At 44.4% G+C, this 69,929-nt stretch overlaps 5 protein-coding genes across 8 annotated transcripts in view; 2 read left to right on the plus strand and 3 right to left on the minus strand.

Annotated features, from left to right (window-relative positions):
* Positions 1-3,224: 3,224 nt before the first annotated feature.
* On the plus strand, positions 3,225-11,578 carry LOC139366286 (TBC1 domain family, member 10C). Of its 2 annotated transcripts, none has more exons than XM_071103592.1 (10): positions 3,225-3,332; positions 4,522-4,673; positions 5,279-5,378; positions 5,476-5,583; positions 5,722-5,828; positions 5,980-6,094; positions 6,198-6,263; positions 6,433-6,622; positions 6,817-6,974; positions 8,706-11,578. In XM_071103592.1, exons 2-10 carry the CDS (start codon positions 4,528-4,530, stop codon positions 11,526-11,528), a joined length of 3,813 nt encoding a protein of 1,270 aa, XP_070959693.1. In that variant the 5' UTR covers positions 3,225-3,332; positions 4,522-4,527; the 3' UTR covers positions 11,529-11,578. The 2 variants fall into 2 exon arrangements, with proteins under 2 accessions (XP_070959693.1, XP_070959694.1); XM_071103593.1 differs by having other exon boundaries at positions 3,254-3,332; positions 6,201-6,263.
* LOC139366287 (RAD9 checkpoint clamp component A) lies at positions 11,510-17,793 on the minus strand. Its single transcript, XM_071103595.1, has 13 exons — positions 17,707-17,793; positions 17,060-17,158; positions 16,118-16,188; positions 15,888-15,961; positions 15,747-15,795; positions 15,318-15,432; positions 15,097-15,196; positions 13,274-13,380; positions 13,023-13,129; positions 12,834-12,898; positions 12,638-12,742; positions 12,313-12,544; positions 11,510-12,213 (listed from the first exon to the last, which is right to left on the minus strand). Exons 2-13 carry the CDS (start codon positions 17,091-17,093, stop codon positions 12,091-12,093), a joined length of 1,182 nt encoding a protein of 393 aa, XP_070959696.1. The 5' UTR covers positions 17,094-17,158; positions 17,707-17,793; the 3' UTR covers positions 11,510-12,090.
* Positions 17,794-19,298: 1,505 nt separating this feature from the next.
* Positions 19,299-25,402, plus strand: LOC139365981 (uncharacterized). 2 transcript variants are annotated; one of them, XM_071103051.1, is made up of 6 exons: positions 19,299-19,692; positions 19,820-20,725; positions 20,876-21,018; positions 22,008-22,473; positions 23,528-23,869; positions 24,052-25,402. In XM_071103051.1, exons 2-6 carry the CDS (start codon positions 19,859-19,861, stop codon positions 24,289-24,291), a joined length of 2,058 nt encoding a protein of 685 aa, XP_070959152.1. In that variant the 5' UTR covers positions 19,299-19,692; positions 19,820-19,858; the 3' UTR covers positions 24,292-25,402. The 2 variants fall into 2 exon arrangements, with proteins under 2 accessions (XP_070959152.1, XP_070959151.1); XM_071103050.1 differs by having other exon boundaries at positions 19,299-20,725.
* Positions 25,403-25,780: 378 nt separating this feature from the next.
* LOC139365982 (purinergic receptor P2X, ligand-gated ion channel, 3a) lies at positions 25,781-39,375 on the minus strand. Its single transcript, XM_071103052.1, has 12 exons — positions 39,066-39,375; positions 38,758-38,893; positions 37,495-37,566; positions 37,061-37,130; positions 36,530-36,620; positions 36,353-36,430; positions 32,004-32,145; positions 31,608-31,744; positions 31,321-31,414; positions 31,164-31,229; positions 27,735-27,812; positions 25,781-27,343 (listed from the first exon to the last, which is right to left on the minus strand). The coding sequence occupies exons 1-12, from the start codon at positions 39,194-39,196 to the stop codon at positions 27,218-27,220; spliced, it is 1,221 nt and encodes a 406-aa protein (XP_070959153.1). The 5' UTR covers positions 39,197-39,375; the 3' UTR covers positions 25,781-27,217.
* Positions 39,376-44,332: 4,957 nt separating this feature from the next.
* LOC139366288 (structure specific recognition protein 1a) overlaps positions 44,333-69,929 on the minus strand; it is a 26,956-nt gene continuing 1,359 nt past the window's right edge. Inside the window, exons 3-18 of one of the 2 annotated variants that reach the window (XM_071103597.1) lie at positions 69,122-69,307; positions 55,731-55,836; positions 55,322-55,515; positions 55,028-55,128; positions 54,673-54,802; positions 54,354-54,457; positions 54,066-54,194; positions 53,632-53,856; positions 53,467-53,539; positions 52,128-52,251; positions 51,864-51,906; positions 49,507-49,636; positions 48,206-48,373; positions 47,933-48,030; positions 47,623-47,806; positions 44,333-44,917 (exon numbers count right to left, since the gene is read on the minus strand). In XM_071103597.1, coding sequence (XP_070959698.1) covers positions 44,852-44,917; positions 47,623-47,806; positions 47,933-48,030; positions 48,206-48,373; positions 49,507-49,636; positions 51,864-51,906; positions 52,128-52,251; positions 53,467-53,539; positions 53,632-53,856; positions 54,066-54,194; positions 54,354-54,457; positions 54,673-54,802; positions 55,028-55,128; positions 55,322-55,515; positions 55,731-55,836; positions 69,122-69,307 — 2,061 coding nt within the window. In that variant the 3' untranslated portion in view covers positions 44,333-44,851. Of the gene's footprint in view, positions 44,918-47,622; positions 47,807-47,932; positions 48,031-48,205; positions 48,374-49,506; positions 49,637-51,863; positions 51,907-52,127; positions 52,255-53,466; positions 53,540-53,631; positions 53,857-54,065; positions 54,195-54,353; positions 54,458-54,672; positions 54,803-55,027; positions 55,129-55,321; positions 55,516-55,730; positions 55,837-69,121; positions 69,308-69,929 lie in introns of both variants that reach the window. The other variant, XM_071103596.1, reaches the window with a different exon arrangement.

Genomic DNA, 69,929 nt, shown 5'->3' on the forward strand with positions numbered 1-69,929 from the left:
CAACAAGTGCTCAGCATATGTGGGAACTCCTTCAAGACTGTTGGGAAAGCATTCCAGGTGATGCTGGTTGAGAGAATGCCAAGAGTGTGCAACGCTGTCATTAAGGCAAAGGGTGGCTACTTTGAAGAATCTCAAATATATATTTTTATTGGATTTGTTTAACACTTTTTTTTGGTTACTACATGATTCCATATGTTTTTTTCCTAGTTTTGATGTCTTCATTATTATTCTACAATGTAGAAAATAGTAAAAATAAAGAAAATCCCTTGAATGAGTAGGTGTGTCCAAACTTTTGACTGGTACTGTATATCCAGATGATGCTGCTTACCATTTTGCGCAAAAGCACTGTAGGTGTGGTCAAGGCATTAAATTTGATACCGGAGTTGCCATGCATGCATCAAATTCGTAAGCAGCGAAGCAGTGTGCTGAGACATGTCACTTTATCAGAAGTGACTTGCAAAGCTGCTGCTTCTTCTTCTATGGTATATTGGCAATCACACAATGTAATGTACATCCCGCCATCTACTATGCGGTGATGGAAACAGGATTCGCCCCAAAAAACTGAACTACCAAAAAACAACCAAAAATGTACTAAATCAGATAACTTTTTAGTTAAAAATAAATAAATAAAACAGATCAGATTCCTACACAGGCACAAGGGGAAACTAGGAGGGCGGGTCTTTCGGTGCCAGTACCCCTTGCAAGTCTTCAGATGTAAAATCAAAAACGTTTCTGCCGCAGCCACAATAATGTCCCGTTTCTTTGACTTCTTTAAGACTTGTGCTGTACAGTTTATAACTGTGGCAATGAATGCAACAAAAATCCATATTTTTAACACACTTTTGTCTGGCAGCAAACCTTTGCTACAGGCTGGGGTGTATCCACTAGCATATCTTCACTAGCATCACTTGTTTTCTCAGTTCTTATAATCGCCTCCACATAGGTAATTCGATTTACCGATCAAACTTTTGCCACCTCAATTTCCTTCACCCTTACAGGGCACTCCAGGAACTCAGGATCCTGATCCAAACCACGATTGCAACACAGTCATCCTTTCTACCCACTGTTCTTCAATATACTCTGTTCGTCTGCACACACTTGAAACATGACAAAATCCTTTACAATTCTTACACTGCAGTGGTTTGCGGACGAAAGCTCATACAGCGTATCTTACATAACCAAGCTGCGTAGGTATTTGCTCTTTATCAAAAAAACAACAGGACCGACAGACTTTCTTCTTTTTCTCCATTCACCCAGTGGGTCAGACGCCGGGCAACAACCACACCAGGAATTATCTTCAGGAATTCAACTTGAACATCCTTCGTCACCCCTGTGATGACTCCTTTGACAGGTTCTCCACTCTGAAGTTCAGAACACAAAACTTTTGTTGTCTGCATTCTTTTAAGGCCCACTGCAATCTTTCTCTGCTCTTCAGAAATACAATTAATCAAAATAAGACCACTCCTGGCCACTGTGACAGACTCCACTTTTCCAAGCGCATACTTCACCATTTTTGACACCTCAAACGGGTTTCCCACATATGGATCCTTACTCAACAAACGCATCCCAACAAAAAGAAATTCAATATCATTTACACACGTATCCTCCACTCCAATTTTAGACAATTTCCTTTTTGTTCCAGTTTTCGATACTACTGTTGTCCAATCAGAACATTCATCTTCACCAAATTTGCTCCAACGCGCTGCTTAATTCGAACTCAGCATCCACTTCCGCCATCTTTCTCTCATTCGCGAGATCATCTCTGTCACCCGTCCAAAGCTTCGTTTGATCACGTGCTTTTTCAAACAGGGTGTCGCAAAATCCCACTGAATTCGCCGTGGGGACAATAAAAGGTAACTTTTAAATGTCACTCAACAAAATGTTACACCACAATTGGCATGTTGACTGCAGGAATGTCCACCAGAGCTGTTGCCAGAGAATTAATATTAATTTCTCTACCATGAGCCACCTCCAACATTGTTTTTGACAATTTGGCAGTATGCCCAACTAGCCTCAAAACCACAGACCACGTGTTACCACGCCAGCCCATGATTTTTTTTAAAGAACATTTTATTTTTTAGGAACTCAGTCCGGCTTTCAACTTACTCTTCAAAGTTGTAATAGTAGAACGCATAAGGTGCAATTTTGAAATTGGGTAGTGAATAATCAGTTTTCCTCTTGTCATGTCAGTCATTGCATACCTTAGAGCTATTTATAACTTGCCAGAAATGTCCAGTTCAACTAGCCCATAACAGGTAATGTATTTTAGCTAGGTTTTTAAACCCTAAGATTATGTTATAATGTTTGAGTCACTTATATCATATGAATACACATTAGACATGGCAAAATATATACAATTGCAAGAACATTTGCTGTAAAACTGCAACATTTTCTCTGCACCCCATGACAAAATGTGTAGAAGTAACCATACAAAAGGTGTGGTGTGCAGATTGTTCCCCAATGCTGGAAGTGTGGCCTGAGTGAAAAAGTTTGGGAACCCCTGGCTTAGCAGGTTGAGTAGGGAATAATGGCATATTCAGGGACATGAGGGTAGGAGGTCGAAACCCATTGAAGGTACATTTGTTTTTGTTTTATGTGAAACCACACTTTCTGCACTGTTGTTCAAATAATTCGTTGTATTTAGTATAGCATAGGCGTCTGTTTAAGCACCCTAAATCATGCAATAGATATCGTTTTTGAAAAAGAGTAAACTTGAAGGCAAAAAAATGGAGAATGATGTAAGATGCAAATCTGGTATTCCAACTGATTATAGGCTACTAAAGCCAACGATTTACCGCTGCGCCACGGGGGTTTGAAGAAAACAACGGAGGAAAAATGTTCATCTAATAATCACATGCGTCTATGTATTGCTGACCAGCAGATGTCACTCATGTGCATTTTGAACAGATAATGATAAAGCTCTGAAGATTGAACAGTTTTTTGGCACACTTTGGTGAAAGCTCCGAAGCATTCGGAAATCCTCGGCTTCCTATTACTATGCTCTGGCGCTGTCGCTCCCAGAGGAACATAGAGAACTGGTGGGAAACAGCAGCATAGGCCTGGGTAGACGTTGTCGCCATTTTAAATGTGGCAAAGGTTCACTTACTTCATTTCTTATTCCTTACACAACATCCCCCTCCTATAAAATGCTATTACACCGTAATTCGCACACGCGCATTATTGTAACGACTTCCTATGTGTGTGTGATAGAAAGAGCACGTGACAGCATTAATAGCGGAAGTTTCTCGCGTCCTCTCCAATCTCGTTCTAACCAAACACTTCTCTCCAGCAAGCATCCCATCCAGTGATCAAAGAGGAGAGAGAACTCAAAGGTATTTGATTTTACATCGTTTTACATCATTACTACTTTATAACTACCAGGTGTGGTTACAGTCACGGTTGATGGCATGGCAGGGAGTAGATAGGGTATCACTTCTGCTTCAAATTAAACAAGTTCATCTGCTGATGCTGTGGCTAGATTCTGTAGCACCACACTATGTATGTACAGTTGAAGTCGGTAGTTTACATACACTTAGGTTGGAGTCATTTAAACTCGTTTTTTAACCACTTCACAAATGTCTACAGTTTGGCAAGTCAGTTAGGACATCTACTTTGTGGATGGCACAAATAAGTTTTCCAACAATTGTTTGTAGACAGATTATTTCACTTATTATTCACTGTATCACAATTCCAATGGGTCCAACGTTTACATACACTAAATTGACTGTGCCTTTAAACAGCTTGGAAATTCCAGAAAATTATGTCATGGCTTTAGAAGCTTCTGATAGGCTAATTGACATCATTTGAGTCAATTGGAGGTGTACCCGTGGATGTATTTCAAGGCCTACCTTCAAACTCAGTGCCTCTTTGCTTGACATCATGGGAAAATCAAAAGAAATAAGCCAAGACCTCAGAATTTTTTTTTGTAGACCTCCACAAGTCTGGTTCATCCTTGGGAGCAATTTCCAAATGCCTGAAGATACCACGTTCATCTGTACAAACAATAGTATGCAAGTATAAACACCATGGGACCACGCAGCCGCCATACCGCTCAGGAAGGAGACGCGTTCTGTCTCCTAGAGATGAACGTACTTTGGTGCGAAAAGTGCAAATCATCAAATCTGGGAATGTGATGGAAGAAATAAAAGCTGACATAAATCATTCTCTCTACTATTATTCTGACATTTCACATTCTTAAAATAAAGTGGGGATCCTAACTGACCAAAGACGGGGCATTTTTATGAGGATTAAATAACAAGAATTGTGAAAAACTGAGTTTAAATGTATTTGGCTAAGGTGTATGTAAAGTTCCGACTTCAACTATATGTATGTATGCATGTATGTATGTATGTAGCCTAGATTGTAAAAGGTTTTAAGCATCCTAATTTCTAATATACAGGATGAGTATTCTGTGTCACACTTGTACTTGCTTTCATTCTGAACACCAACAGTACAGACATACACACACGTGTGCACTATATTGTAACTGAGACCATTGTCTCTCCTCTCTTTGTTCTGTAGGGTAAGATGCTGAGTGCGTCCACCCCGACCCAGACGCCCCCCAGCGGAGAGGACAGTTCTGGTTCTGACAGGGGGTCAGAGGTCAGTGTTGGAGCTCCAGCCACAGAGACAGACCGCTTCGGCTTCATCCTGGGGAATGGATCCACTACTGGGTCAGTACTACACAGACCTTCTGGCTCAGCAGCACTGAAAACCTTTTTTTTTTTACCATTCTCTCTCTCTGTTTAAAAAAAAATATTGATTAGTTACGATAAGAGAAACAAACAGAGAGAATGCATTTCTGGTGGATAAAATCCACTAAAGACATCCTATAGCTTGCAACTGAATGCAAAAAAACACAGTTATGGCAGGAAAGGTGACCGTTCAGCATCAGACAGAATTGTTTTTCAATAGATGCAAGTACAAATGGGTCTTGACCCAGGTAGAATCAGAACACCAATATAACAATCACCTCCTACACACTCACTCACTCTGTCGTTGAACATCCTGACCCGTTGCCATGGAGACAGTCGCACCGCCACCTTGTGGTTTTCCTGTTTCCTGTGGGTGTTTATGGTGTTTTCGTTCTCTGTGACAAGAACTGAAGGTGCAGTTGACTCATCTCAGGAAATGTGCAGATCATTTTGTCCACAGAAACAGAATAGAGCGAGCCATAGTGAGGAGTTTGTTACCTACCCGAGAAATATACTGCCTTGGAAATGTTATGACAGTTTTGTTTAAAGTGTTCACCATATTCTGCTGATGATATGTTGGTTAGGAGTGAAGGCCCGTCCCCTGAGCTCGTTAGACAGAGAGAGGCCAAGTGGATCAACATCATAAGCCAATGGGATCGTGTCTTACTAAAAAATTCCAGCAAGGTGTGTACTCTGCCTTTTAAATGTAACCTTTTCTGGAACACCAGACCCAGGTGTTTACTCTGGCATGACCGTTACACACCCTCCACCCGTCTCTCAGGTCAAAGAGCAGTGTCAGAAAGGCATCCCAGCATCCCTCAGGGCTAAATGTTGGCCACTGCTGTGTGGCGCCACAGACAGAATGCGCCACAACAAGGACCTCTATCAGGTTAGAGAGCAACCACCTCTACAGATAGAACCAACAATTAGAACCTTACTGTTCCATTTGCATGATATACTTACTGTAAATCTACAAATATAGCAGAGTAAAACCTAGCCATCAGGTAAATCTCTCCCCCTCTATCAGACTCTGGACTCCAGACCCGCACTACAGAGCTGGGTGGACATTATAGAGAGAGACTTAGACCGCCAGTTCCCCTTCCATGAGATGTTCCTCTCCAGAGACGGCCATGGGTAACAGAGCCTCATAATACTACATGTTCAATGATGACATACTAAACACATCTTTCTCCATCCCTCCTTCTTGTAGTTTTGTATAAATATTATCTAGTGTTACCCTGTCAATGTTTGATGCATCAGAGTGTTGTGCTGTTTGTGTGGGCAGACAGCGTGGTCTGTTCCGGGTGCTGAAGGCCTTCACTCAGCTGAAGCCTGAGGAGGGCTACTGCCAGGCCCAGGGACCTGTAGCAGCTGTACTGCTGATGAACATGCCTACTGAGGTACTGTTACAATCACCATGTTATCACCAGTGATCCTTCATCATCACATTGAAAAGACTGGACCTTCCATCTCTCTTAATACCTTTGCTTTCCCCTCCTATAGCAGGCATTCTGGTGTCTGGTGCAGATCAGTGAACAGTACCTCCATGGCTACTACAGTCCCCTTCTGGTAAGATGATTGCTCTACACACAGTTACTTTACTACACATGATCAATTTGTGATAAAGCGTGCTCAACAGTGTAACGTGCATATATTTTTAATCAGTAAAGGGTTTGGATGTTGTAACATAGCTGAATAGCAGCTCTCCGGACACTTGTCCCTCTAATGTTGTCGTTAGGAGGGGGTTCTCTTTGACGCAGCCATGCTGACCAGGGTGCTGAAGAGGACGTGTCCCGCGGCTCACAAGCACCTGCAGAGACACGGCGTGGAGCCTCTGATGTTCGCCACTGATTGGTTGATGTGCCTGTTCACACGCCACCTACCCTTTAACACCCTGCTCAGGGTCTGGGACCTGTTCTTCTGCTACGGTCTGTACCTGAATAAGGGACTTCGTTAATCCATCATCTATGGTCATATTTATGCATTCTATCAATCCTCTATCTAATCTACCTATTCTTATTTCTTGGCCCTTCCGTCCACACAAGATTGAAAGAATCTCTCTAAGAGGAGATTTGATTCCTCTGTTTCCCTCCTTGTGTTGTTTTTATCCCCCCTCCATCAGGAGTGCGTGTGTTGTTCCAGGTGGCGGTGGTGTTGGTGCGCAGGGCTCTGGGCCGGGTGGAGCAGAGGGAGGCGTGCGAGGGCCAGATGGAGACTCTAGAGAGGCTGAGGGGTGTGAGGGAGCAGGTGCAGCAGGAGGACGATACCTTCATTGCAGAGGTCAGACACCTGGCCTCAGGACCGATACGCATGTACACAAGTTATACTTGAACTATCTTACCATGTATATAAATACACACACCTGTGCGATAGCAGATAAATCCCCACTTTTACCACCTCCCCCCGTATCTCCCTTTCACCCCCACCTACAGTGGGGAGAACAAGTATTTGATACACTGCCGATTTTGCAGGTTTTCCTACTTACAAAGCATGTAGAGGTCTGTCATTTTTTATCATAGGTACACTTCAGCTGTGAGAGACAGAATCTAAAACAAAAATCCAAAAAATCACATTGTATGATTTTTAAGTAATTAATTAGCATTTTATTGCATGACATAAGTATTTGATCACCTACCAACCAGTAAGAATTCCAGCCCTCACAGACCTTAGTTTTTCTTTAAGAAGCCCTCCTGTTCTCCACTCATTACCTGTTTGAACTCATTACCTGTATAAAAGACACCTGTCCACACACTCAATCAAACAGACTCCAACCTCTCCACAATGGCCAAGACCAGAGAGCTGTGTAAGGACATCAGGGATAAAATTGTAGACCTGCACAAGGCTGGGATGGGCTACAGGACAATAAGCAAGCAGCTTGGTGAGAAGGCAACAACTCTTGGCGCAATTATTAAGTTCAAGATGACGGTCAATCACCCTCGGTCTGGGGCTCCATGCAAGATCTCACCTCGTGGGGCATCAATGATCATGAGGAAGGTGAGGGATCAGCCCAGAACTCCACGGCAGGACCTGGTCAATGACCGGAAGAGAGCTGGGACCACAGTCTCAGAGAAAATCATTAGTAACACACTACGCCGTCATGGATTAAAATCCTGCAGCGCACGCAAGGTCCCCCTGCTCAAGCCAGCGCATGTCCAGGCCTGTCTGAAGTTTGCCAATGACCATCTGGATGATCCAGAGGAGGAATGGGAGAAGGTCATGTGGTCTGATGAGACAAAAATAAAGCTTTTTGGTCTAAACTCCACTCGCCATGTTTGGAGGATGAAGAAGGATGAGTACAACCCCAAGAACACCATCCCAACCGTGAAGCATGGAGGTGGAAACATCATTCTTTGGGGATGCTTTTCTGCAAAGGGGACAGGACGACTGCACCGTATTGAGGGGAGGATGGATGGGGCCATGTATCGTGAGATCTTGGCCAACAACCTCCTTCCCTCAGTAAGAGCATTGAAGATGGGTCGTGGCTGGGTCTTCCAGCATGACAACGACCCAAAACACACAGCCAGGGCAACTAAAGAGTGGCTCCGTAAGAAGCATCTCAAGGTCCTGGAGTGGCCTAGCCAGTCTCCAGACCTGAACCCAATAGAAAATCTTTGGAGGGAGCTGAAAGTCCATATTGCCCAGCAACAGCCCCGAAACCTGAAGGATCTGGAGAAGGTCTGTATGGAGGAGTGGGCCAAAATCCCTGCTGCAGTGTGTGCAAACCTGGTCAAGAACTACAGGAAACGTATGATCTCTGTAATTGCAAACAAAGGTTTCTGTACCAAATATTAAGTTCTGCTTTTCTGATGTATCAAATACTTATGTCATGCAATAAAATGCTAATTAATTACTTAAAAATCATACAATGTGATTTTCTGAATTTTTGTTTTAGATTCCGTCTCTCACAGTTGAAGTATACCTGTGATAAAAATTACAGACTTCTACAGGCTTTGTAAGTAGGAAACACTGCCGATTTTGCAGGTTATCAAATACTTGTTCTCCCCACTGTAGGTGTGTTCTGTCCCCCTGTCGAGTAAGGATCTGGAGAGGCAGACGGAGAGAGAGCTGGAGGAGTGGAGAATGGAACGGCCCGCCTCCACCTTTGATCCCCGGGGTCGTTGCCACGGATATCGGATGGCGTGGACGAGGGTTCGAGAGAGGGAGGAGGAGAGGAACAGGAAGGAGAGGGAGAAAGGGAACCTGTCCCTCCCTCTGATTCGCTCGCCCTCCCTCCTCTCTCTCTCTCCCTCGCTCCTCCGCAAGAAGTGGATAAGAGGGAGTAGGACAGACATTGGGGAGTGGGAGGGAGAAGGCAGAGAGGTGAGGAAGGTTTCACAGGAGGTGTGGGAGGAGAGAAGCGAGGTAGGGAATCTGAGAAGAAGTGAGATGGATGGTAGTCCAGTGAAGGCTCCGGGTGTTCCATGTTCAGCTACAGAGGACAGGGCCCCAGTGGAAACGAGAGAACCGTTAGAACACAAAGAACCCTTAGAACAGGAGGACAGAAAACAGAAAACCCAGCTGACCCCAGATTCAGACAGAGAACCTTCCCAGCAGCGTCAGCTCACCTCGGACCACAGCGTCACTTCACAGGGCCAGGAGCATGGGGGTCTCAGCCAGACACCGGTCTCTGAGCAGCACAGCGACAGCCAGACACAGGAAACTGACCACAGTAAAGACACCATGCAAACACAGGAAGTACTGAACAAACAGTCAACAGCGAGTGCAAATTTCATCACAGTGCATATAGTGACAGAGACGAAGGGTGAGGCAGAGAAAAGCAAGGAGACAGAGACATGTGCAGGAGCAATGACAGAGGAGGAAACTGCTCCACACACAGACCTGAAGACATACACAGAAGAGGAAACTGCTCCCGACACAGACCTGAAGACATACACAGAGGAGGAAACTGCTCCAGACACAGAACTGAAGACATACACAGAGGAGGAAACTGCTCCAGACACAGAACTGAAGACATACACAGAAGAGGAAACTGCTCCAGACACAGAACTGAAGACAAACACAGAGGAGGAAACTGCTCCAGACACAGAACTGAAGACATACACAGAAGAGGAAACTGCTCCAGACACAGAACTGAAGACATACATTGAAGCAAAGACAGAGGAGGAAAGAGTGACAGAGACCCACACATATGTAGAGATTCAGATAAGAGCAGAAGCCAAGACAGAGGGGGAAATGGAGGCAGAGGTACAGAAAGGACTACACACAGATAAAAGTGTAGAGACCGAGACGGACATGGGGTCAAAAGAGACAGCGACTCAAACAGATGTGAATACAGACACGGAGACAGACACACAACAAGAGGCAGATGTTAACTTGGAGGCAGAAACAGACACGGGCTCACTGACCGAGAGAGACAAAGGCACTGGCACAGAGACACACACCGACAAGGAGATACAGGCTCGTACAGAGATCCAGTCACACAAAGGGACGGAGACACACACAGATGAAAAATCTGAGGCAGAGAGAGAAACGGCGTTAGAGGCACATACAGAACCAGAGACGCAGGAAGAAAATGAGTCAGCGATGCACATAGAGGCAGACACAAGAGTAGAGGCAGAGTTGGGGTCACAGATTGAGGCAGAAACACAGACGGACAAAGAATCAGAGATACGGGTAGCTGTATACATAGGGATTGAGACGCGCACGGAGAAAGCCACTGACACAAACACAGGGACAGAGACGACCATGGAGTCTCCACATGACATTCAGAGACGCACAGAGACAGAGGTACGGTACACAGAGCCCTCTAGCACAATACCAGCCAATCAGAGCCAGGTTTCTCCAGAGTTGACATCCACTACTGAGCCTGTGGAGGAGAGGAACTCATCAGAACAGAAGCTTCCTGAAAAACCCCAGAGTCCAGTCACCATCCGTCCAGATCAGGAGACCCAGAAAGTCAGGGAGAGTGAAGGAGAGAAAGAAAAGAAAGCCTCAACTGACATCCTTCCACCATTACATCAGGGGGAATCACTGACAGGTGACTTCCCTCACATACCTGACAACCCAAAGTCACAAAGTCAGAGTGAGTCTCCCCCTCCTGCAGACTCAAAGGCTGACTCTGGCAACTCGGTGTCCACACAAATTGATGTCTCGTCCCAAAGGACTACGCCCTGTGATGGACCGTGGGCAACCCCTTCCGGAGACTTCCGGCTCTGCAAATCCTCCAGCTCCCGGAGGCTCACCCGCAGGCTCTCTGAGGATCTCTTCACTAAACCCAACCAATCACAACCCACCTTCACACAATCCAATCAATCAAATATAGGCTTCATTCAGTCCAATCAACCACAACCCACATCTCCCATTCAGGTACCAAAGCGCCCAGAATCATCCAAACGGGTGACAGGGAGCAACCCGGACACTGCCCCACTTCAGACTGGGCCTAAATCTGACAAAGGACCGACCGACACCCCCAGGCTATTTGGTCTCTTCCGCAGGCTCAAAGGGGAGCAACCAAGGCAGGACAGGGAGAAAGGGGAGCACAAAGTCCCCATTCCCCAAATCCTGATCCAGGACTTCAGTGATGGGACGGGTGAGGGGAGCACGGTCAGGGGGGAGGAAGAAGAGAACCTGAGCTCCAGAGAGAGGAGGAGGAGACGGAGGGAGCAGGAGAGGAGGGAGAAAGAGGAGGAGAAGTTACAGAAGAAGAGGGAGAAGGAGTTAGAGAAAGAGAGAAAGAGGGAGAGGAGGAAGCCTCAGACGAGGGGGAAGAGTTTTCAGGTGCTACACAGCAGTGTTCCCCTCCCTGGAAACAGTGGCTCACAGACATTTGGTTCCAAAAGAAACTCAACTCCATCTATGGAGACATACTTTTAACAAGCAAGGAAAGAAATCGACATTCTAAAAGTTTTTACAAACCACAAAAATTACCCATAAAACATCTCATCCAAGTGTAGACTTGAAAAAAAAAATGTAAATAAAACCATTTATATTTTCAAACTCAGGGGAGAAAAAAAAGTGTTTTTTTATTCTAGAGCTTGTGTACATTGATCATTGACATGCCATCATAAACAGGAAGTACTTGTCCATTTCCTCATAATTCCAGAGTCCCCCAGTGTGATGATATGGTCCAATAAAAAGTCTGAATGTCCCATCACTGTCCCTCAGAGGACCTACTGAGTGCAGACTTTCTTCTCAAGGCTGCAACGGTCATTAGAACTAGAAAGGTCTGGATTTGTTCAAATCCATATTCTAAAAAAGTATCCCAAGGGTAAGACTCCACATCTAACGTGATTAGTCTTCAGATTAGGTGCAAACCTTTTTTCATCTTTTTAAATATCTCTTCGCAGGGATTCTATAAGTGGGTTTCTCCAAAACACACACACACACACACACACACACACACAAACACACGTGGCTTCAACTCCACCACCCCAGGTCACGGCAATGATGCTTGGGTGTCGTCCTCGCTGTCACTGGCCAGCACTTCCTGGCTCTTGATCGTCTGATTGGTCAGTTGAGAATCAGAGGGACAGACTGACCCGAAAAAGAGCGAGCGGAACTGAGCGGTAATAAAGAAAGAGAGGGGGAGAGGGGTTAGTTTTACATTGATCCCAGGAGTTGTGTAAGTAACAGCAAGCCCTTTGACAACAAAGCTCACCTTTTTATTTGGAGGTCTTTCAGTGTCCTCGGTATCTTCCTCCTCCTCTTCCTCTCCTCTCTCTAGCCTGCGCATGGCTACAGATGGCGGAGTTGTAAGTGTGTGATTGGGCGAGGGGGACCGGGGCGCAAGGGCATCGGAGGGACCCGCTAATTCACTGGTCTCCATGGCGATGAGATAAGAGTCAATGTCGTCAGTCATAAAGTCGTCAGGAGGTGGCGGCGAGCGAGCTCTGGGGAGAACGGAGAGGATTCTGGGTAAAGAACAGGGTCCTGTACAAAGAGGCATGACTGTTCTGAATGTTTGACAGTTAATGTTCAATTACCGTTTTGTGTTGTTGTTATGGTTACAGAGGTTGGAGTCATCAGACAGAGTGGCAAGCACGAAGTTCACCTCCAGAACACTGTCTGTAACACTTAACACCACAGGACTGACAAAAACAGACATGAATGCTACACGGGAAACAATATATACTTATACCTTCATATTGGTATTTGTGAGTGGTGAATATGTATCCTTACCTGCCTGGCTCATCAAAATACATTGAGACTGGGAGTCCTGTGGATTCTGCAAACACCAGCAAGCCCTGAAAGACAACGCAACGCTTCATTAAGTGGCCTGCTATGATGCCTTCAAATCACTTATGACATACCACGTCAGATTATAACAACAGTAATAACCTATTTGTCAAGTAACAGAACCCTACATACCCTCAGCTCCTTTAGACAGAATGTGATGCTGGTCTGAGCTCCGACAGCAAAGTGGTCAAACTCATCAGAACTCAAACACAGTTCAGTCAGCATGGCTTTGGATTGCTCTACGAGAGAGAGAGAGAGAGCAAAAAGGAGAAGGGGGGATTAAAGATATTACTATCATTTTGCTATACAGGGTTATTGACTTAATAAACACTACACCGCCAACACTTCAATAGTATAGAAAAACAAAACGGGTTTCTCCTCACCTGCCTCGTCATCTACATGGTTCCTGAACCACACTCGTTCTCCACTTACTGACACACTCACCTCTTCCAGAGAGGGAGGGAAGTGCAGCACCGTGTCAACCAGCAACCTGGAGGAAAGAAAGAAGGAAAAATCTAAGTGATGCATAGGAGGTACAGTGCCTTGCAAAAGTATTCGGCCCCCTTGAACTTTGCGACCTTTTGCCACATTTCAGGCTTCAAACATAAAGATATAAAACTGTATTTTTTTGTGAAGAATCAACAACAAGTGGGACACAATCATGAAGTGGAACGACATTTATTGGATATTTCAAACTTTTTTAACAAATCAAAAACTGAAAAATTGGGCGTGCAAAATTATTCAGCCCCTTTACTTTCAGTGCAGCAAACTCTCTCCAGAAGTTCAGTGAGGATCTCTGAATGATCCAATGTTGACCTAAATGACTAATGATGATAAATACAATCCACCTGTGTGTAATCAAGTCTCCGTATAAATGCACCTGCACTGTGATAGTCTCAGAGGTCCGTTAAAAGCGCAGAGAGCATCATGAGGAACAAGGAACACACCAGGCAGGTCCGAGATACTGTTGTGAAGAAGTTTAAAGCCGGATTTGGATACAAAAAGATTTCCCAAGCTTTAAACATCCCAAGGAGCACTGTGCAAGCGATAATATTGAAATGGAAGGAGTATCAGACCACTGCAAATCTACCAAGACCTGGCCGTCCCTCTAAACTTTCAGCTCATACAAGGAGAAGACTGATCAGAGATGCAGCAAAGAGGCCCATGATCACTCTGGATGAACTGCAGAGATCTACAGCTGAGGTGGGAGACTCTGTCCATAGGACAACAATCAGTCGTATATTGCACAAATCTGGCCTTTATGGAAGAGTGGCAAGAAGAAAGCCATTTCTTAAAGATATCCATAAAAAGTGTCGTTTAAAGTTTGCCACAAGCCACCTGGGAGACACACCAAACATGTGGAAGAAGGTGCTCTGGTCAGATGAAACCAAAATTGAACTTTTTGGCAACAATGCAAAACGTTATGTTTGGCGTAAAAGCAACACAGCTGAACACACCATCCCCACTGTCAAACATGGTGGTGGCAGCATCATGGTTTGGGCCTGCTTTTCTTCAGCAGGGACAGGGAAGATGGTTAAAATTGATGGGAAGATGGATGGAGCCAAATACCGGACCATTCTGGAAGAAAACCTGATGGAGTCTGCAAGAGACCTGAGACTGGGACGGAGATTTGTCTTCCAACAAGACAATGATCCAAAACATAAAGCAAAATCTACAATGGAATGGTTCAAAAATAAACATATCCAGGTGTTAGAATGGCCAAGTCAAAGTCCAGACCTGAATCCAATCGAGAATCTGTGGAAAGAACTGAAAACTGTTGTTCACAAATGCTCTCCATCCAACCTCACTGAGCTCGAGCTGTTTTGCAAGGAGGAATGGGGAAAAAATTCAGTCTCTCGATGTGCAAAACTGATAGAGACATACCCCAAGCGACTTACAGCTGTAATCGCAGCAAAAGGTGGCGCTACAAAGTATTAACTTAAGGGGGCTGAATAATTTTGCACGCCCAATTTTTCAGTTTTTGATTTGTTAAAAAAGTTTGAAATATCCAATAAATGTCGTTCCACTTCATGATTGTGTCCCACTTGTTGTTGATTCTTCACAAAAAAATACAGTTTTATATATTTATGTTTGAAGCCTGAAATGTGGCAAAAGGTCGCAAAGTTCAAGGGGGCCGAATACTTTCGCAAGGCACTGTAAGATGACAGGAGAGGAACACTGAAAGAGAGAGAGAGAATGTGCTGACCTGGGCTGGGCTCGAAGCATGTTGGCACAGCTCTCTTTATCAAACACGGCCTGCAGACTCTCACTGTCCTGGAATGACAGGTTGTGTGTCTTCAGCAGACCTACAGAACGCAAACACACACACTTAATATGCCTTGATTAGGGTGTGAGGAGGTTTAAAGTGGTTACAACTCCAGATAAAACTGTTCTGTGGTTATTTTATGGCACTTTAACGGTCTGTACCATGTTTGCAGTGCAGGGTGAAGGTGAGACGACTCTTCTCTCCATCCAGTTCAATGTGACACTTCTCTACTGTCTTCTCCAGAGACGACAGGGACCTGAACACAGCCTGCACACACTGAGAGAGAGGCAGAGAGGGACGAGAATAAGTAGACATTACAGATATAACAGAAGAGTATTAAACTGTAGATAACAGAAATGTGTCAAATAGGGTTGGCTCAATTCAAATTGAAGGCAGTCAATTCAGGAAGTGGTTAGAATGAAAACTGAAGATTAAAATTAAATCATTTTTTATAAATAGCTTATACTTTTCAGTTTATTGTGAAAGTAATTAAAAATAAATGCATTTTTTTTATGATTGAATGAACTGGATTGACTGCCTTCAATTTAAATTGCGCCCAACCCTGGGGTCAAAGCAATGTGTCTCTGTACCTTGATAGCCATCTTGCAGCGAAAAGCATGTCCTAAGGGAATGGTGTACCTGTAAAAGAATGGAAGCAGCCATAGGTAGTGTACCCTTTCTTTCTTTCGCATTCTCTCACACACACACACACACACACACACGCCCCATACCTGCTGAAGAAGAGTGGGGAGAAAAGGAAGCACGCGTAGGCTGAGCGGGATGAGTTCACTGAACGCAGAGCCAGCTGTGAGACAGGAAAGAGTAACTTGACAACTGCAGCCCAATCCCTGGGCCTCAATGATGTCTTGGCAACAATATAATAAGATTTAGTGAGAATGAGTGTCAATGTATTTTGGTATGCATATTAAAGTGTGCTTGTGTGTGTATCATGGTAACTCACCCCATCCTCCTGTGGTTCCAGGTACAACTCATCACCTATCCTGGACAGAGAGTGGATGGCCTTGGCCAGCACTGTAAAACACAGACACACAAATCATCCCAATTTCATTCAATAAAAAGGCATGTAGCTAGCTAGCTACAGTACCAGTCAAAAGTTTGGACACACCTACTCATTCAAGGGTTTTTCTTCATTTTTACTATTTTCTACATTGTAAACTAATAGTGAAGACATTAGCCAGTGATTTATTTAGAATTCAAGGTACACTTAACCAGCATGGCTACCACAGCATCCTGCAGCGAAAAGCCATCTCATCTGGTTTGCGCTTACTGGGACTATCATTTGTTTTTCAACAGGACAATGACCAAAAACACACCTCCAGGCTTGTGTATGGGCTATTTGACCAAGAAGGAGAGTGATGGAGTGCTGCATCAGATGACCTGGCCTCCACAATCACCCGACCCCAACCCAATTTAGATGGTTTGGGATAAGTTGGACTGCAGAGTGAAGCAAAAGCAGCCAAGAAGTCCTCAGCATTCATCCCCCTCCTCTCCCCTGTAACTGTTCCCCAGGTTGTTGCTGCAAATGAGAACGTGTTCTCAGTCAACTTACCTGGTAAAATAACGAATAAATACATATGTGGGAACTCCTTCAAGACTGTTGGAAAAGCATTCCAGGTGAAGCTGGTTGCGAGAATGCCAATGAGTGTGCAAAGCTGTCATCAAGGCAAAGGGTGGCTACTTTGAAGAATCTAAAATATATTTAGATTTGTTTAACAATGTTTTGGTTACTACATGATTCCATGTGTTATTTCATAGTTTCGATGCCTTCACTATTATTCTACAATGTCCAAAACCCTGGAATGAGTAGGTGTGTACAAACGTTTGACTGGTATTGTAGGTGGTGGTATAAAATGTCTTCTTCGATGTCTGATGGGATAAGTACCTTTCACGTTGCCCCCTGTCACAACACAGTCCATGTCAGGGAGATGACGGTACTTGTTTGAGTTACAATGCAGGTGTACAGATCACACTTTCATAGCACCTGGACAATAAGGGCGTGTCAGTCAGAGACATATAGCTACAGTTACAATGGTTTTCCTGGCTACTCATCCCTCACAGAAAGCTGACAAATATCAACGTGACTCTCTGTTTGATAGCAAATGATCAGTGAGCAAAAGTTGCTCCAGTCACTTTTGAAATGGGTAGCACTTGTCAACATGATTGCAGAAGGAAGCTAGCCAGCTACAAATTTCATTCCAAAGGAGTAACGTTATATTACTGGCAAATTAGCAAAGTGATTTACTGACCAAAGATTGCTAGCGACATTATAACACCAGTTCACAATGTAGCTAGCTAAGGGTACTTGCTGTCTGGAAAGCTTGTTAGCTAACCAGCTAACAGGACCAGCTAACGTTAGCTAGTTGAGTAAAGTGAAATCTGTTTAGCTAGCCAGCATTTTAGTCAGAAACTATCATTCCTGCTCGATTGGCTATATTCAGAAGGCTTGTGCATTATATTGGCCATTAATACTATTCACTAACCTCCATAGCTAGCTATAAATATACACAGCAAAGTGTTGTAAATACTCACTTTATTTACTTCAAAGACGCCATAACGCGCGTCTTTTTGACCGACCAATGAGAGAAACGAATGGGCGTGTTCTTGGTGATTCAGCGCCTGCTCATGTCGTGATCTGTCTGGATCTTCAGACAGCTTCCAAACAATGCTGAGTATCAAGTCTAATCGGTCAATCCTTCATTAGAGAAACTGGTTCTATCAATTCACACACTCCACAGCTTTCAACTGTAGGTTGTAACTATACTAAACAAAAATATAAACGCAAAAAATGTCAATGATTTTTACTGAGTTACAGTTCATATAATGAAATCAATCAACTGAAAAAAGGTATTAGTCCCTAATTATGGATTTCACATGACTGGGCAGGGGCGCAGCCATGGGTGGGCCTGGGAGGGCATAGGCCCACCCACTCACGAGCCTTCCCAGCAATTCAGAAGACGTTTTTCCCCACTTAAGGGCTTTATTACAGACAGAAATACCTCTCAGTTTCATCAGCTGTCTGGGTGGCTGGTCTCAGACGATCCCGCAGGTGAGGAAGCCAGATTTGGTGGTCCTGGGCTGGCATGGTTACACGTGGTCTGTGGTTGTGAGTCCCTTTGGGTGTGCTGCCATATTCTCTAAAACGACGTTGGAGGCGGCTTATGGTAGAGAAATTAACATAAAATTATCTGGCAACACCTCTGGGTGACATTCCTGCATTCAGAATGCCAATTGTACGCTCCTTCAAAACTTGAGACATCTGTGGCATTGTGTTGTGTAACAAAACTACACATTTTAGAGTGGCCTTTCGTTATACCCAGCACAAGGTGCACCTGTGCAATGATCATGCTCTTTAACCAGCTTCTTGATATGCCACACCTATCAGGTGGATGGATTATCTTGGCAAAGGAGAAATGCTCACTAACAGGGATGTAAAAACATTTCTGCCCAAAAACCTGAGAGAAATACTATTTTTTTTGTGTATGGAACATTTCTGGGATCTTTTATATCAGCTCATGAAACATGGGACCAACACTTTACATGTTGCATTTATATTTTTGTTCAGTGTAGATGAATGAATAACATATAAAAACACTTGTTTGCAGAGATCTCAAAGATGTTCAAAATCAGCTTCAACATGATCAAATGTCTGAAAGAAGAACAAAAAGGATTTTGTAAATGTATCACAGATATAAATTTGTGTGGAACAGTAGAAGCAATGTCTTTCCTGATTTGAGGCCAACTCCTTTTGCTGAGACAAAAATGCCCCCCCAAAAACCTCCTGACCACACTGTTCAGAGAAAGAGGGCATGTGCCAGTGTACACATGTGACAGAGAGACAGAATGAGAGAGAGAAAGAGAAAGAAAGATAGACAAAAGCGAGCGAGATTGAGTCACTGTCACTTGTGGAGGAAAGTGCTGTAGAGTAGTTAGACCAGCCTCACTGGTCTGGGTGCATTTATCTGTCTGTAAGGCCTGTTGAATGTCATTCCCATGCTTCTCCTTCTAGTGATGACATGATCGAAAGAAGGGCAACTTCTCCACCACGAAAATAGACACGCGTGACTTCTAGAGATAGAGAGAAACAAACTGGAGAGTGAGATAATTTGATAGAGGAAAAGGAAGAGAGAGAGAGAGAGAGAGAGAGAGAGAGTGTGAGAGAGAGAGAGAGTGAGTGTAAGAGACAGAAGAGTTTGAGCGGGTTTTAGCGTTGCTGTTTTTTTGACACCGCTGAGTCTACAGAGCGATGTCGCAACTTTTCTGACAACCCAAGGAGGACTGGAGTGACCATGCAACAGACAGAGGAAATAAGGGGAAAGAATATGTCAACAATCCATCTGGAAAAACTGGTGAAGTATGACAATGGAGAACAACTGGAATGATAAAGAGAGCAATCCTAACATGCTTCCTAACAAGACAAGAGACGCCAGAGCACACGCCTGAAACTGAACTAAGACTGAGGACAAACACAAGGAATATTCCAGATTGTTTTCTGTAACTCAATCTCAATAGCCACTGGTCTGTCTAATCCATAATCCATATACAGCATATCATATGTATGTACTGTATGTTTGTTTGTATATACCATCATTGGTCTAACCCAGGGGGTCTGATGTAAGAGTGCTCTCTGTCCTGAATGTCTCAGCCAAGCCCCTCCGTTGACACCCAGACTCTGCTTCAGTCCATGCTCCAGAGACTGAGGCTCCAGCCTGGCTCAGAGACCCAGCACGGCAGGCAGGACCAGGCCCCCCACGGCCCCACCACAGCTGCCCAGGGCCAGGGGGAGGATGGGGGGAGACCTTGGGCTAACGCCATTGGCAATGGGGCTCTGGGACTGTCTCCGGCTGATGATGTCAGAGCAGCTGAGGGAAAAGGGGGATGTGAGAAGGCCAGGAAAAGTGAGATGTGGAGGTTGGACTCCAGGGAGGAGTTTGGGATACCTGTGAGGGACTGTAATTTTGGGGGATCCATTCGGAAAGGGAAAGGGGAGGAAGGGAGGAAGCAACCCACTGGCAGTCTCCCCAAGTTGGACAGGGGACAGATGGTGTCATCCCCTTCGGCTGCTCAGGGTGCCCCTGTCCTCGCCCCCTTACAGGATGCTGGCAGTGTAAGAGGTGACCCAGGGGGGTCAGTGGGGGCTCTGCCAACAGTGATGACCTTCACAGGAACTCAAACCGGGAACGAGGGCCACATTGACGCATCACCTCTCAGTAACTCATCTCTAAGCTCCAAGACCAAGGGTGCTCAGAACCATGACCGGTCGGTTCTAATGGCGTCAAACTCTGACTTTATTCCATTTGACATGGGGACTCAAATGGAGAGGTGGCGGACTTTGGGCTATGGGGGGTCGGAGGTTCCGGGACATGGAGATGTCATGAAGATTAAGTCACCTGGTCAAGGTGTAGCAGAAAACACCTCGTCAACTAAGTCGATGAAGAGATTGACACAGAGGATAAAGGAGAAATGGAGGGACAGGCAGGAGAGTTTAGGGAAGAAAAGGAAAGCGGAGGATGGAGTGAGAGAAGAAAGGAAAGATGCAAAACAAGTTAAAGTAAGTACAGTAGAGTTGACTTTGACTCATTTTATTTATTTGATGATGCAGACTGTTTCATTAGCAAATACAAGTAACATATTTGCTAACCTTTGTTAGCTAACTGTCTAGCGTTACACTCGAACATTCAATATATTTTTCATTCAACAGTTTCAGCTGTTAACCAGAGATGATAACGTCACTAAGATGTCCAATAAAGAAGGCTATACGACCACTCAGTCACTAATCAGAGAGGGCCAGGGGGAAGCCCCTCCCACTCTGTCAGAAGACAGCGGTACAGCGGGTCAGTTCAGGTCAGTTCAAAACAAACAGACAATCAAACAGCTGTCAGTGTAGCAGATCAGCGTTGGTATTGTATGTGTTAGCAGCCATGGTTTGCTTAACTGATATATTTGTGGTTGTTCAGCGTCTGTGCAAATGGCTAACTCATTTCCCAATGAAGTAGATTTTAACTACTGTCTTGTGATTTGCATTGGTTCAAATGTAATATGTGTACCACTTTGCCTATAGATACGGCATGGAGTATTTCCTAGTCAGGTCAGTAGGTCATGAAAACCTTTTTGTCTTAATTATACACTATAGAACAGCAGGGACTGTGAAGAGACACTCGTACAGGCACAGACACACAGAAACATGATAAGACACACACTCTACACACACGTACAGGTACACATACGACACACACTCTATACACACGTACAGTTACAGACACACATACACATGATACGACACACACTCTACATACACGTACAGTTACAGACACATGATAAGACACACTCTACACACACGTACATTCACAGATACACATGATAAGACACACACTACACACATGTACAGGCACACATACACATGATAAGACACACACTCTACACACACGTACACATGAAGTGATCCTTAGTAAATACAAATACAGGGCTAGGAGATTCTTCTGACTATGCGATCTAACTAGGAATAACACCTTGCTTTCACATCTGAGTAAGTTCTGTGTAATATTGGTATATGCAAAGGGAGGTTGTCATAGCTGAGACATTAGTCAGGGTGATACTGGGCACTGACAGCTGTGAGGTGTCGGACACACCCTAGTTACTGACATTTACTGTCAATTACCTGCTTGTTATCATGCTCTCACTCGCTCGCGCTCTCTCTCTCACTCACACACAGGAAGTTCTCAGTTCCTGTTTTAGTGAGTATTGAGTAAGACAGTGGTGCTTTGTTAGATAGTTATATACTGTATGTACATGTTTGATATATCTAATCTAGTATTCCTTATTTGTCATGACAGATCCCCAAGTTCCTTTGAGTTCGGCCTTGGGTCCTTTAGCTTGTTGGAGGAGATCCTCACAGGGCAGGAGTGGGCCAGGTTTCTAAATCCATCACAAGTAGACACCTTAGCCAATCAAACACCAGCTGAAGAGGTCACCAATCAATTAGAGACCAGCCAGAGACGGCCACAAGATCATGAGAGCGGCCGATCAACTATGACCTTGGACAGAGTCAGCCAATCAGGAAATGTGAACAGTCAGTGGGACTTCAGACAAAGTGAATTGGACCAAAGTTATGATAGAAGCGCTGATGTTTCTTCATCTGTCAATATGAATATCACAGAACAAAGCCCTGTCCAAGAACAGAACAGTAAATGTGAACTCATCCAATCGGCACCAAAGGAATACGGTCATGTCCAATCACAAACCAGTTCTGATGAAGTGAGGCCAAATCATATACCTGTGTTAGAGTTCTCCTTCATTAAGGTAAGATTTCACTCAAACCTTATTGTGAAGTTTCCTGTACGCAGGTTAAGCCTAACCTGGACTAAAAAGTAATTCTCCATTGAGTTTGAAGTGTAGTCCAGGACTAGGTTTAACCTGTGACCAGGAAATCGCCCCTATAGGCCTTAATTTAAACACTATCACTAACCTTTTATGTGACCCTAAATTAACTAATCCTGATGAACTAAAAGTCTATGCCTTGGGGGGGGGGGGGGGGGGGGGGGGGGCTTCTACTAAGATAACATGGAATTGTTTCAAGATGGTCATACCATGGATCATTTAGCTATTTCATTTGGAATTTTAAGACCCTGTAGGTATAAAAAATATATATAAATTTATTTTGATAACATATTGAATTTGTCCTTTACTACTGTACTATAGCCCATAGAAACACATTGAATAACATTCATAAATGGCTAAACAGACAGACAAAAAATAAATCATAAGGAATCATTTTTGAAGTGTCTGTCGTATATCTAGGAGATAAAATATATTATAAAAAAGATTTTGGAAACATACTTAACACCTTTTTTTGTTGGCACAAAACTACCTCCATACTTATATTGATTGTTTAAAGCGGTGCTGGGTTGTCTTCAGACGAGTCCCGTGACACTTGTGGGGGTTGTAGAACAAAACGGAGAACACCAACGTGTTAGTGAGAATCTTATCTTTCCATAGAGTGTAGCCCAAACGGTTCGGACACAACAGACAGAAGTTGGCACATCGGAGGTAGTGACTTCAGATGAGTCCAGTGGGGCCAAACCAGATGCTACAGATATTTTAGTGAAAGACCAATTTTCGGGTCTGACAAACACTGCTGTAGTTTGGCCACCTTCCACCGCAGATGCAGAAGGTCAACATAGGCGGATGAGGTGGATTGACGCAGTCCACGCAAAAATAAACATCTCTCTGTCTTAAACTGACAGATTTTGATGGGGATATTTTTAAATTACGTCACATAGATTGATGCATGTGTGCGTCAATAATAGACTCTTAAGGATTAAAGTTGATAATAGTGTACCTTGTTGTTCCACAGCCAGTGGAGGTCTTGGGCAGCTCTGCCCTGAAGAGCAGGGTCCACATGAACAGAAAAAGAGAGCACCGGTCACAGGAGAGGAAAGAAGAGAGAGAATGTTTAAAAGGAGAGGGGGGAGAGAGATTACAAGACAACTCAGTCCCATCTGATGAGGAAGAGAGGGAAGAGGGGGACAACTTCATGATGCCTGTCTATCCCCTGAAATCCTCCCTTTCCCCTCTCCCTCCATCCTCCCCCTCTTCCTCCTCCACCTCACATCCCCTTGTCACCCGAAGTATACTGCGACACTCAGTGTTTCAAGATTCAGAGTCCTCACTATCAATGGAAACAGTGACCAAAAAGGTTTGTACAGATTTCACTCTCATTTGGCTGTGCCACACTGTCAGCATTTGGACAACTGTAAATTGAAAAATAATTTGGGGCATTCACCCAATCCTTTTCTCTCTCTCTCTCTCTCTCTCTCTCTCTCTCTCTCTCTCTCTCTCTCTCTCTCTCTCTCTTCTCTCTCTCTCTCTCGCTCTCAGAGGCGGATGTCAAAATCTCGTCACGTGCGGTTCTCTGAGGAGGTAGTTACCATGCCGCCCAGCCTCCTGATCCAGCAGTATCCTGATTCAGAGGAGGATTGTGGAACAGAGGATGACTCCACGCTAGAGGAGAATGCAGTGATGGAGGAAGTTGTGCCGATGATGCCACAGCCCGCTGCTGCTCTCCCCGCCTGGATATTAGCTCTGAGGAGGAAGACAAGGAAGAAACACAGACACTGAACAATAACAGGCTCATCCTTGTCTACCCTTATTTAACCAAGAAATGACCTTGAGAATCTCCTTTGCAAGAGAGACTTGGCAAGATAGTAAAAATACTTTGTAATTACTTTTGCATCTTTTTTTCATTCAACTCAAATGTTTGATACTGAGTTATTAATGCTTTCCATGGGGAAGGGAAAAGGAAAGGAAACGAGATTACTTCGATCATTCTACAAGCCAACACACAAAAATAAACTCATGTCATCATTACATGATCGCTATGTTTACGTATGAAAGTGTTCTAAGTCCATTAGCATGGAATGTCAGGAGACAATAGTTATAACGGACCGTTTCTCTCTCTCTCCCTCGCTCCTCATCAGTCCTTATTAATTAACAGTGGTGTAAGGCCATTAAGAAGCTCTTTTGCTGATCTATTAGTGTTGTGATGGGTCCTTGGTGAGAGGAGGAGTGCCCAGGTTGTGTGTGTGTGTATGTGTCTGTGCATATTGGGTGTGTATTGCTGAAAAACACAATACAGCAGGCACGACTCAGTCAAGTCCGATAATTGTATAATTCCTGGTTACCTTTGCTTTCCACCAGGTTCCAAGATCAATATAGGACCACGGCATCTTTTCTCATACCCCCCATTGTTATAGTACATCACAAATGGAGCAAGACAGAGATGGAGAAAGGGATGAGGACGGATAACTGTAACATATGAACTACAGACTATGTACAAAGGTAATGGGACCAGGGCAAAGCTTTTATGTGGCGGCAGACTGTGGAACAGCTACAATATTGAGAGTAACAGTTTATTTTGACAAATGTATTCATCCCACTGTACAGAGATAGTTTGCCCCCAAAGATCGGAACACATTTTAAAAACACATTTTAAAAGTTACTCAGAGATTCAATTGTTACGTCATTCAGGGCAAGTGAGGCGGAGCCCCATCTGTTTTGAGCCTCACATTTTTAGCAATAAATAAATAAAACATGTATATTTGTTTTAAATTGGGGGGGCTTGCCATTTTGCATTGTTATTTTGGCATTAATATGTGTCACATATCAGTTTGCAAACTATGTAAAAATATATATATATAAATATCATTGAGTTAATAAAGGCGCATACACACATGGTCTCTTTGTTGTGGTCTTGAGTAAGGCAGCTCCAACATGCAGCTGTTTCAGCCTAGCTCAGTGCTTTCTGTGGTGGTGAGGCGAGCCAGCAGAAATAGGAGCAGTGTTCTGTCATTCATGGGGACACTACGTCACAGGCCAAGTTTATGTCCTTAGTAAGGGTAGACATCCAAAATGTCAGTCCTTTGGGTCCTGCCATAGAGTTATATTACCAGTGCCCTTCCAAGAAGGCTCAAGGTCATTGGCAAAAAAAATAAAAAATCACGTCAAATCACGTTATATGTACAGTGGCTATGATTAGACTGATCATGTCAACAGCTTACTTTCAATGTCTTAGCTGGCATTAATCATCACAAATCAAGTCAGCAATCTACTGGCAAAATCATTTTTAATCCTTGTCATATAAAGAGAAATAATGAAGAGAAATTATAGATAAAATGTATCGGTGCTCATCGGCCATTGGACATAAAGATTACACAACAAGTTGGAAATCGCAAATTCAACAATGAGTTATTTGGAAGGAATCAGTGGCTAACTGCAAGGATTGCAATGCAACCAGTAGCCAGCTATTCACTGGAGTGGCTGTGATTTCCCACCAGACTTTGATGACAAAGTTTGATGACAAAAACGCCATGCCACCTTCATGTTTAAGTGAGCACATCACAAGCCAAGGTGAGTCCAAAAATGCCTTGTATGCTGCTGCAGAAATGATGTAATATGCAAGGGAGCTATGTATACTATAGCTAAGGAAGTAATACTAAGTGTATGTTATGTCGTAAGCTGTTAGTAGCCCATGTTCATCACCCTAATAATTTGGTCTATTTTCACCTCTAATTTTGCCTAACGCTACTGTTCTGTTTCAGTGGTGCTGCACATGTAGCCTATAACCTGTTTTTGAGAAATGTCATCATCTAATATTGTAAGAGGTTTCATTGTCTGCTTATATGCCCCCTTCATTTATCCTACAGTTCTGACTTGGTGTACAGGGAAAATACTGTAAGAGCAGCCCATCTTCTGCATTCTGTCGCTGTACATTTCAAAAGTGCTGAACACATAGTTATATTGACTACATCCGTCGCCGCTTGCTCATTAATGTCTTAATCGAAATTACGGAATGCCTATTATCTGCTCGCCGTTCCCGTATGCCATAGTTTGGACGTCTTAATTGTCAGTAGAAACCACATTTGTTTTATCAGCTATGTTTTTTAAAAAGGCAGTAAACAAGGCTGAATTAATTGTTTCGTTGCCAGACAAGGCTCCGCTGATAGCCAGGTGTAGCGGTGGTAAGGATTCACTCCATTGTGCTGAAAAGAAAGCTCTGCTGTTGGGACAGCTTTATGTAGGCCCTAACAGTTTGTGGGCACCGCTTATCGCCGTTATAGTGTAATTCATGTATTGTTTAGTGTTGTGTTGTGTAGTGTCTTTGCTGGCATGCATCTAAAAACAATTTGGGGAGTTTGCCCCACCAAGATTTACATGCTAAAATCGCCACTGCTTCATCCACATGAACATGGAACATATCAACAGCTGCTGATGAACTAAGGAAGTGTGGCAGGATCTTCCACTCTGCCGTTGGGTTGATGTGGACTGTCACTCAAAGCTTCTTCTTCTTCTTCTTCTTCTTCTTCTCCTCCTTCTTCTTTGGTATAATGGCAGTCCTCAAACAAAATGTTAAGGTGCACGCCTCCACCTACTGTGCTGGAGTGTGCCATCAATCATGGTTTGCCTAATTCTATACTACTAGGGGAAAAAAATAAGAGAAATACAAATAAATCCCTATTAACTTCTAACAAACCCTGCCTCAAACCACTCAAAGCTGCTGGTCCAGGCAGAGGGAGACAGTTCCCGAGTCGTCTGAAATCTTCTCCTCTGGTTGGATTGAGAGCTGGCTGCAACCTTCTCGAGAGAGTAATATCTGTATCTGTGACTCAGAGACCTAGGGAGAGGAACAGAGGGAGAGGAAGAGAGGGAGAGAAAATGGGGTAGAGGAACAGAGGGAGAGGAAGAGAGGGAGAGAAAATGGGGTAGATGAACAGAGGGAGAGAAGATGGGGTAGAGGAACGGAGGGAGAGGAAGAGAGGGAGAGAAGATGGGGTAGAGGAACAGAGGGAGAGGAAGAGAGGGAGAGAAGATGGGGTAGAGGAACAGAGGGAGAGGAAGAGAGGGAGAGAAGATGGGGTAGAGGAACAGAGGGAGAGAAGAGAGGGAGAGAAGATGGAGTAGAGAGAAAGAGAGAATAAGACAGATGCTCTTCACCTCTCTCTCCCTCACACAAACGATACATAACACAAAACATTATACTTTTATCTGAGTAATTAAAAAAGTACCTCCTCAAATTTCTTGGCTTTGTATTGGTCTGCCCCCTTCAGGAAGTTCAGAAGAATGATGTCACAGAGGACCGTACCCTGCAGCCAGTCAGAACGAAGAGTTATACAAGTTGACTTAACGAATCGGGAAATATAGTGAGCTCCAAAAATATTGGGACAGTGACACATTTTGTTGTTGTTTTGGCTCTGTACTCCAGCACTTTGAAATAACACAATGAATATGAGGAAAATGGTGCAGACTGTCAGCTTGAATTTGAGGGTATTTTCATCCATATCAAGTGGACCCTTTAAAAATTACAGCATTTTTTGTGTATAGTCCCCACATTTTATGGGACCAAAAGAATTAGGCCAAATTCACTTATGTGTATTAAAGTAGTCAATAGTTTAGTATTTGGTCCCATATACCTAGCACTCAATTATTACATCAAGTTTCTGACTCTACAAACTTGTTGGATGCGTTTGTTTTTGTTGTGTTTCAGATTATTTTGTGCCCAATAGAAATTCATGGGAAATAATGTATTGTGTCATTTTGGAGTCACTTTTACTGTAAATAAGAATATAATATGTTTCAAAACAATTCTACAATAACGTGGATGCTACTATGATTATGGATATTCCTGACTGAATCGTGAATAATTATGAGAGAGAAAGTTACAGATGGGACCAAATACTAAACTTTTGACTACTTTAATACACTTATAAGCAAATTTGTCCCAATATCTTTGGTACCCTAAAATAGATGGAAAAGAAAGTTGGTTGCTATTTATGTCGCACATGCAGCTAACAAAAATATATGGAAATGTCTGCTCTATTCAAAATTATAACCAACTAATTGCAGCATTAACAGAAAAATTGAAGAGGCAAGCGAAGGGGGACAAGGTAAGGAACCTGCATTAAAGACCAAAATTGGTTAAAGAAAATTGTGATATATATATATTTTTTTTAAGTATACTAGTTTAATTTAAAAACCAAAAAAATTACAGCTGTGCCATACAGGTTGCAAAATATTTGGGAAGAGATTTTCGATTAATTGATTCCATGGCACATGGTTTATGAACTGATACACAAAACAATGCCAGATTCAAAACTTTTTCAATTGAAATGATAAAATGTTTTTTTTATTGTAACCAAAATGATGTTATATCTATGAGGGAAACAACCATCCCAGCTCTGCAGATTTTGCTGCAAAGAGACAGAATCATTAGCTCACTTGTTTTGGTACAGCCCATAGTCTTGGTTATGCCCATATTATGTACAGTAGCTTGTTTTTGGTTGCAGGTTCAGGAACGGCTTAAGAATTACAACATTTACCTTGAGCTAACTCTGCAAATAGCACTGCTGGGTGATTTCAAAAGTCATAGTCAATTGATCAATAATATAATGCTCTTAGCAAAACATTTTATCTTTAATTTACAATCGGTAGAAACTATGAGAATAGAAAGGTTCAGACACTTTTTTGAAACATTACAGCATAGTTTAAAAATATATGTCAGCTAGAAATCAAAACTGGGTGGTCTTCAGAGATAGATGGGAGGGGCTAAGGGTACTGTAGCTGAAGGATGGGCAAGCCAAAAAACACAATCCTAACCGTGAAGCACGGGGATGGCAGCATCATGTTGTGGGGGTGCTTTGCTGCAGGAGGGACTGGTGCACTTCACAAAATAGATAGCATAATGGAAGGAAAAGTATGTGGATATATTGAAGCAACATCTCAAGACATCAGTCAGGAAGTTAAAGCTTGGTTGCAAATGGGTCTTCCAAATGGATAATGACCCCAAGCATACTTCCAAAGTTGTGGCAAAATGGCTTAAGGACAACTAAGTCAAGGTACTGGAGTGGCCATCATTAAGCCGTGACATCAATCCTATAGAATATTTGTGGGCAGAACTGAAAAACCATGTGCGAGCAAGGAGGCCTACAAACCTGACTCAATTACACCAGCTCTGTCAGGAGGAATGGGCCAAAATGTACCCAATTTATTGTGGGAAGCTTGTGGAAGGCTACCCAAAACATTTGACCCAAGCTAAACAATTTAAAGTCAATGCTACCAAATATTAATTGATTGTAGGTAAACTTCTGACCCACTGGGATTGTGATGGAATAAATAAAAGCTGATATAAATCATTCTCTCTACTATTATTCTGACATTTCACATTCTTAAAATAAAGTGGTGATCCAAACTGGCCTATGACAGGAATTGTGAAAAACTGAGTTTAAATGTATTTGGCTAAGGTGAATGTAAACTTCCGACTTCAAGGATATGCATATTCTTAATACCATTTGAAAGGAAACACTTTGAAGTTTGTGGAAATGTGAAATGAATGTAGGATAATACAACACATTAGATCTAGTAAAAGATAATACATTTAAAAAAACATGAGGTTTTTTTGTGTTTTTTTTTTGTTACATCATCTTTGAAATGCAAGAGAAAGGTCACAGTGTATTGTTCCAAGTTAGGCGCAATTTCGATTTTGGTCACTAGGTGCAACATTTTAGACTGATTCAATGAACCATTGCATTTCTGTTCAAAATGTTGTATCAAGACTGCCCAAATATGCGGTCTCCTCAAACAATAGCATGGTATTCTTTCACTGTAATAGCTACTGTAAATTGGACAGTGCAGTGAGATTAACAAGAATGTAAGCTTTCTGCCCATATCAGATATGTCTATGTCCTGGGAAATGTTCTTGTTACTTACAACCTCATGCTAATCACATTAGCCTACGTTAGACCAACCGTCCCGTGTGGGGGGCCACCGATCCCGTAGAGGTTAATTAAAATCTTTTTGCGGGGGCCTCCCGAGTGTCGCAGCGTTTTAAGGTGTCTCTACAGACCTGGATTCGATTCCAGGCTGTGTCACAGCTGGCCATGACTGGGAGACCCATGAGGTAGCGCACAATTGGGCCAGCGTCGTCTGGGTTAGGAGAAGGTTTGGCAGGCCGAGATTTCCTTGTCCCATCGCGCTCTAGCGACTCCTGTGGCGGGCCGGGGCGCATGCATGCTGACACGGTAGCCAGGTGTACTGTGTTTCCCCCGACACATTGGTGCGGCTGGCTTCCACGTTAAGCGGGCATTGTGTCAAGAAGCAGTGCGGCTTGGCTGGGTCATGTTTCGGATGACGCACGGCTCTCGACCATCGCCTCTCCCGAGTCCATGTGGAGTTGCAGTGATGGGACAAGACTGTAACTACCAATTGTATACCATGAAATTGGGGAGAAAAAAGTGGTTAAAAAGTATTCACTTTAAGATCAAAGTCATTGTATAATTTCAATCCAAAGTGCTGCTGCATTACAGAGCCAAAACAACAAAACATTTGACACTGACCCAATACTTTTGGAGCTTACTGTACTTGCTTATAATGGTGGTCACATTCTAAACGTATTGCATGGCCTCCTTTTGAAACATACAGTCTGAGTACAGAAGCCTTACCAATCCCACGGAGGTAAAGGCTGCCACTACGTTGATCAGAGTAGGAACTGTGTTGAACTTCCCTGCCTGAAAGAAAAGAGACAGATTAATCCCATGTGATACACAGATAACAGGTACGAAAGCACACACACACACACACACCCTAATCCACACTCACGAGGCCAGTGACCAGGATGTCAAAGCGGATGGCGTAGGCCTTGTGGAGAGTGCGGAACTCCGTCCCATTCTCATTTTTGTAATATTTGGCAAATCTGTGGAGGGAGATAGAGGAGGAGACAGTGTCAATGAACACAGCTTTACAACGAGGAAGGGGGGGGGGGGGGTGTAAGGAAAATGGAGAGGAGAAAAAGGTGGTGGAAAACAACCTGACGGAAGAAAGGGAGAAGGAGGAAGAAAGAGGGGGGATTCCCTTGAACGACACTAAACTGAAAAGGGTTTCAGTACCTGAAGTTGTATCCCTTAGCGATGCCATTCTTCTGAAACACAGCATCAAGTCGCGTAAAGGAGTAGTGTGGTTCACATCTCTCTTCTGACTCATCCAGATTACACTGCCATTCAATGTTGATCGCAATCTCTCCACCCTGATAGAGGGAGATAGAGGGAGGGAAGAGAAGAGAAGGGGGGATAAGTGAGGAGAGGGAAGAGAAAATGTAGGGAGAAGCATGTGGGACTGGAGATATATAAAATGGAGAGGGAGAAGTGAGGAAGAGAGGTTAAGGAAGCATAATGAGAGAGAGAGAGAGAGAGAAAGAGAGAGAGAGAGAGAGTAGAAGAAAGAAAGATGGAGACTCTCGGGGGAGAGAGATGGAGTAGTGGAAGAGGGGAGGAGATATGTCTCACTGTCTGAGCGATGGTGGAGAAGTTCTGTCCTGTGTAGCGCAGCACTTCTCCCACCTTGAAGATGGGACAGTGGAGGTTGTGCTCCGGGTCATACGTACAGCTCCTGATATAAGTCGCATTCAGGGATGATGGGAAGTTCCCTCTGTGTGAGACAGAGAGAAAGTAAAAACGTGAGCGATAGAGCCAAATCCCCTTCAGCAGAAAAGAGAGTGCAACGAGTTGACAGGAAAGCCCTAAAATGTGCAAATGTGCTGAGTGAACAGGTCAGGGCACTAAGAGATGACCTCATTATGGAGGAGATGACAGCCAAGGCTTGTATTAAAATCAAATGTTATTAAAGGAATGACACAGATAGACAACTCAAGGTTAAAACACATCCAATACTTACACTGAGTGTACTAAATGGCTCTTTCCATGACATATACTGACCAGGTGAAGCTAGGTGAAGGCTATGGTCCCTTATTAATGTCACCTGTTAAATCCACTTCAATCAGTGTAGATGAAGGGGTGCAGACAGGTTAAATCATGTTTTTTAGGCCTTGAGACAATTGAGACATGGATTGAGGATGAATGGGCAAGACAAAGATTTAAGTACCTTTGAACGAGGTATGGTAGAAGGTACCAGGCGCACCGGTTTGAGTGTGTCAAGAACTGCAAGGCCGCTGGGTTTTTCACGCTCAACAATTACCTGTGTTTATCAAGAATGGTCCACCACCCAAAGGACATCCAGCCTACTTGACACAACTGTGGGAAGCATTGGAGTCAACATGGGCCAGCATCCCTGTGGAATGCTTTCGACACCTTGTAGTCCATGCTGCGATGAATTGAGTCTGTTCTGAGGGCAACTTAATACTAGGAAGGTGTTCTTAATGTTTTGTACACTAAATGTACATAATAATATACTAATATGACATGTAACATCGATGAAACAAAGTTAATAATGTAACAATGAAACAAAGAAAAAATCAAAAGAAAAATAATAACGATAGCCTGATTTAAATTTGAATTAAGAATGATTCCATCTAATATCTATTGTTTAAAGAAAACTCATTCTATAAATATAGATGAGGTTGGGTGGGAAAAGGACTGGGAGGGAGAAATATATTTTTGTCATGGGCAAAGAAACTCAAATGGGGTGACTATACTAATTAATACACACTTTGATCCGACTGTGCAAACTGTGCAAACAGATCAACAAGGAAGATGGATTATTTTAGATATGCTACTGGACTAAAAATCAGATCTGGTTAATTCATCTATATGGGCCAAATAATGATGATCCATACTTTTTCAAAAATATATATAATAATCAATTGAGCTCACAAGCAACGAAATAATCTATTATTACGGTGGGAGAATATAATATGGTTTTAGGTACCTCAATAGATTGTAAAGGAAATCACACTACAAACTATCACCCTCAAGTACTGAAGGAGATCACAAAGATCATGGTTACATTAGAACTTGTGGATATATGGAGGTTGAAAAACCTTGACGCAGTGAGATATACAGGGAGGAGGCTTCATCAAGCTAGCCGTCTTGATTGCTTCCTGGTCTCGTTCTTGCTGGCATCAAAAGTTTCAAAAGTATTAATAGGAGACTGAATGCGAGTGAACCACCATCTAATTGGCCTCCATATAAATCTGACAGCATTTCCACGTGGATGGGGATATTGGAAATGTAATCAAAGCCTATTGGGTGACAATTTGTTCTTAAGTTCTTAACTAAGACAAAATAATTCATCATTGACTTTATTTGTACAACATAGGTACAGCAGATCCCCTTATTTTATGGGACACTTTCAAATGTACTTTTAGAGGCCATTCAATACAATACTCATCATTAAATCAAAAGCAGTTTAGGTCAGAAGGGATTAGACTAATAAAGGAAATAGAGGAAGTAACAGCGCAGGTAGATGGTAATGGAAACTGTACTATAGAGGCACAAAATAGGTTAGAGGAAAAACAAAATAAATGGAGGTACTTATTCAAGAACCATCAAGTGTAATGTATTACAAAAATAAAGTGAATTGGATGGAAAATGGTGAAAAATACATGGAAATTCTACCAAACATAATTTACAGAAACTCGTTACAAATGATGGAGTTATCCACGATTCACCAAATTATATTTTGAAAAGAGGAAGCAAAATATTTGAAGCATATGTTTTCTCTTCAGTCTCCTCCATTTCCACTGAATGATGTAAACTGGAAGGATTTCTTTCCTAATAATAATGTAAAATTAACACATTTACAGAAAGACCTGTGCGAAGGCCAACTTACAGAAGAGGAACTTTTTGAAGCAATAAAATCTTTCGCAATATCAATTGAGGATGCTGAATTCACTGTCTTTATTCAGCAGTCACAAAATGAACATGGGAAAGAGTGACGTTTCCTCCATAATGAGTGTACTTGACAGCTGCCCTGATGATATTTTCCCAAATATAAACTCTCTGTCACACTTCCAATGACGTCATGCAGTGTGGAGAGACGCTTCTCCACAACAACTAGGGTTAAAAAAATCATCTTCGCACATCAATGACAAGCGCCCGGCTGAACCACCTCAGTTTGCTGTCTTTTGAGCGTCAACTGACAGATACATTGGATTATGATGTAATCATCATCATATTCAACTCAAAGCCTTGCCGTCTGCGCCTTGTGATGTAGGTCACGCCGTATGATACGTCTTCTAAAGGTAAGGTACCATTTTATAGTACCACTGCCCGTCGTGGTATAAATGGTAACATCAAATATAGGCTTGTTTGCCCATGGAGATTAAAGTGCGTCTGAAGATACGTTTTATGTTGTTAGCAAGTTGACAACTGGTCTAAAGTTACTGTCTTATATTAATATGCTGGGATAGGTTATTATTTGTGGAAAAAACTTAGTGGTCTGAATACTTTCCGAATGCACTGTATCTACTGCATGGATAGTTCCATCTGAGCACCTGGTGTAATCACATTCTTTAACAAACATTTTTTGGTTGAGTTGGAGATGTGAATGCAACATATAATTTGTTAACTTGTCAACTAGTTAATGGGCTATTTACTGTAATGGGCTATTTACAAACAGCCATGAGTTAAATTAACTGAGGCTGCAGTTGATGGCTGGGGGCAGTATTGAGTAGCTTGGATGAATAAGGTGCCCAGAGTAAACTGCCTGCTCCTCAGTCCCAGTTGCTAATATATGCATAGTATTAGTATATGTGGATATAAAACACTCTGAAGTTTCTAAAACTGTTTGAATTATGTCTGTGAGTATAACAGAACTCATATGGCAGGCAAAAACCTGAGAAAAAAACAACCAGGAAGTGGGAAATCTGAGGATTTTCAACTCATTCCCTATTGAAGATACAAAGGGATTCTCCGGTTGGAACATTATTGAAGATTTATGTTAAAAACATCCTAAAGATTGATTCTATACATCGTTTGACATGTTTCTACGGACTGTAACGGAACTTTTTTACATTTCGTCTGCTCCTAGTGAACGTGGTTCATGACTTTGGATTTGTTTACAAAACGAGCTAACAAAAGTAGCTATTTGGACATAAATGATGGACATTATCGAACAAATCAAACATTTATTGTGGAACTGGGATTCCTGGGAGTGCATTCTGATGAAGATCATCAAAGGTAAGTGAATACTTATAATGTTATTTCTGACTAATGTTGACTGCTCAACATGGCGGACATTTATTTTGGCTGGTTTGGGCTCTGAGCGCCGTACTCAGATTATTGCATGGTTTGCTTTTTCCAAAAATATTTTTTTAAATCTGACACAGTGGTTGCATTAAGGAGAAGTTAATCTATATTTCCATGTATAACACTTGTATTTTCATCAACATTTATAATGACTATTTCTGTAAAATTATATGGCTCTGCAAAATCACCGGATGTTTTTAGAACTACTGAACATAACGCGCCAATGTATACTGAGATTTTTTTATATAAATATGAACTTTATCGAACAAAACATACATGTATTGTGTAACATGAAGTTCTATGAGTGCCATCTGATGAAGAGAAGAGTACCTTTAAAATGGTATAAGATACTTGTATGTTTGAGGAATTTTAATTATGAGATTTCTGTTGTTTTGAATTTGGCGCCCTGCACTTTCACTGGCTGTTGTCATATCGATCCCGTTAACGGGATCTCAGCCCTAAGAAGTTTTTAACCAATCTTGTCCTATGCTCTGGCTATTCATCACGTTAGGAATTTAGATTTTATTGTTAGTCTCACTACTCAAAACAACTTCCCGCGGATATGGTGAGACCTCCTGAAAGTACTCCAGCACAACTTCATAAAGGTCTGACCATTACAGCCTCAGAAATGGGAGGTGTGTGGGACTCACCTGGTAACGTTGAACATAGGGAAGCGGATACTGTTCTTGATGAAGATGGTGAAGTTTTCCACTTCCATCATTGGTTGCCTGAGAAAGGGGAAGGGAGAGAATGTATATACATAACCAGTCACAGGTTTGGACACATACTCATTCAAAGGTTTTTCTATAATGAGAGAAATGTCTTACATGTGGACTTTGTCGTCCTCTGCAAGGCACCAACCCTTCATCTCACAGCGTCGTCCTTTAGAGGAGTTCACACAGGCACCAGTTATTATTCCTGGGGGAAGAGAGAGAGAGAGAGGGAGGGAGAACGAGAAATAGAGAGAGTGTCAGGCGTGTGCGTACTTGTGGAGAAGTCAGGTGCAGGAGAGCAGAGGGTTGTGAACAGGCACACACTTTATTACAGCAGGAGAAACCAACAGACGGACGCAGCTGCGTCAAAAACCTCCTCCAGCCAACAAGGCAAAGTGTGTAGCGCCCACAATATTCACACAACATAAATTTAGAGCAATACAAATAAGCTTCAAACAATTAGACTGGTGCGTACAACACGTAACACACAAAATAATTACACACAAAGACATGAGGGGGAACAGAGGAGTAAATACATGTAGTGGGATTGGGGAATGAAAACCAGGTGTAAATGGAAAGAGAGAGAGAGAGAACACAATGGAGTCCCAGCACGGGAATGACGGAGAAGAGAAGAGAGGGACTCACCGTTTCCAGTGGAGCTCCCCAAATACTTGTCGCACTCTTCATCCGTGTCACACTTGTACTTGCTTTCACTCTGAACACAGACAGTACAGATACGCACATAGATGCAGGCCTGATACATAGGCAGTAACATTGCCCTGTGATCAGAAACTCTGTCACCACCCAATATGAAATGCCTTGGCTTTTGCAAGTGGTAATGGCCGGGACATCATAGAGTAGAGTACTCTGTATTGTTATAAACATGGTATAGGTGCAGTGTTTCCCAACTCCGGGCCTCGAGTACCCCCAACAGCACACATTTTTGTTGTAGCCCCAGACAAAAACACCTGATTCAACTTGTCAAGGGCTTGATGATGAGTTGACAAGTAGTATCAGGTATGCTTGTCCGTGGCTACAACAACAAGGTACATGGTACGTGTATACGGGACTGGACTCACCTCCGGGCAGAATCCTTGGAACTGGTTCTCTGTGATGATGAGCTTGGTGATGATGCAGAACACTGCGGCACCCTGTCAGATCATATTCAAAACCAACAGTTTAGCCTAAACATCGGCAAGGCAACATATCAGGCCTACTGCTAAAATCATCTCTAAGCCTCAACCAATGCATGAGTCTGTAATTGTTTAACCAGCTGGTTGGGCTAATGCTAAACTGACATAGTAGCTATATATCATGAGCCACTCGGCCACAACTTCCATCCAACCAAAGGACTTTTCCTTCATCACCTCACACAAAACACTTCCCTTTAAGTGTTTAAAATGACCACCACTAAGTGCTCAGTCACTTTCTATCAAGTATCAAAAGACTGTTCGGGTATGTTTCAACAGAGTGAACTCCGCCTACATATTGCGATCATTTAATCAAAAGTTGAATCAATATTTTGTATATTGCACAGTTACACTCCCAGTCACACATTTATTTGGACAGCGAAGCGAAAACCTTTCATTTGGCTTTATACTCCAGAATTTTGGTTTTGGGATCAAATGTTTTATATGAGGCAACAGTCCAGAACGACACCTTTTATTTGAGGGTATTTTCATTTCATTTAGAAATGAAAGCATTTTGTGTATCTAGTCCCCCCATTTAAAGGTGTTTTAAGTATTTGGAAAAATTCACTTATAATGTGTTAAAGGGATACTTCACCCAAATTACAAAATTACATTGGTTTCCTTAACCCTTAAGCAGTCTCTGGACAAGACATGACAGTGATTCATGCTTTGGTTTAGTTTCCTTGGCACTGTTTCCACATGCTGACGTTTTAGCGTTTGTGGCACAAATCCCATTCAAGTCATGGGACCAATAATACAATATCAAATTTCTATTGGACACAATATAATCCAAAAACGTTTGACTACTTTAATACACTATAAGTGAACTTGTCCAAATACTTATGACAGCTTCAAATGGAGGGACTAGATACATAAAGTATTTTAATTTCTAAACAGTAGAACAGATATGAATGAAAACACACTCAAATAAAAGGGGACATTCTGTACTCCTGCCTCATATAAAACAGTTGATCTTAAATCCAAAATGAGTATAGAGCCAAATAAAACATTTATGCTTTACTGTCCAAATAAATACGGAGGGGAGTGTACAATATACAGGTTGTGTACAGTAACTAAGTATGGTTGCGCTGCAGTATAACGTTGGTGTTGTCTCCGATTAGGGTCAAGGTTCACGCTCAGGGTGTCACGGACCTGTGTAGGGGCGACATAGTCCGCCACATCCATCACACGGTTGTTATGGTAACCGAAGCCCTTCACCTTGGTCATGACCGAAGACTCGATGCCCGAGTCTCTCACCTGGTACGCCTTTTCGTGATAAAAGACCCAACTAAACGACAACAGAAAGAAAGATAGAAGGAGGCGAAGATTGTGGAGGGGGAGAGGTAATGAAGGAGGATTATTAACAAGAGTTCTAGAATGTTGGAGAGAGGAAAGGAGATGAAGAAGAGAGGTCAACATTATCACACACACACACAGAGGCAAAAACAGGTTGTACAGACCATAGGAAGTAGATGATGATGAGTAGCTGTACGACGCGGTTGATGATTCCAACAGACCTGCTCTTCACCACCACCGACTTGGTCGTCTCGTAGGTGAAGAAATCCGTAATAAAAGCCCATATCTTAGGCATCCTGAGAACTGGGTTGTGTGCATGTGTCTATATGAGAGACAGCTACAGCGATAAGTGCATTTTGCATCAGTTTGTTTAGAAGTATGTGAGTGAGAGCCTTTAGTTACCACACAATGCTGCTGATAAGACTTTTCGCATAAATTCCCTGTGTCCTCTCTTTCTTCGTTTCACCCCTATCTGTGCCTCTATCTGTAATGATTTAGTACATTCCGTAGGTCACCTTGTCCCCCTCCCTCCCTGCCTCTCTCTCTTTTTCTCACACATTGGGTAATGGTCATATTGGACCTTCCCCTTTCTCTGAACAAAGAGAAAAAAGGAAAACAACTCTTTGGGCTTTTTATCTCTCTGTTCCTCCATCACATACTCTCCCTCTCCTCATCATAACAGTTCTCTGCTGACTCCTGAACAAACTAAAGTCTCACTACACGTGAACACAAAACACCTTTAAATCCAATTTAATGCCATACAAGCCAACAGAACAACACATGGACAGTACTCTGCAGAACAGAACAACACATGGACAGTACTCTGCAGAACAGAACAACACATGGACAGTACTCTGCAGAACAGAACAACGTGTTGACAGTACTCTGCAGAACAGAACAACACATGGACAGTACTCTGCAGAACAGAACAACACATGGACAGTACTCTGCAGAACAGAACAACACATGGACAGTACTCTGCAGAACAGAACAACGTGTTGACAATACTCTGCAGAACAGAACAACGTAAACAGTACTCTGCAGAACAGAACAACGTAGACAGTACTCTGCAGAACAAAACAACGTGTGGACAGTACTCTGCAGAACAGAACAACGTGTGGACAGTACTCTGCCTAACAGAACAACGTAGACAATACTCTGCAGAACAGAACAACTTAGACAATACTCTGCAGATGTCACACCCTAATCTGTTTCACCTGTCTTTGTGCTCGTCTCCACCCCCCTCCAGGTGTCGCCCATCTTTACCATTATCCCTAGTGTATTTATACCTGTTCTCTGTTTGTCTGTTGCCAGTTCGTTTGGTTTGTTAAGCCTACCAGCGTTGTTCCCCTTGCTCCTGTCTGTGTCTAGTTCCTGTTATCTAGTTTTCCCGGTTTAGACCATTCTGACCCTGAGCCTGCCATTCTGTATGTTGTCACATCACACTGGATTATTGACCTCTGCCTGCCCTGACCCTGAGACTGCCTGCCGTTCTGGACCTTTTGGACTCTGATCTGGATTACCGACCTCTGCCTGCCCTTGACCTGTCATTTTGCCTGCCCCCCTTTCTAGTAATAAACATTTGTTACTTCAACACTGTCTGCATCTGGGTCTTCCCTAAAACGTGATAGCAGAACAGAACAAGGTGTGGACAGTACTCTGCAGAACAGAAAACACAGAATAGTAGACGCCTTTGAGAGATCAATACAAACTATTTGACATATCATTATGGGTCTAATGATAATGGCTATAATAGTCACGCTTAGAGTCAGTGTGTTAATGCAATAATTTCAAAATGTGTGTGTTTGCTACGTGTGTACATGTGTGTAGTGTCTAGAGACCGAGCTGGAAGATGGCATCTCTTCATTTCTTAAGTGGTTCCATTACGTCTGTGGCAAATTACAGTAATGCAATGCAATGCAGTTATATGAGCTCTGAGTGCACACACCGAGGCAATGTTATCACGTTCCAGGAAATGACATGGTTCTCTGAAATCAATATACACTTCAGACATAAATGTTACATGAGAGACTTAATAAGAACCAGGAAGCACACATGACCGCATGCTAATGACGAGAGAGAGAGAGAGAGAAATAAGATTGACTGAGGTCTCTCTCATTACTAAGATTTTTGTGAAAGTTATCATCATACAGGAAACGGACTCGGCATAAACAGATAAACATGCACAATCGAAAAAGCAAGTCTTAGCAAAATTATAGATATACACATGACCCAGGGTTCCCCAAACTCGTTCCCAGGGCCCCCTGGGTGCACATTTTGGTGGGACAAAAACCAAAACATGCACCCAAGGGGGGACTGAGGGCTGAGTTTGGGAAACGCTGACATAAGGGATTGAGTTGCAGTGACCTGAGGCAGGGAGGGATCTCTGATGAACATGGTAAAGCTTTTAAAACACACTCCCCACCTTACCCATCCCCTTTTAAAAACCACACTCCCCACCTTACTCATCCCTTTTAAAAACCACACTCCCCACCTTACCCATCCCCTTTTAAAAACCACACTCCCCACCTTACCCATCCCCTTTTAAAAACCACACTCCCCACCTTACTCATCCCCTTCTAAAAACCACACTCCCCACCTTACCCATCCCCTTTTAAAAACCACACTCCCCACCTTACTCATCCCTTTTAAAAACCACACTCCCCACCTTACTCATCCCCTTTTAAAAACCACACTCCCCACCTTACCCATCCCCTTTTAAAAACCACACTCCCCACCTTACTCATCCCCTTTTAAAAAACGACCCTCCCCACCCAGACCCTTTTAATAACCACCCTTACTATTCTGACACCACTCTACAACCACTGTCTCTACGCTGCCTTGCCAACAACTATCATTATAATTCACTCTGAAACAACCATCCCTGATTAGTTAAACCATACAGTTGAAGTCGGAAATTTACACAAGTCATTAAAACTCGTTTTTCAACCACTCCACAAAATTACTTGTTAACAAACTAGTTTTGGCAAGTAGGACATCTACTTTCTCTAGGACATCTACTTTCTGCATGACACAAGTAATTTTTCCAACAATTGTTTACAGACAGATTATTTCACTTATAGTTCACTGTATCACAATTCCTGTGGGTCAGACGTTTGCATACACTAAGTTGACTGTGCCTTTTAAACAGCTTGGAAAATTCCAGAAAATGATGTCATGGCTTTAGAGGTTTCTGATAGGCTAATTGACATAATTTGAGTCAATTGGAGGTGTACCTGTGGATTTCAAGGCCTACATTCAAACTCAGTGCCTCTTTACTTGACATCATGGGAAAATCTAAAGAAATCAGCCAAGACGTCAGACATTTTTTTTGTAAACCTGCACAAGTCTGGTTCATCCTTGGGAGCAATTTCCAAACGCCCGAAGGTACCACGTTCATCTGTACAAACAATAGTATGCAAGTATAAACACCATGGGACCACGCAGCCATCATACAGCAAAGGACGTTGTGAAGATGCTGGAGGAAATATAAAAGTATCTATATCCACAGTAAAACAAATCCTATATCGACATAACCTGAAAGGCCGCTCAGCAAGGAAGAAGTCACTGCTTCGAAATCGCCATAAAAAACCCAGACTAAGGTTTGCAACTGCATGGGGACAAAGATCGTACTTCTTGGAGAAATGTCCTCTGGTCTGATGAAACAAAAATAGAACTGTTTGGCCATAATGACCATCGTTATGTTTGGAGGAAAAAGGGGGAGGCATGCAAGCCGAAGAACACCATCCCAACCGTGAAGGATGGGGGTGGCAGCATCCTGTTGTGGGGGTGATTTGCTGCAGGAGGGACTGGTGCACTTCACAAAATAGATGGCATCATGAGGTAGGAAAATGATGTGGATATATTGAAGCAACATCTCAAGACATCAGTTAGGAAGTTAAAGCTTGGTTGCAAATGGGTCTTCCAAATGGACAATGACCCCAAGCATACTTCCAAAGTTGTGGCAAAATGGCTTAAGGACAACAAAGTCAAGGTATTGGAGTGGCCATGACCTCAATCCTATAGAAAATGTGTGGGCAGAACTGAAAATGCGTGTGAGAGCAAGGAGGCCTAGAAACCTGACTCAGTTACACCAGCTGTCTGGTGATTACCCAACTTATTGTGGGAAGCTTGTGGAAGGCTACCCAAAACGTTTGACCCAAGTTAAACAATTTAAAGGCAATGCAACCAAATACTAATTGAGTGTATGGAAACTTCTGACCCACTGGGAATGTGATGGAAGAAATAAAAGCTGAAATAAATAATTCTCTCTACTATTATTCTGACATTTCACATTCTTAAACTAAAGTGGTGATCCTAACTAACCTCAGACAGGGAATTTTTACTAGGATTAAATGTCAGGAATTGTGAAAAAACAAGTTTAAATGTATTTGGCTAAGGTGTATATAAACTTCAGACTTCAACTGTATATAAGTAGCAGGAAAATAATTTAAGGTCCTCTCTTCATTTTAAAGCCCTCAAAAACTTGCCCGTGTTGTATATATTTCCACACTATGAGTTTGGAATAATACTGTGAAATTGTGAAAATTATGATAAGCCCTTTAAGTGTATGATCTGTTTGAAAAGAGCGCCAAATTAGTTGAGACCAATAAGACCAATTTTCAGTTTCCCCTTCCCCACTCAGACAGTCCTAACAAAATTCTTGCTAGAGAAATTGCCCTTTGATGAGAGCATTATTATTTATTTTTTTACCATTTTAATTGAAAACAATCCCAGTAAGGTACTTGTTACCCAGATATGATTTGATATTGAGATAAAAAACGGCTACATTGAACGTTTAACAACTTTCTGCATCCGGGATCAGGTTTCTCATGGTTCACCTTTTGTCCCTTCCCTCCACACTCACGACGACAACCGGTCTTGTTCTGCCATTATACCGGGAACCGTTCTTTGCCTCGCTCTCCTCTCCTCTCCTCCAATTCCAAAGGGCAAAACCTGAGCCTATAATAACATAGGTTAATATTTCCAGATGTACAATTTGTTGATTGGCTAATGTGGCACATCTGAACAACGTAGCATAATACACCTTCATGTATGTAATCTCTCAGTACAGCCGCTAACGTCAAACTATCTAGAACAAACTCAATGAAGAGCCAGTTAACAGAAAGCATAAAAAGTGTGTACTTCTGCCTACTGTCATTTGTGTAAGTGGGTGTGTTAACGCGGTCCTCATCTGCCTCCGTTTGATGTTTCCATCTAATGTTGCTGACCTCACAACATATTATAGCCAACTGTGTGTGAGCTTGTGGTCTTGAGGTTCATTTCAGCGAAGAGACCAGTCTCTATTGGTTTAAATCTCATTCCTCTACCTGATAGTCCTCCACTCATAGAATACATTCATCCTCTCACCTGGCTCCATCCCAATCCTCCCAAATGTCCCCCCCATCTCAGTTCCTTTAACTCCCTCAAGTGCCCACAAACAATCACTCACATTTTATTAAAAAAAGATTTATTATTTTACTTTGAAAAAGACAAACTTGACATGGCAAATAAACAAAAACGCACAGAATTGCAGTTCTTAATTTCTCTAAACAGTTTAAAATCTCAAGACTGAAGACCCCTCTGCATGTCTCAGTGCTACTAAACTACAACCATCCCCATGGGGCGAATAGAATAGAACCCAGTAGAATCATGGGTATTGTAGTACATAATATGCTGTTGGATAGATCGGACTTAGTCTTGAGAAACCCTCTATTTAGCATCAGGAAAACAAATAGTCTGTCAGCACAGCAAAAGGTATTGACTTTCTGAGAATGTGTAGGACATCAGAGCGGGAGTACAAATTATTGGTCCATTTAACGCTTAGTGTGTGTGTTTATATGATATGATCTGCGTTTCTTCGTGCACCGGTCACTGAGTAAACTTGTCCAAATGTTCCCTATTCGTTGCGATGTCTTCAGCAGGTCCAGCGAGGCTCCTCCCCCTCTCCTCAGTCAGAGTCCTCTTCAGAGCTGGGGGGTGTGGTCATCGCTTCCTCTTTTTCCTCCTCAGACTCCTGAGACAGACACAATGAGAGACAGAGAGACACACACACACACACAGAGCGAGAGAGACACACAGAGAGAGAGACAGACACAGAGCGCGAGAGAGACACACAGCGAGCGAGAGACAGGGTGCGAGAGACACAGAGCGAGCGAGCAAGAGAGACACAGAGCGCAAGAGACAGAGCGCGAGAGAGACAGAGCGAGAGAGCGAGACACACAGAGCGCAAGAGAGAGCGCGAGAGAGAGAGCGAGAGAGCGAGAGACACAGAGCGAGAGAGACAGCGAGAGACAGCGAGAGACACAGAGCGAGAGAGAGAGCGAGAGACACAGAGCGAGAGAGCGAGAGAGACAGAGCGAGAGAGACAGAGCGAGAGAGACAGAGCGAGAGAGAGAGCGAGAGAGAGAGCGAGAGACACAGAGCGAGAGAGCGAGAGACACAGAGCGAGAGACACAGAGCGAGAGAGCGAGAGACACAGAGCGAGAGAGCAAGAGACACAGAGCGAGAGAGCAAGAGACACAGAGCGAGAGAGCAAGAGACACAGAGCGAGAGACACAGAGCGAGAGAGCAAGAGACAGGGCGAGAGAGCAAGAGACAGGGCGAGAGAGCAAGAGACAGGGCGAGAGAGCAAGAGACAGGGCGAGAGAGCAAGAGACAGGGCGAGAGAGCAAGAGACAGGGCGAGAGAGCAAGAGACAGGGCGAGAGAGCAAGAGACAGGGCGAGAGAGCAAGAGACAGGGCGAGAGAGCAAGAGACAGGGCGAGAGAGCAAGAGACAGGGCGAGAGAGCAAGAGACAGGGCGAGAGAGACACAGAGAGAGAGACAGACACAGAGCGCGAGAGAGACACACAGCGAGAGAGAGACAGGGTGCGAGAGACACAGAGCGAGCGAGACACAGAGCGAGCGAGCAAGAGAGACACAGAGCGAGAGACACAGAGCGCAAGAGACAGAGCGCGAGAGAGACAGAGCGAGAGAGCGAGACACACAGAGCGCAAGAGACAGAGCGCGAGAGAGAGAGCGAGAGAGCGAGAGACACAGAGCGAGAGAGACAGCGAGAGACAGAGCGAGAGACAGAGCGAGAGACAGAGCGAGAGACAGAGCGAGAGAGCAAGAGACAGAGCGAGAGACAGAGCGAGAGACAGAGCGAGAGACAGAGCGAGAGACAGAGCGAGAGACAGAGCGAGAGACAGAGCGAGAGACAGAGCGAGAGACAGAGCGAGAGACAGAGCGAGAGAGAGAGCGAGAGACACAGAGCGAGAGAGCAAGAGACACAGAGCGAGAGACAGAGCGAGAGACACAGAGCGAGAGACAGAGCGAGAGAGCAAGAGACAGGGCGAGAGAGCAAGAGACAGGGCGAGAGAGCAAGAGACAGGGCGAGAGAGCAAGAGACAGGGCGAGAGAGCAAGAGACAGGGCGAGAGAGCAAGAGACAGGGCGAGAGAGCAAGAGACAGGGCGAGAGAGCAAGAGACAGGGCGAGAGAGCAAGAGACAGGGCGAGAGAGCAAGAGACAGGGCGAGAGAGCAAGAGACAGGGCGAGAGAGCAAGAGACAGGGCGAGAGAGCAAGAGAGACAGGGCGAGAGAGCAAGAGAGACAGGGCGAGAGAGCAAGAGAGACAGGGCGAGAGAGCAAGAGAGACAGGGCGAGAGAGCAAGAGAGACAGGGCGAGAGAGCAAGAGAGACAGGGCGAGAGAGCAAGAGAGACAGGGCGAGAGAGCAAGAGAGACAGGGCGAGAGAGCAAGAGAGACAGGGCGAGAGAGCAAGAGACAGGGCGAGAGAGCAAGAGACAGGGCGAGAGAGCAAGAGACAGGGCGAGAGAGCAAGAGACAGGGCGAGAGAGCAAGAGAGACAGGGCGAGAGAGCAAGAGAGACAGGGCGAGAGAGCAAGAGAGACAGGGCGAGAGAGCAAGAGAGACAGGGCGAGAGAGCAAGAGAGACAGGGCGAGAGAGCAAGAGAGACAGGGCGAGAGAGCAAGAGAGACAGGGCGAGAGAGCAAGAGAGACAGGGCGAGAGAGCAAGAGAGACAGGGCGAGAGAGCAAGAGAGACAGGGCGAGAGAGCAAGAGAGACAGGGCGAGAGAGCAAGAGAGACAGGGCGAGAGAGCAAGAGAGACAGGGCGAGAGAGCAAGAGAGACAGGGCGAGAGAGCAAGAGAGACAGGGCGAGAGAGCAAGAGAGACAGGGCGAGAGAGCAAGAGAGACAGGGCGAGAGAGCAAGAGAGACAGGGCGAGAGAGCAAGAGAGACAGGGCGAGAGAGCAAGAGAGACAGGGCGAGAGAGCAAGAGAGACAGGGCGAGAGAGCAAGAGAGACAGGGCGAGAGAGCAAGAGAGACAGGGCGAGAGAGCAAGAGAGACAGGGCGAGAGAGCAAGAGAGACAGGGCGAGAGAGCAAGAGACAGGGCGAGAGAGTAAGAGACAGGGCGAGAGAGCAAGAGAGACAGGGCGAGAGAGTAAGAGACAGGGCGAGAGAGACGCACACAGGGCGAGAGAGCAAGAGAGACATGGCGAGAGAGACGCACACAGGGCGAAAGAGCAAGAGAGACAGGGCGAGAGAGACGCACACAGAGAGAGAGAAATACACAGAGAGACACACACAGAGAGAGAGCGAGACACACAGAGAAAGATAAACACACAGAGAGAGATATTCTTCACTATGATAATCCCATCAATTCATCCTATCAATTCATCCTATTGTTGCCATGGTGACAGTGCAGTACCTTGTCCCTGCTCTGGGGTGTGCCTTTGGCCTTCTTGGCTTTCTTGGCCTTCTTGCGTTCACCGTCAGATGAACTCTCCTCGCTGGAGATAAACTCTCGGCTCTTAAAGCTGTCGTTCCCTCCTTGCTCCTTTTCTTTCTCTCCTCCACCAGACTTCCTCTTCTTGTCCTCCTTCTTGCTCTCCCTGATGGAGAGAAATGGAACTCTAGGGTCAAGATGGTTGTAAGATTGAGGTTGTTATGAGTGTGTGTGTTAAGAGCTTCTATGTGCACCTGGTAGTGTGTGTGTGTGTGTGTGTGTGGTCTCCTACTTCTTGGCTGGTGTGGAGGAGCCTCCACCACTCTCTCTGTATTCCTTCATGGCTTTCTCATAGGTCTTTTTAGCCTCCTCTGCCTTCCCATCCCATTCCTTGCAGAGACAAACCTTTTGTTATCAATCTGTTTTCCTAAATAATGGTTTAAATACAGAATTACAGTTTGCTAGGGTGACAATTATTTTATACTAAATTCCCAAACAGAAAAATGGGAGAGAGGAGCAGAATATGGGAAACAGAGAGTAGAGAAAGCATTCCCCCCTCCTTCACCTCTTTGTCCTCCTTCCCGATCTGTTTCCACATCTCTCCTGCCTTCTTGGAGATCTCTGTGATGGAGATTCCGGGGTTTTCAGACTTGATGCGCTCGCGGCTGGAGTTGAGCCACAGCATGTAGGAACTCATCGGCCTCTTGGGGGCGTTCGTGTCCTTCTGCTTCTTCTAAAAGACAGACAGAGAGAAACATGAGCATAAATACATCAACTTTGGAAGTGCTGCCATAGGTCGAAAAGGTACATTTTTCTCTGATACAAGCATAATAAACGAAGATATTACTCATCTATTCCCCCTTCTTTCTCTCTCCTCTTTCCTCTTCTAGATGACTCCTAATGCCTCTTCTCCTTCTCCTCTTTCCTCTTTTAGATTACTCCTAATCCCTCTCTTCTCTCTCACCTCTTCTAGATTACTCCTAATCCCTCTCCTCTTCTAGATGACTCCTAATGCCTCTTCTCCTTCTCCTCTTTCCTCTTCTAGATTACTCCTAATCCCTCTCTTTTCTCTCACCTCTTCTAGATTACTCCTAATCCCTCTCCTCTTCTAGATGACTCCTAATGCCTCTTCTCCTTCTCCTCTTTTAGATTACTCCTAATCCCTCTTCTCTCTTTCCTCTTCTAGATTACTCCTAATCCCTCTCTTCTCTCTCTCCTCTTCTAGATTACTCCTAATCCCTCTCTTCTCTCTCACCTCTTTCCTCTTCTAGATTACTCCTAATCCCTCTTCTCTCTTTCCTCTTCTAGATTACTCCTAATCCCCCTCTTCTCTCTCACCTCTTTCCTCTTCTAGATTACTCCTAATCCCTCTCTTCTCTCTCACCTCTTTCCTCTTCTAGATTACTCCTAATCCCTCTCTTCTCTCTTTCCTCTTCTAGATTACTCCTAATCCCTCTCTTCTCTCTTTCCTCTTCTAGATTACTCCTAATCCCTCTCTTCTCTCTTTCCTCTTCTAGATTACTCCTAATCCCTCTCTTCTCTCTTTCCTCTTCTAGATTACTCCTAATCCCTCTCTTCTCTCTCTCCTCTTCTAGATTACTCCTAATCCCTCTCTTCTCTCTTTCCTCTTCTAGATTACTCCTAATCCCTCTCTTCTCTCTCTCCTCTTCTAGATTACTCCTAATCCCTCTCTTCTCTCTTTCCTCTTCTAGATTACTCCTAATCCCTCTCTTCTCTCTCTCCTCTTCTAGATTACTCCTAATCCCTCTCTTCTCTCTCACCTCTTTCCTCTTCTAGATTACTCCTAATCCCTCTCTCCTCTCTCACCTCTTCTAGATTACTCCTAATCCCCCTCTTTTCTCTCACCCCTTTGCGTGGTTTCCTCTCCCTCTTCTCTTTCACGACTTTGGCCTTCTTTGCAGGTTTCTTCTTTCCCTCATCACCGCTGCCATCCCCTCCGCTGCCGCTGTCGCTCTCCGACGCGTTACTGTCATACCTGAGGGAGAGAGAGGGGAGCAACACTGTTAAACAGAGAGGGGAGAGAGAGAGGGGGGAGCAACACTGTTAAACAGAGAGGGGATCAACACTGTTAAACAGAGAGGGGATGAGAGAGGGGAGGGAGAGAGAGAGAGGGGAGCAACACTGTTAAACAGAGAGGGGAGAGAGAGAGGGGAGGGAGAGAGACGGGAGCAACACTGTTAAACAGAGAGGGGGAGGGAGAGAGAGGGGAGGGAGAGAGAGGGGAGCAACACTGTTAAACAGAGGGGAGAGAGAGAGAGGGGAGGGAGAGAGAGGGGAGCAACACTGTTAAACAGAGAGGGGGAGGGAGAGAGGGGAGGAATACTGTTAAACAGAGAGGGAGAGGGAGAGAGGGGGGAGCAACACTGTTAAACAGAGAGGGGATCAACACTGTTAAACAGAGAGGGGATGAGAGAGGGGAGGGAGAGAGAGAGAGGGGAGCAACACTGTTAAACAGAGAGGGGAGAGAGAGAGGGGAGGGAGAGAGACGGGAGCAACACTGTTAAACAGAGAGGGGGAGGGAGAGAGAGGGGAGGGAGAGAGAGGGGAGCAACACTGTTAAACAGAGGGGAGAGAGAGAGAGGGGAGGGAGAGAGAGGGGAGCAACACTGTTAAACAGAGAGGGGGAGGGAGAGAGGGGAGGAATACTGTTAAACAGAGAGGGAGAGGGAGAGAGAGGGGAGCAACACTGTTAAACAGAGAGGGGGAGGGAGAGAGAGGGGAGGAATACTGTTAAACAGAGAGGGAGAGAGAGAGGGGAGGGAGAGAGAGGGGAGCAACACTGTTAAACAGAGAGGGGGAGGGAGAGAGGGGAGGGAGAGAGAGGGGAGCAACACTGTTAAACAGAGAGGGGGAGGGAGAGAGAGGGGAGGGAGAGAGAGGGGAGGGAGGGAGAGAGAGGGGAGCAACACTGTTAAACAGAGGGGAGAGAGAGAGAGGGGAGGGAGAGAGAGGGGAGCAACACTGTTAAACAGAGAGGGGGAGGGAGAGAGGGGAGGGAGAGAGAGGGGAGCAACACTGTTAAACAGAGAGGGGGAGGGAGAGAGAGGGGAGCAACACTGTTAAACAGAGAGGGGGAGGGAGAGAGAGGGGAGCAACACTGTTAAACAGAGAGGGGGAGGGAGAGAGAGGGGAGCAACACTGTTAAACAGAGAGGGGGAGAGAGGGGAGGGAGAGAGAGGGGAGCAACACTGTTAAACAGAGAGGGGGAGGGAGAGAGAGGGGAGGGAGAGAGAGGGGAGCAACACTGTTAAACAGAGAGGGGGAGGGAGAGAGAGGGGAGCAACACTGTTAAACAGAGAGGGAGAGAGAGGGGAGGGAGAGAGAGGGGACCAACACTGTTAAACAGAGAGGGGGAGGGAGAGAGAGGGGAGCAACACTGTTAAACAGAGGGGAGAGAGAGGGGAGCAACACTGTTAAACAGAGGGGAGAGAGAGAGAGGGGAGGGAGAGAGAGGGGAGCAACACTGTTAAACAGAGAGGGAGAGGGAGAGGGAGAGAGAGGGGAGGGAGAGAGAGGGGAGAAACACTGTTAAACAGAGAGGGGAGGGAGAGAGAGGGGAGCAACACTGTTAAAGGGGAAGGAGAGAGAGGGGAGGAATACTGTTAAACAGAGAGGGAGAGAGGGGAAGGAGAGGGGGGGTACTGTTAAAGGGGAAGGAGAGAGAGGGGAGGGGAGGGAGAGGGGGGGAATACTGTTAAACAGAGAGGGAGGGGGAGGGAGAGAGGGGAGGAATACTGTTAAAGGGGAAGGAGAGAGAGGGGAGGAATACTGTTAAACAGAGAGGGAGAGAGGGGAAGGAGAGGGGGGGGGGTACTGTTAAAGGGGAAGGAGAGAGAGGGGAGGGGAGGGAGAGGGGGGAATACTGTTAAACAGAGAGGGAGAGAGAGGGGAGGAATACTGTTAAACAGAGAGGGAGAGAGAGGGGAGGGAGAGAGAGGGGGAGGAATACTGTTAAACAGAGAGAGAGGGGGAGAGGGGGGAGGAATACTGTTAAACAGAGAGGGAGGAGGGGAGAGGGGGGGAATACTGTTAAACAGAGAGGGAGGGGGAGAGAGGGGGGGAATACTGTTAAGAGAGGGAGAGAGAGGGGAAGGAGAGAGAGGGGAGGAATACTGTTAAGAGAGGGAGAGAGAGGGGGGTGGGGGGGGGGGGCTGAAGTAGGCAATGGGAGAGTGAGTGAGGGATGACGGGTATAAACTCACTCCTCAGCGACATCACTCTCCTCTCCAGGGTTGAAAGACTCATCTAGTAAGAAGAGAGAACATCAGTAACACAGCTCTCCCCCAAACCCGCTGCTCTCTTGGACAGCGACACAACTAGCTCACAATAGCCAGACCTACGACGTATTTAAATCTCTTCATGTATGAATGAGTCCCATTGAGCTCTATTAGGGAGGCCCTGATTGGCTGCGGGAGCTGTCAATCAACGATCTGGCCACCCTAATAGCTGCGGGAGCTGTCACTCACCGGTCTCTTCGTCTGAGTCGTTGCTGCCGTCTCCCTCCTCTCTGATCTTGCCCTCGGCTTTCATCCTCTCCAGGTAGGCATCGTGCTGATCGTCGTCTGAGTCACTGTACTCGTTGTTCTTAGCCTTTATACCATGTCGGGGGGCAGCAGAGAATCAGAGACTACACTACCCATGATGCTCCAACAAGGCCCTGTATCTCTTCCTATGGACAGCAGGTTACTGTACAGAAGGGGCTGTGTTCCAACACTTTACAATTCCTTACCTCCTTACCTTTAGGACTACTGCTGGGAATGGAGACTAGGGGAGAATCTCATTGCATTTCCTTGATTCCTCACGTCCTTAAAACCCATTGGATGAGAAGGTCAAAGACCTCTGACCTCATCTAATGTGTTTTGAGGAGGATTTGAGAGAGGACGCGAGGAATCAAGGCAATGTAATGAGATTCTCCCTAAGTTAAAAGCTAAGAAGCGAGACAAACAGGAGGAAGTGGAGTTCTTTGTAGTTCTTTACCAGTCAGGTGACCTCAAGGTAATAGTTTGTTGCCGTGGCGACTACCACCCAGGGCAACGAAGTGGGGCACTGATGGACAGAGTGGGCTGTTTATATTACCAGAGAGCATTCTGGGAGTAAAAATCAGGACTTCCTGTATTTGGTTTAGAGGATGCGTTTCATCTTTCAGTTAACACACTGCAATGCCTTGGGCAATACATTAGTCAAGACAATGCAGGCAGCACCCCCCACACACAAACACAGCACGTTTTACTATCCTCGTCGGGACCTAAATTACATTTCCATTTAAAATCCTATTTTCCCTAACCCTAGTCCTCACCCCTAAGCCTAAAATAGATTTTCTGGGAAATGTCCCCACAACAGAGATTTTTTCCCCTCGTTTTACTATCCTTGGAGAATTTAGGGGTTTCCGGTCCCCATGAGGATAGAAGAACGAGACCAGACACCCCTCTCTTTCACACACACTCTCCAAAACACATCTGTGGATAAGCATAATCAGCAATCATATACCGATTAGTAAATCATTCATGGTTCTTCACTGAAATCAACCACCATGATTAGAATTATAGCCCCCCCACCAAAAAAACATACACAGACACAAGCCCCCCCCCCCCCCCCAAACACACACACCATGCGAGCAGTAATCGCTCCAAACCAAAAATCAAGCCAACACTCCCACACCCCCGTAACCATACCAACCTTCTTCTTCAGGGGTACACAACAGACAGACAAGAAGAGAGTGACATCATCAATATTTATAAACACATCATTTATCTTGGAGAGGAGTTGAATGCATATCCACCACAATCTCCATCTCCTAAAGGTTACCTCCTTGAATCCTCGGTTCTTGATGTGGAGTTTCTTGGCGTTGACAAAGTCAAACAGCTTCCCGTACTCTTCCCTGTGACGAGAGAGAGAAACAGGAACCGTGAATTCGACGCAGAATCAACACGGGAGCTTGTGTGCTGCGCGTTTCTCCGTCCCCTCTAATACCTCTCTATGCTGCTGAAGGTGAACTGGTTCCCCTGCTTGGTCTCCACCTCGAAGTCGAAGGAGCGCGTGGTGGTGGTGCCTCTGGCGAAGTTGACACTGGAGATCTCCTCGAAGCGCAGGTGAACTGGGGGCTTGTGGACGTAGATGAACCCCCGCTCCAGCGGGTAGAGCAGGCCGGACTGAGCCTTGTAGGAACATGTTATACACTGGGCCCCAGGGGTGTTGCTACAGGGGAGAGGAGGCAGACTCAGTTATTCTGAGGGACATCACACAGTGTTTCATGGAGCGTTTATAATGTCATGCCTCGGCAGAGGAACAGTGTACAGGCCCAAAGGGTTTACACTTTAGGAAGAGAGGAGGAACAGTGGTGCATATTTTGCAAGTGATTCTGCGTGCGTGCGTTGGTGATCGCGTGTGTGTCTGTGTGTGTTTACCCCTGGAAGTTTCCGGGCACAGTGATCTTCCTGTTGACCAGAGCCTTCATCACCCTGCTGACCATCTCATAGAGAGAGCCTGACATGTTCTTGCTGAGCTTCCCTTCATAACGCTTCTCCACCTCCTCCCTTCGGTGAGGGAGCGGGAGGGGCAGGAGAGGGAGAAAGAACGGGGGAGAGGGCCCAAAGAGAGAGGGGGAGAGAAGAGGGAAACAGACATTGCATTAAGCGTTCATTCTCCCTCTCCCATGCGGTGTTGAGCTGCTGTCGTTTCACTCTCCCACTCACTCGCTCATGTTGAGGGTAAGTTTGAGCTCCTCCTCCTTAGAGAAGTGCAGGATGAGGAAGTGGTAACGCGTCTGTCCCTGCTTAATGGGCGGGTCCAGACTGATCTACAGACGGCAGGGGGGGGGGGGGTGGGCGTAGAAGAAGACAGAATGATTATGAATCGAAGACGATGGCAAGGGCTTTGAAGTGAGAATGACTGCATTTACACTGTGTTGTCTGCACATTCGGTGGCCCCCGACACCATCTTAACACAATCTACACTCGACTGTCAACCACTCACCTCAAACACACACACACACACCCACACACACACACTTACAACGAAGAACATCTGTCTCTGGTCCTTGCTTGGTAGCAGGAAGAGACGCAGCACGGTGGTGTAGGGGATCTTGTAGTCAAACGTCTTACCATGGAGGTGCAGGAAGGCCGGGTAGATGAGGATATCATACCTGACGCACAGAGGGAGAAGAACGTGGGTGAACGAGAGGGAGGCCTGCCTTCAAAGTTGGTGTTTGTCTAGTATGTGGTAGGTTTTCATTTTGGGGGGGGGGGGGGGGCTAGCGTTGAGCAAAGCGAACGATGTGGATCAATCTGATAAATGGAGAGTAATATTCAACAAAACAACGACGGATAATACTGATGAGTAGTGGTTCGTGGTGCTGATGCCACAGTACCTGCCCCTGGGTGTGAGGCACTGCAGCTCTTTGAAGACACACACAGCATCTCCTGTAGCCTGGATCACATCTGCCTTAGACCGCACGTTCTGGGCAAACGCCTGACAGGGAGGACAGGGACACAGGGTTAAAACAGGAATAACCACCGCATCAATGACGTTGGGGTGAAAATGGACTGTTTCTGAGTATAGGGACAGCTGTAGCGGTGGCGCCATCTGCTGGGGGGAAGCCAGTAAGGCACCGACGATCACTCCATTTTCAGCCAGCAGCAGGACAGAGTAGAGCGTGGGTTACCTCCACGGGGTCTGCCCCCTCGTCTGCGGGCCCGGGGGGGACGTAGAAACGGACCTCCATGAGAGAGACCTCAGCGTCATCGTTCTGGTGGAACTCCAGCGTCACCTCGTTCTTCCCGGTGGCACACTGGGACACGCTGGCCAGGGGGATCTCAAACACGGAGCTGTCATTCACGTCAAACGACAACAATGGACCTGCGGAGAGAGGGGAAAGAGGGGTTCAAAAACCACAGCTCCCATAATGCACCACTACATAGCTGGCGGAATGCTACAACGGATCAGTAAGAGAGATCCAGAGATGAAAAGGGTTGTTTGTAAACCTGCCAGCCAGGAGGGAATTGCAGGATGATCAGATCCTCTGTTGGTGTTGTGTGATAAGTGTTCAGTGACATTTAGAGGGTGTTGTTTACCAGAGAATTTAGCAGTGCCCCAGTTCCAGCCCTTCACGCACATGTCCTTCTCTGTCAGCTCCACCTTGTAGTTGGCCTTGAAGAACTCAGAGATCCTCTCATAATCCTGCAGAGAGAGGGAGGGAGCGAGAGACGAGGGTGGATGGAGGGAGACGACAGGGGGAGGCAGAGAGAAAGCAAAATAGAAAACAGAGAGAAAAGATGTTCAGTTAAATTCTTACTGCCCACACTATTCAGTGAAAAACAAAGAAACACCCCTCTCTCCTCCCCCTTGATGAGGAGGCTAATTAATCACAGCTCAATCTGGTTGCTCTCCCCTTCTGGTCGTGCTCTCCTTCTGGTCGCGCTCTCTTTCTCGCAGCTTACAATCAGCCCGTTTATTTATCCTGCCGGCCCGATTAGAGCTGGAGCACCCAGACACACATCGCAATCACTTCCACATGTGAAAGGACAGTGTGTGTGTGAAAGGACAGTGTGTGTGTGTGTGTGTGTGAAAGGACAGTGTGTGTGTGAGAAAGGACAGTGTGTGTGTGAGAAAGGACAGTGTGTGTGTGTGTGAGAAAGGACAGTGTGTGTGTGTGTGAGAAAGGACAGTGTGTGTGTGTGTGTGTGTGTGAAAGGACAGTGTGTGTGTGTGTGTGTGTGAAAGGACAGTGTGTGTGTGTGTGAAAGGACAGTGTGTGTGTGTGTGTGAAAGGACAGTGTGTGTGTGTGTGTGAAAGGACAGTGTGTATGTGTGTGAAAGGACAGTGTGTGTGTGTGTGTGTGAAAGGACAGTGTGTGTGTGTGTGTGTGAAAGGACAGTGTGTGTGTGTGTGAAAGGACAGTGTGTGTGTGTGTGTGAAAGGACAGTGTGTGTGTGTGTGAAAGGACAGTGTGTGTGTGTGTGTGTGTGAAAGGACAGTGTGTGTGTGTGTGTGTGTGAAAGGACAGTGTGTGTGTGTGTGAAAGGACAGTGTGTGTGTGTGAGAAAGGACAGTGTGTGTGTGTGTGTGTGTGAGAGAGAAAGGACAGTGTGTGTGTGTGTGTGTGTGTGTGTGAAAGGACAGTGTGTATGTGTGTGAAAGAACAGTGTGTGTGTGTGTGTGTGTGAAAGGACAGTGTGTGTGTGTGTGAAAGGACAGTGTGTGTGTGTGTGAAAGGACAGTGTGTATCTGTGTGAAAGGACAGTGTGTGTGTGTGTGAAAGGACAGTGTGTGTGTGAAAGGACAGTGTGTGTGTGAAAGGACAGTGTGTATGTGTGTGTGAAAGGACAGTGTGTGTGTGTGTGTGAAAGGACAGTGTGTGTGTGTGTGAAAGGACAGTGTGTATGTGTGTGTGAAAGGACAGTGTGTGTGTGTGTGTGTGTGAAAGGACAGTGTGTATGTGTGTGAAAGGACAGTGTGTGTGTGTGTGTGTGTGTGTGTGTGTGTGTGTGTGTGAAAGGACAGTGTGTATGTGTGTGTGAAAGGACAGTGTGTGTGTGTGTGAAAGGACAGTGTGTGTGTGTGTGTGTGTGAAAGGACAGTGTGTGTGTGTGAAAGGACAGTGTGTGTGTGTGAAAGGACAGTGTGTGTGTGTGAAAGGACAGTGTGTGTGTGTGTGAAAGGACAGTGTGTGTGTGTGTGAAAGGACAGTGTGTGTGTGTGTGTGTGAGTGAAAGGACAGTGTGTGTGTGAAAGGACAGTGTGTGTGTGTGTGTGTGAAAGGACAGTGTGTGTGTGTGTGAAAGGACAGTGTGTGTGTGTGTGAAAGGACAGTGTGTGTGTGTGAGAAAGGACAGTGTGTGTGTGAGAGAAAGGACAGTGTGTGTGTGAGAGAAAGGACAGTGTGTGTGTGTGTGTGAAAGGACAGTGTGTATGTGTGTGAAAGAACAGTGTGTGTGTGTGTGTGTGAAAGGACAGTGTGTGTGTGTGTGTGTGTGAAAGGACAGTGTGTGTGTGTGTGTGTGAAAGGACAGTGTGTATCTGTGTGAAAGGACAGTGTGTGTGTGTGTGTGAAAGGACAGTGTGTGTGTGAAAGGACAGTGTGTATGTGTGTGTTTTTGAGAGAGGAAAAGGAGAACGTGTGGGAAATAGAGCTTATGCACCTGGATATCAGCTGGTCTGTTAGGTCAGGGGTTTTCAAACTTTTCTTGTCCAGGGACCCCTGCCCAGGAAAACCAGTGACCCAGGGACCCCTGCCCAGGAAAACCAGTGACCCAGGGACCCCTGCCCAGGAAAACAGGCAACCCAGGGACCCCTGACCAGGAAAACCAGGGACCCCTGACCAGGAAAACCAGTGACCCAGGGACCCCTGACCAGGAAAACCAGTGACCCAGGGACCCCTGACCAGGAAAACCAGCGACCCCTGACCAGGAAAACCAGTGACCCAGGGACCCCTGACCAGGAAAACCAGTGACCCAGGGACCCCTGACCAGGAAAACCAGTGACCCAGGGACCCCTGACCAGGAAAACCAGCGACCCCTGACCAGGAAAACCAGCGACCCCTGACCAGGAAAACCAGCGACCCCATCATGTTAGCAAAACAATAGATGCCTTGTCATCAGGTAAAAGTCCTCCACATTGATTTGGTACAGTTTCATTATTTTGACCTCCCCACAGTTCATTGGAAGTGTAAACTCTAACAGAGCCCGTTAGCTAGAGAGGTGAAGGTGCTGTATCTTGGCAGTGGCGAGAACATTTTGCTGTAATTCTACACATTTTCCCCCACTGAGTCGAGAGAAACCTTTTCAGATTCTAAACTAATTTCCAGCTATTCTAAACAGTTGGCATGAAGTTGAGACAATTTTGCAGTTTCCTCCGACACATTGGTGCGTGTGGCTGGCTTCCGGGTTAAGCGTGCATTGTGCCAAGAAGCAGTGCGGCTTGGCGGGGTTGTGTTTCAGACGACGTGCGGCTTTCGACCTTCACCTCTCCCGAGGCTGTACGGGAGTTGCAGCGATAGGACTGTAACTACCAATTGTTTTTGACAAAATTGGGGAGATTTTTTTTTATTCAGTCTTGTGTCAGCTGAACTGTTCTGTTCTGTCCACACCTTTGGTCTAATCATTTTCCCATATACTCAAAACTGTCCCTTTTCAATTGCTACCATAGTTATGAATATGTTTTTCATATTTATTCTGTAAGAAACATTTCCTATCCAATTAGGGATGATACAAGTAAAGCAATATTTTTTTACATGGCAAAAATGGAAACACGAAGCACACCAAACTCTTTGGTCCTTTAAAACCCTGTTTTATGTCGATTATAGTGTGCTTTAACAAGGAAAGTCAATAAAATGCGACTCGGGATGACATCATCATTTGGTCTGTTCTCCTAAAGAAGATAAATCTGCTTGGTTTCCTTGCCACGATACCAACGAGTACCGCAATAATGGTATCGTCCCAGCCCTACTTCTCCATATAGGCCAATTCCCACGAGCGTAAAGGGTTAAGTTGACACAAACTGTTTTTCCATCCCAAAAATGTGCACTCAGATGACCCGCCTAAGAATTTTCTATACAGAAAAAACCCTGAAATTAGCTGAAATGACTGTAATTTCCTCCATATTAAAAGGGATTGTTTGAGATTTTAGCAATGAATCCATTCATCTACTCCCCCAGCGTTGGATAGCTAGCAGGCCAACTGTTCCTGTAGACTTTTCTAAAACACTGCCAACCCTCTGCAGTACCTTGGACCCCAGTTTGAAAACCCCCGTTTGAAAACCCCTGTGTTCGGTTAGTAAAGAGTGGGAAAGCCCAGTGTGTGTGTGTGTGTGTTGGACAGAGAGAGAATATTCGCCAGACTGTGAATGCGTGTCCATCTGTGTGTGTATAGAACATCAGATCAGTGTGTTGACAGCATCGGTGCGTGTGTTTGTAAAGATGAATGAAGACATTGTGTTTGTGTGTGACAGCCCGTATATACAGATCTAAGTTTACATTATATAGTATATACGGGATATAAATCTGTGCGTGTGTGTAATGAGTGACCGCTAACTATGTAAAGATGTACGTATCAATGTGTGTGTGTGTTCCTGCTGTCCTCATCAGCTCCAATATGTAGAGCACCATCCTTCATTACTCCTTTGGCAGAGTGCTGTTGCTTACATGACACAGCCATAATAATCACTCATCCCAGCCTCCCCCCACACACACACACACACACACACACACACACACACACACCAATTTCCTCTTGCCCCCAAAAAAACACGGTCCCAATCCTCCCTCCACCCCTCCCTGTCCCCTATCTGTTCCATTCCAACACCCCTGTTCCTCTCCCCCTAACTAATAAGATGCTCTGTAACACAGATGTTGCCATGAGATCTTGACACCAGGGTTCTCTGCATTAGTGGACACCAAGTGTTGCAACAGGAAATTAAAAACAAGTGTTTTCTATTGGACAGGATTGTCCCTCCCAGTGTGTCGGCCCCCTTTGTTTAGGTTTTGTAAATTGTGCCTCGTGAATAGACCCAGTTACGGCTAACACAGTGGAGTCCAGATCAGTGCAAAGCAAACTCAGGGTAAGTGCAGTGCTGTTTACAAGAGGTACCAAATTAGTAAACATACAGTGCCTTGCGAAAGTATTCGGCCCCCTTGAACTTTGCGACCTTTTGCCACATTTCAGGCTTCAAACATAAAGATATAAAACTGTATTTTTTGTGAAGAATCAACAACAAGTGGGACACAATCATGAAGTGGAACGACATTTATTGGATATTTCAAACTTTTTTAACAAATCAAAAACTGAAAAATTGGGCGTGCAAAATTATTCAGCCCCTTTACTTTCAGTGCAGCAAACTCTCTCCAGAAGTTCAGTGAGGATCTCTGAATGATCCAATGTTGACCTAAATGACTAAGGATGATAAATACAATCCACCTGTGTGTAATCAAGTCTCCGTATAAATGCACCTGCACTGTGATACTCTCAGAGGTCCGTTAAAAGCGCAGAGAGCATCATGAAGAACAAGGAACACACCAGGCAGGTCCGAGATACTGTTGTGAAGAAGTTTAAAGCTGGATTTGGATACAAAAAGATTTCCCAAGCTTTAAACATCCCAAGGAGCACTGTGCAAGCGATAATATTGAAATGGAAGGAGTATCAGACCACTGCAAATCTACCAAGACCTGGCCGTCCCTCTAAACTTTCAGCTCATACAAGGAGAAGACTGATCAGAGATGCAGCCAAGAGGCCCATGATCACTCTGGATGAACTGCAGAGATCTACAGCTGAGGTGGGAGACTCTGTCCATAGGACAACAATCAGTTGTATATTGCACAAATCTGGCCTTTATGGAAGAGTGACAAGAAGAAAGCCATTTCTTAAAGATATCCATAAAAAGTGCAGTTCAGTTTAAAGTTTGCCACAAGCCACCTGGGAGACACACCAAACATGTGGAAGAAGGTGCTCTGGTCAGATGAAACCAAAATTGAACTTTTTGGCAACAATGCAGAACGTTATGTTTGGCGTAAAAGCAACACAGCTCATCACCCTGAACACACTATCCCCACTGTCAAACATGGTGGTGGCAGCATCATGGTTTGGGCCTGCTTTTCTTCAGCAGGGACAGGGAAGATGGTTAAAATTGATGGGAAGATGGATGGAGCCAAATACAGGACCATTCTGGAAGAAAACCTGATGGAGTCTGCAAAAGACCTGAGACTGGGACGGAGATTTGTCTTCCAACAAGACAATGATCCAAAACATAAAGCAAAATCTACAATGGAATGGTTCAAAAATAAACATATCCAGGTGTTAGAATGGCCAAGTCAAAGTCCAGACCTGAATCCAATCGAGAATCTGTGGAAAGAACTGAAAACTGCTGTTCACAAATGCTCTCCATCCAACCTCACTGAGCTCGAGCTGTTTTGCAAGGAGGAATGGGAAAAAATTTCAGTCTCTCGATGTGCAAAACTGATAGAGACATACCCCAAGCGACTTACAGCTGTAATCGCAGCAAAAGGTGGCGCTACAAAGTATTAACTTAAGGGGGCTGAATAATTTTGCACGCCCAATTTTTCAGTTTTTGATTTGTTAAAAAAGTTTGAAATATCCAATAAATGTCGTTCCACTTCATGATTGTGTCCCACTTGTTGTTGATTCTTCACAAAAAAATACAGTTTTATATCTTTATGTTTGAAGCCTGAAATGTGGCAAAAGGTCGCAAAGTTCAAGGGGGCCGAATACTTTCGCAAGGCACTGTATGTCATATGTCATCAGTGCAATTCACCAGTCCCAATTCAAATACATTATCATTACTTGTTCAGCACAGACATTCAACACATTGTCTATACAGTACCAGTCAAAAGTTTGGACACATCTACTCTTTCAAGGTTTTTTTGTGTGAATATTTTCTAAAATGTAGAATAATAGTGAAGACATCAAAACTATGAAATAACACATATGGAATCATGTAACAAAAAAGTATAAAACAACATTGGCAAACTCTTGGCATTCTCTCAACCAGCTTAATGAGGAATGCTTTTCCAACAATCTTGAGGGAGTTCCTAAATATGCGGAGCACTAGTTGGCTGATATTCCTTCACTCTGCGGTCCAGCTCATCCCAATTGGGTTGAGATCGGGTGATTGTGGAGGCCAGGTCATCTGATGCAGCACTCCATCAATCTCCCTCTTGGTCAAATAGCCCTGACACAGTCTGGAGGTGTGTTGGGTTATTATCCTGTTGAAAAACGATAGCTCCACTAAGTGCAAACCAGACAGGATGGTGTATCGCTGCAGAATGCTGTGGTAGCCATGCTGGTTAGGTGTGCCTTAAATTTTAAATAAATCACAGACAGTGTCACCAGCAAAGCACCACCACACCACACCACCTCCATGCTTCACGGTGGGAACTACACATGCAGAGATCATCCGTTCACCCACTCCATTCTCACGAACACATGGTAGTTGGAACAACAACAAAAAACGAATTTGGACTCAGACCAAAAGGACAGATTTCCACCGGTCTAATGTCCATTGTTTGTGTTTCTTGGCCCAAGCAAGTCATCTTCTAATTGGTGTCCTTTAGTAGTGGTTTCTTTGCAGCAATTCGACCATGAAGGCCTGATTCACACAGTCTCCTCGAACAGTTGATGTCGAGATGTGTCTGTTACTTGAACTCTGTGAAGTATTTATATAGGCTGAAATCTGAACTTGATCTGAAATTAACTTATCCTCTGCAGCAGAGGTAACTCTGGGTATTTCTTTCCTGTGGCGGTCCTCATGAGAGTCAGTTTCATCATAGCGCTTGATGGTTTTCGCGACTGCACTTGAAGAAACTTTTGAAGTTCTTGAAATTTTCCACATTGACTGACCTTCATGTCTTAAAGTAATGATGGACTATCATTTCTCTTTGCTTATTTGAGCTGCTTGGGCCATAACATGGACTTGGTCTTTTACCAAATAGCACTATCGTCTGTACACCACTCCTACCTTGTCACAAAACAACTGATTGGCTCAAACACATTAAGAAGGAAAGAAAATCCACAAATTAACTTTTAACAAGGCACACCTGTTAATGTAAATGCATTCCAGGTGACTACCTCATGAAGATGGTTGAGAGAATGCCAAGCGTGTGCAAAGCTGTCATCAAGGGAAAGGGTAGCTAATTTGAAAAATCTCACATTTAAAATATATTTAGATGTGTTTAACACTTTCTTTGGTTACATGATTCCACGTGTTATTTCATAGTGCTGAGTTCTTCACTATTATTATACAATGTAGAAAATAGTAAAAAAAATTAAATGGAGTAGGTGTGTCCAAACTTTTGACTGGTACTGTACATGAGAAGTAGGCTGAGGTGGTGTCGAACCAGTGAGGATATTAGGGCTGTCCCTGACTAAAATAAATCTTGGTCGACCAAGAGTCGTCTGATCTTTCGACCAATCGATTGGTCGAAATTCTTAGACATTTCTTTTTTCATAAATGATTCGACTGACACATCCTGTGTGTTTTAATTAAATCAATTATAGGCTCTGAGCTTGTCTGATGCTTTACGCGCACTGTTTGATGAAATAATTAAAAGACAAATAACTAGAGGGAGTTCGACCACAATTGACTTGATTGTGCCGCCTGGCTCAGACTTGCTGAGACATATTTAAAAAAAAATATATATATATATTTTAAAGACAGCGAGTAACTGTGACGAGCACCCGTTGACTCTGTCCTCACTGGTGCAGAGACCACCAGAGAACATCAGTGTTGATCGCGCTGTCCTTGTTGACGAAGCTGCAACATTATTACAGTCATTTCTTACTGAAAAGTTCTGTTACCGAAATCCCTCATTTGTTTAGGAAGAAACCATTCCCTATTCCCTCAACCCTAGGGCCTGACCTACAGCACATCATAAATAAATTGGTTAGAACAAACTCTGAACACCTTAACACGTCTCCGCAAAATGGAAGCAGATGACGTTAGAAATACATTTGAAACGGGGGAATGCTTACTGGTTGCGCAGGAGGTAAAGGGGAAGTCAGATGTGAGGAATACATTTGAAACGGGGGAATGCTTACTGGTTGCGCAGGAGGTAAAGGGGAAGTCAGATGTGAGGAAAGTTATGGGAAATACTGGAGATCAAGAAAAAGAAGGCATGGAGCAAGCGCGGCGTGCACATTAGGCCTGTGTGTGCGCCAAACAGGTGCTGTTAGATTACAATATAATTTCAGACCGTTTGGAACAATGTAAACACAAAATAAATTATAGGCGTACCAGAGAGTGTGTTGGATAAGTTTTTTTTTTTTTTGGTAAATCCTTTATTACAGCAAAGACTAAAAACGGTCCCATTCATTCGTGAATGCAATTTCTGAAACGGAATGGTTTAGGCCAATTTATTATTTACGCTAATTATTCAATGGCCCCTTTGTTATTTTAAAACTAAAACGCTTGATTACATTTCACATCATGAATGACCCGTATGCTGTGTGATGACATGAACAAATAAATTACTGATTGTTACAATAGCCTGTAAGTATTGAAATATAGGCCCAAGGAAGTTACAATATTAAGACTAAACAGGTTGCACTTTTAGGCCGACAGCTCGATCGATGGTGGTTATACAAGGCTGCTATACTATGCCTACTAATAATAATGAAAGTACTTATAATGATAGTAATAACAAAAAGGAGATCTAAGGAAAAGGAGGGTTATTATTTTAGAGGCATAATTAGTCTGATAATTTGTAACAGATTAAATAATACTAAATCGATTAAAAGAATAATACCAGAGAGGCTGGTCTAACGCAAAGTGCAAAGCCTTTATTACAGCAAAGTAAAGATTAAAAACAGCCCAATTTAGGAAACTGTTGCGTGAGGCTTGCCGTTCACGGAATCAGTAAGCTGTTAACCAAACGCTAAGACAGGCTACAGGCGCAGGATCGGTCGTATTTCTGTAGGTACGGTGCATTCAGAAAGTATTCAGACCCTTTGAATATCTCCACATTTTGTTACGTTACAGCTTTATTCTAAAATGGACTCAATTATCCCCCCTCCTCATCAATCAACACACAATACCCCATAGTGAAAAAGCAAACATGTTTTTAGAAATTTTAACAAATGTATGAAATAAAAACAGAAATACCATATTTACATAAGTATTCAGACCCTTTGCTTCGAGACTCGAAATTGAGCTCAGGTGCATCGTGTTTCCATTGATCATCTTTGAGATGTCTCTACAACTTGATTGGAGTCCACCTGTGGTAAATTCAATTGATAGGACATGATTTGGAAAGGCAAACACCGGTCCAACACGTTTATGGAACTGAGGCAGAAGTCTTCACGCTTTTGGATGCATTTCAGAACTGCAGTTTCCTCTGCTTGGAGCAACAGTGAAGTGGGCAGGGCAGTACCGATTTCTTCTCTTACATCTGCAAGCAGAGTCTGAACATCAGACAGGATGGCATTGTCTCCATCAATCCATGCAATGGCTACTGCTATAGGTTTCAGGAGTTTCAGGCTGCTTACCCCTCTCTCCCAAAATACATCATCCAGGAGGATCCTCTTGATGGGGCTGTCCATATCGGCAGACTGTGATATGGCCATTTCTTGGAGAGACTAATTCCCCTCCAGGAGACTGTTAAACATGATGACAACACCACCCCAACAGGTGTTGCTGGGAAGCTTCAATGTGGTGCTCTTATTCTTCTCACTTTGCTTGGCGAGTTAGATTACTGCTATAACTTGATGACCCTTCACATACCTAACCATTTCCTTGGCTCTCTTGAAGAGTGTACCCATTGTTTTCAGTGCCAGGATGTCCTTGAGAAGCATATTCAATGCATGAGCAGCACAGCCAATGGGTGTGATGTGAGGGTAGGACTACTCCACTTTAGACCAAGCAGCCTTCACGTTCGCAGCATTATCTGTCACCAGTGCAGATACCTTCTGTGGTCCAAGGTCATTGGTAACTGTCTTCAGCTCATCTGCAATGTAGAGACCGGTGTGTCTGTTGTCCCTTGTGTCTGTGCTCTTGTAGACTACTGGTTGAGGGGTGTAGATGTAGTTAATTATTCCTTGCCCACAAACATTCGACCACCCATCAGAGATGATTGCAATACAGTCTGCTTTCTCTATGATTTGCTTGACCTTCACTTGAACTCTGTTGAACTCTGCATCCCGAAAATGTTTAGATAAAGCATGCCTGGTTGGAGGGGTGTACGCTGGGCAAAGAACATTCAGAAATCTCTTCCAATACACATTGCCTGTGAGCATCAGAGCTGAACCAGTTGCATACACAGCTCGAGCAAGACATTCGTCATAATTTATCTGACAACGTTCCTCCATTGAGTCAAAAAAAATTCTGATTCCAGGAGGACCATGAGCTGTTGCTATCGATAAGGTGTCTGATTCATAATTTTCACCTCAAATAGAAGTTGAGGGACTTTTGTCAGAGGTTGCTTGTTGTGAGAGCTGACAGAACTTTATGCACTTGGCCAGATGATTCTGCATCTTCGTTGCATTCTTCACATGATTTGACACAGCTTTTCCTTCTGCATTATCTGCAGTGAAATGTCTCCACACGTCAGCTAGTGCCTGTGGCATTGTCCTGTAAAAACGATAACAAAAAAACGACAAATACAATTCCATGTACAGATAAATAGTTAAGCAATTACATTAAACAACTCCTTTGTAACATAAATGTTCTAAAAATGAAACATGTATGGAAACATGTATGTATGGAAACAGGTGAATTAACACTCCTCAGTTAGCAAGCTGAAACCCACAGGGTAGCAAAAACTAACTAGAAGAAATTGTTAACAAGTTAGAAATGACTTAAACACACTTTGCTGTAGGCTACTATATACTAGTTAACAAAAAAATCATGTATGTCCTATAAAATATATTCACCACACCAAGTATTGTAATCAAAACTTACCAGAAAGCATGTGGTCCATGGCTCAGACAGTGTAGTAGTGTGGGCTCAATAGCATCTCATTAGTGTGCAAGATCTTGAGAATCAGCTGTACATGTGATGGAAGAGTGCACTGCACATGTGATGTAAGAATGCACTGTGCATGCAGAGGGTTGAGATTCCATTGAACTGGGGAAAGTTTAACCAAAATATGTCACAAGACCAAGAATTGCCTTATGTGTATCCCACAAAAAAGGTTCACTGTAAAAAGCAAACTTTTTTGCTGAATTCCCGGGCTTAACTTCCCATGTACAATTTCTGGATAACATTTCAGACCCTTTGCAACCATGGTCAGGATCGAGGGAAAGATGAACAGAGCAAAGTACAGAGAGATCCTTGATGAAAACCTGCTCCAGAGCACTCAGGACCTCAGACTGGGGCGAAAGTTCACCTTCCAACAGGACAATGACCCTAAGCAAACAGCCAAGACAACGCAGGAGTTGCTTCGTGACAAGTCTCCGAATGTCCTAGAGTGGCCCAGCCAGAGCCTGGACTTGAACCCAATCTAACATCTCTGGAGAGACCTGAAAATAGCTGTGCAGCGACGCTCCCTCTCTAACCTGACAGAGCTTGAGAGGATCTGCAGAGAAAAATGGGAGAAACACCCCAAATACAGGTGTGCCAAGCTTGTAGCGTCATACCCAAGAAGACTCTAATCACTGCCAAAGGTGCTTCAACAAAGAACTGACTAAAGGGTCTGAATACTTATGTCAAATGTGATATTTCATTTTTCTTCTTCTTCCTTGTCAAACATGTGCAGAAATGTATAAACACCTCACTTTGCTTTGTCATTATGGGGTATTGTGTGTAGATTTGACTGGGGGAAAAACAATTTAATCCATTTTAGAAAAAGGCTGTAACGTAACAACATTTGGAAAAAGTCAAGGGGTCTGAATACACATAGCAACATGGTCTAGAAGGTGTCAATTCAACAGCGCATTTACGTGTTTCAGAAACGCAGTCCACTATCCAACAGGGGGAAAATAGCATTTGTTATAAAATAATAGACTTTTTATTTGTGTTACACCATTGTTCGTACATAATTTAACCATATACAATTTCACGTCTTAGTGATGGACTGTGCCATCCCCACGGCCTCCACAATGGTTCAGTCCACTCAGACAGGCGCCAATCAGACTGGTGTATTGTACACAAAGATTATTATTATTTTTTTATGTTGCTACAGCTCGACTAAAGAAATCTCGGTTGAACAACAGCCTATCGACCAGTCGACAACAATAGGGTCAGCCCTAGAGGATATAGAGGGTGTACACATCAAAGTGACTGACTCGCTGGCTGCTCCACTAACCAATTCCTCACCAGTGACAGTGACACCGTTGTCTAAACCCTCAGTCAGAAGATCCCATCTTCAAAAATACAATGATTACCCTCAGGAGACCAGCCTTCCTTCTCTCTCTCTCTGTAGCAGCTAACCTCAGGAGACCAGCCTTCCTTCTCTCTCTGTAGCAGCTAACCTCGGGAGACTAGCCTTCCTTCTCTCTCTGTAGCAGCTAACCTCGGGAGACCAGCCTTCCTTCTCTCTCGCTCTGTAGCAGCTAACCTCAGGAGACCAGTCTTCCTTCTCTCTCTGTAGCAGCTAACCTCGGGAGACTAGCATTCCTTCTCTTTCTCTCTGTAGCAGCTAACCTCAGGAGACCAGCCTTCCTTCTCTCTCTGTAGCAGCTAACCTCAGGAGACCAGCCTTCCTTCTCTCTCTGTAGCAGCTAACCTCAGGAGAACAGCTTTCCTTCTCTCTCTCTATAGCGGCTAACCTCAGGAGATCTGTAGCAGCACTGGTAAGGCTAGATTGTACACACATGCACTTACATTCACACACGCAGAGACGCACAGATCCACTCTTGCACAATACACATACACAGTCACGTGTGAACAGATCAACGGACTTATCTAAAAGCTCACCCGACACCTACCCACACAGAACTCACAAATGAACACAAAACCACAGCAGTCGCTCACACAACCATTTTCAAACAAATTCCCTCACTCGTTCACACACTGCCTCACCGTGTCTCTGAAGCCGTCGTATTTGTAGACATGGCCGCTGCTGGTTGCCAGTTTGATGCCGTGTCCCAGACACACACGCCTCCATGTGGCCACAGACAGCTCTGCTGCCGGGATGTTGTCCACCTTCCCGGTCTTACTGCTCTTATACACCACATTCTGCTTACTGAACCGCAGACGACCGTCGTTCTGCAGAGAGACCACACACACACACATAAATACACTTAGGTTACTGCGATTGACAAACTCGCTAGTAGCTATGCCGAGTTTTGGTTGGTGCCAGTGCCAGATTGTGGCAATTTATTTGTATATCCACTACAATACTCAATTTTCCTTGGCTAAAAAGAAAACACGAAGCAAAGACTTCACTCTATGATCCTTTAAAACCTAATTTTGTCAAATATAATGTGCTATTGCTTGCTAATAAACAAATGTGACTCTGGGTGACAATATAAAAGTTGTTGCTAACATTAGGAGTGCTTTCCTCAAGGAATTAAGTCCTCTTCATACTGGTATAGTGCCAACCCTAATATCCATGTCTACTTCTATCCTGGTCCTGGAGACCCACAGGGTGTGCAGACATTCGTTCCACATTGATCCCTGGCAGGCCTAACAGACCTGATTCAACTAATCAGGGCCCGGTTTTCCAAAAGCATCTTAAGGCTAACTTCGTTATTAGAACCTTTGTATGAGCATCTTTAAAGTCTCTGAGCTGTTTCCCAAAACCTTTGTTACTAAAGTTGCAATTGAAAATGCGTGTTATTTACCGACTGCCTCAGACCGCTACTAAAACAGCTAAGTACATCGTTAA

Source organism: Oncorhynchus clarkii, chromosome 14 (assembly GCF_045791955.1).
Source record: "Oncorhynchus clarkii lewisi isolate Uvic-CL-2024 chromosome 14, UVic_Ocla_1.0, whole genome shotgun sequence".
NCBI classification, from domain to species: Eukaryota; Metazoa; Chordata; class Actinopteri; order Salmoniformes; family Salmonidae; genus Oncorhynchus; species Oncorhynchus clarkii.

Excerpts from the sequence above, each read along its gene's own strand:
- LOC139366286 (XM_071103592.1), top strand. The coding sequence starts at position 4,528 with ATGCTGAGTGCGTCCACCCCGACCCAGACGCCCCCCAGCGGAGAGGAC. Across the intron at positions 6,095-6,197 it reads TGATGAACATGCCTACTGAG|CAGGCATTCTGGTGTCTGGT; the intron begins GTACTGTTACAA and ends CCCCTCCTATAG. Across the intron at positions 6,623-6,816 it reads GGACCTGTTCTTCTGCTACG|GAGTGCGTGTGTTGTTCCAG; the intron begins GTCTGTACCTGA and ends CCCCTCCATCAG.
- LOC139366287 (XM_071103595.1), bottom strand. The coding sequence starts at position 17,093 with ATGGACTGTGTTGTGACAGGGGGCAACGTGAAAG. Across the intron at positions 15,962-16,117 it reads TGGAACCACAGGAGGATGGG|CTGGCTCTGCGTTCAGTGAA; the intron begins GTGAGTTACCAT and ends CCTGTCTCACAG. Across the intron at positions 15,796-15,887 it reads TCCCCACTCTTCTTCAGCAG|GTACACCATTCCCTTAGGAC; the intron begins GTATGGGGCGTG and ends ATTCTTTTACAG.
- LOC139365981 (XM_071103050.1), top strand. The coding sequence starts at position 19,811 with ATGTCTCAGCCAAGCCCCTCCGTTGACACCCAGACTCTGCTTCAGTCC. Across the intron at positions 21,019-22,007 it reads GGTACAGCGGGTCAGTTCAG|ATCCCCAAGTTCCTTTGAGT; the intron begins GTCAGTTCAAAA and ends TTGTCATGACAG. Across the intron at positions 22,474-23,527 it reads TAGAGTTCTCCTTCATTAAG|CCAGTGGAGGTCTTGGGCAG; the intron begins GTAAGATTTCAC and ends GTTGTTCCACAG.
- LOC139365982 (XM_071103052.1), bottom strand. The coding sequence starts at position 39,196 with ATGCCTAAGATATGGGCTTTTATTACGGATTTCTTCACCTACGAGACG. Across the intron at positions 36,431-36,529 it reads GAGGACGACAAAGTCCACAT|GCAACCAATGATGGAAGTGG; the intron begins GTAAGACATTTC and ends CCCCTTTCTCAG. Across the intron at positions 31,745-32,003 it reads TCTCCACCATCGCTCAGACA|GGTGGAGAGATTGCGATCAA; the intron begins GTGAGACATATC and ends TCCCTCTATCAG.